The following is a 72,089-nucleotide window of genomic DNA, read 5'->3' on the forward strand; positions in this document are numbered from 1 at the left end:
AACTCCCAGGATACCTAACTTTCTTTGATGATTTACTCCAATTTAAAACTAATTATTATACATTCTTAATTGGGAGACTTAGTTACATGAAAAGGATGGTTTGCCTGATTTTAATTCAAGATTTGTAACACCTGTAATTTAACAGCGATCAGTGTCCTATTTCACTTTTGATAAAACGGAGTGATTATTATCTGCTATTAGCTAATGGATATCTCAACTGAAATTGAGAAGCATCTTTAAATTTAGGAGATTTGATTTTAATTTGGGGATTTTATGTGGGACCAAGTTACAGCAACAACTCTAATGGGAATGGTTCTAAGTTCCAGAAGGCAGAATTATATTTCTAGGAGAAACAAAATTATATGTTTTTAGCATAATATCCTCTAGGGCAATAGCAAAGATGTTGAAGAGGCAATGAAGTATAATGGGGGAAAAAACTCTCAGAATGTAAAGGGCGAATTAAAAGACTGTTGCTGCTCTGTCTTAACCTTAGAAATTCACTTAGCTTCTTTGTGATTCAGCTTCCTTTTATTTAAGGATGGGGTAATTATATCTTGCAAACATCACAGGATTGCTGTGAGGTCCAGTGAGATAATACACATGACATCAGTTCCATTCCTTCTTTGTTGTTCCCTCCATATTTTGAGACCAACCTTGAACTCTTCTATTGATTACTTTGTTACTGTCCCTTTTTATTCTCCCTTCTTAAACACACGCACACACACACACACACACACACACACACACACACACAGAGACATATAGATTAATGGGCATCTTCCCTCAAGTGCATTTGCATTTTAAAAGATTGTGCCTAAATTGGGCAAGCCTGTATTAGTGGTAGGTTCCTCAATTTCTATCAGGAAAGGAGACATTTCTTTGGGGACAAGTGTGTGCCTCAAATCATACCACAAAAGGAATCATGAACTCAAGAGAATTTTCCTTACTTCTAGTATACTAGGAACTAATTATTTGAACTTGTATTTATTTATATATTTTATTTAATACATATATATTGTCTTATTTAAATATATAAATAAATATTAAAATATTTTTATTTATTGTTATTTAAAACAGTACTTTAAAGTCAGCATTATTGCAAAAAAAAAAAAAAATCCATGGATGTAGTTTTCCAGGAGGCAGGAAACTTTCTGTTAAGAGTCATATAGTAAATAGGTAAAGCACTGTGGGCTATACAATCTCTGTCACAACTATTCACCTAAGCATGATAACTCCAAAGAAGCTATAGATGATATGTAAATGAATGGGCATGGCTGTGTCGCATTAAAACTTTATTTACAAAAATAGGCTGTGAGCTGGATTTAGCTCACTGATAATAGTTTTCTGACACCTATAGTATTCCATCTACTCCTACATCTTCCCTTCTTTTCCCAATCATCCAAAAAGTAGAATGTTTCACAGGAGAAGAGATATTAAACACTATAAATATATAGTTGATTCCCACTTCTCCTTTCCATTCGACCCCAAAGAATGTGCAGAAATTTCGTGGCCTTGTCTTCCCTGTGCTCAGCCCCTAAGGCAAGCATGATGCCCATGAGCTGTCCTACAACCAACTAAAATAATGGTCAGGGCCAAACACAAACAAATCCTTCCTTTCCTCTAACTCTCTTTAGTGAAGGCTCAGGATCTCAGATGCAAGGGTGGGGACACTTGTAATCCCTGCTTGGAAGTTTAGTCGCTCCTTTCTTTCTCTGGCTAAAATGAAGGTATCTATGAATGTGTGTCTGCTTTCAGTGCATTTGGAACCTCAGAGTTTAGTGTACCAGCACTTACTGAGAACTGACTGCTTGCAAAACTGTATGAGAATGCAAAATAAGAGACACATCCCCTCAAGGATCCAACTACCTACTTGGGGAAGCAGAACACACACACACATAAGAAAAGTACTAAACAACACTTACAAAGCCTAACATCAGCAAAGTACATCTTTATAAAGTAGAAGCTGACAGCATCAGTGCTAACAGTAAACTCTGTACAGGAATGATCAGAGTTAGGTAATAGATCCTAGAAGAAGCAAGATGGAATGACATTTTCCCTTCCTGTCATTCCTACCAAAACAGAAGAAAAAAAAATCTTTCAGGAAAAAGAAATGCCTAATTCCTTTGATAACAATGCTTCCCTTAAGTTGAATGGTGGTAAGAACCCTGAACTGCTGTAAAAGGTGAAATATCAGGATCAATCTTATTAACAGGCTTATTTCAAATTTCATATATAGTTCAGTTGAGCCAAAAAAAAAATGGTTTGGCCGGTCAAAACAGGGTCTCGCTCTGTTGCCCAGGCTGGAGTGCAGTGGCCCCATCTCAGCTCACTGCAACCTCCACCTCCAAGGTTCAAGTGATCCTCCCACCTCAGCCCTCCCAAGTAACTGGGACTACAGGCTTGCACCACCACGCCTGGCTAATTTTTGTGGGTTTGCTTTTTGTAGAGATGGGGGTCTCACCATGTTGCCCAGGCTGGTCTTGAACTCCTGGGCTCAAGTGATCTGCCTGGCTCAGCCTCTCAAAGTGCTGGGATTACAGGTGTGAGCCACTGCACTTAGAAATATATAGAGCATTTTCTGTATCTGATGCTGACCATACATTTATTTAAACCCTCCTCTAAGCTGTTGTTGTCTTCCTCCTTTGAAGCTTTTGTGTAAGGTGTGGTAGGAACACCCCAAAGGCCTGAGACCTGAGCCTTTACTGAGATTACAGAACAGACTGTCTGAACTATTTTCATGTCTGCTGACTAATAAATGTTTGCTTACTAATGTTTGATGTTTGTTGAATTCATCCTCAAACTTGTTTTTTAAAAATATTGTGGTAAAATATACATAACATGAAATTCACCATTTTTAGTTATGTAATTCAGTAGCATTGTTACATTCACAATGTTATGTAACCATCACCATCATCTGTTTCCTGAACTTTTTCATCATCCCAAAAAGAAACTCTGTAACCATTAAGTAATAATTGCTTGGCCGGGCACGGGGCTCACGCCTGTAATCCCAACACTTAGGGAGGTCGAGGCAAGTGGATTGCCTGAGGTGAGGAGTTCAAGACCGGCCTGGCCAACATGGTGAAAGCCAGTCTCTCCTAAAATACACAAAAATTAGCCGGGTGTGGTGACGCGTGCATGTAGTCCCAGGTACTCGGGAGGCTGAAGCAGGAGAATTGCTCAAACCTGGGAGGTGGAGGTTGCAGTGAGCCGAGATCACGCCATTGCACTCCAGCCTTTGCAACAAGAGTGAAACTCCATCTCATAATAATAATAATTGCTTATCCCCTCCTCCCACATTCCTGGTGGCCTCTATTCTACTTTCTAGTCTTTATGAATTTGCCAATTATAGGTACCTCACATAAGAGGAATCTCACAAAATTTGTCCTTCTGTGTTTGCCTTATTTCACTTTGCATGATGTTTTCAAGGTTTATCTATTGTAGCATGTATCACAATTCTTTTTGTTTTTTCCAGGATGGGGTCTCACTCTGTCTTCCAGGCTAGAGTGCAGTGACATGATCATATTTCACTCTCGCCTCCACCTCCCAGGCTCAAATGATCCTCCCAGTTCAGCATCCCAAGTAGCTGGAACAACAGGCACATACCATGTCCAACTAATTAAAAAAAAAATTATATACACGGGGTCTCACTGTGTTGCCCATGCTGGTCTCGAACTGCTGGTCTCAAGAAATCCTCCTGCCTTAGCCTTCCAAAGTGCTAGGATTACAGGCATGAGCCACCACCTCCAGCCCCAGAATTCTTTTTAGAGCTGAATAATATTCTCTATACCACATTTTGTTTATCCATTCATCTGGTGACAGACACTTGGGTTATTTCCACCTTTTGGCTGTTGTAAATAATTCTGTTATGAACATTGATGTACAAGCATCAAATTTGTTTTTAAGGTAAAGTTCCTGATAGGCTGTGAGGGAAAAGTCTATTGCCTTCATCTTTAACTAATGGCGACAACAAATATCTACCTTAAAGAACTTAAAGTTTGGTATGAACAAATGGACTTTTGTCAGGTCATAATGCTCAGTTTCCTCATCTGTAAAATGGTGATACTGATAGTACCTACCTCACAGGTTGTTAGGAGGATTAAATGAGTTAATACATATAAAGTGCTTACAAATGTGTCAGGTTGAGTGCAGTGGCTCATACCTGTAATACTGACACTTTGGGAGGTGAGAGGATCCCTTGAAGCCAGGAATTCCAGTGAGACTAGCCTGGGCAACATAGTGAGACCCTGTCTCCATAAAAAAAGAGAAAGGAAATGTCAGTCACAGTGTAAGCATTAAACAAATGTAGCTCTTTCTATCATTAGTATCATCATTCTTTATCTTTTAGGGACACATTATCTTGCTGTTACTGTAAGTATAATTTTACCATCCCCATTTAACAATCTACCCAGGCCTTCCTTAAATTCCAGCATGTTCTAGTTCCAAAGTCATCCACCTCCTCAATCCAAATTCTGCTCCCATGTGGCTAATCTTATCAAGACAAGGAGGAGTGAGACTTTATTAACCAATTAACACCAATATATAAATTACTAAGAGACACTAACTATAAGACATCCTTATGATTCATACGTTCTTACATCTCAGACTCTCAGACTTGTGAAAATAGAGAAAAATGCAACAACTCAAGTAGAGTTACAGTACTACAGTATTTTCCTTAACCCTATTTTCAGAAATGACAATCCAACTTACAATTAACGACTTTCCCTAGAGTAAGAGAGAATTTAAAGACATGCTAGAATTTCTAGCGGTCAGGGGAATCATAAACCTCTAAACCAAGGTGGTATAAAAATGTGACCAAAGATCACAATTTAGAATGCAATTTAATATTTAATAACAGTTCACAAAGATTATAGGAATAAAATACAAGGTTAACACAATTACTTTCTTTACAAGAGATGAAATATATTTTATTTTTCTGTTTAGGCTTAATAATCAATGTAAATATTATAACTGTGATGTATCAATGGTATATTTTTAAAATAGCTGTGCTTTACTTTAAGAAAATTAGTATCAGCCGGCCGTGGTGGCTCACACCTGTAACCCCAGCAGTTTGGAAGGCCGGGGTGGGCAGATCACCTGAGGTCGGGAGTTCAAGACCAGCCTGGCCAACATGGTGAACCCTTGTCTCTACTAAAAATACAAAAAATAGCCGGGTGTGGTGGCAGGCACCTGTAATCCCAGCTACTTGGGAAGTTGAGGTGGGAGAATCGCTTGAACCCGGGAGGCGGAGAGTGCAGTGAGCCAAGATCGTGCCACTGCACTCTAGCCTGTGCGACAGAGTAAGACTCCATCTCCAAAAAAGAAGAAGGAAAAAAATTCGTATCCATAAATAAAAACAAAGCCCATAATAATAATAATAAATTATTTATAGTATATAAATTAGATAACTAGTAATAATTTCAGAAAATGATTTTACCACTGGCCTCCTTAAATAATATGCTTTCTTGATGCATTTTAAAAATATTTGTTTTTGCTAAAATCTGATTATGTTTATTGTATCAACTGAGATTCAGTTATCTATACTTTTAAAATAGAATTTAAAGTTGGTTCAACATATCCTTTTGTACTAGTCAGTGGATGATAAACAATAATAGATATGAAACTTGGTGAGTCTGATTATCTTTTTTCAAGCATTTCAAATACTGACATCAGCCAGTCCATTAAGAATTCTTTGCTGGAGTCCTTCAAAGGGTTGTGGATGAGGATGATGGTGGCTAAAGTAGTAGCATTCTGTCTATGAATTAAGAGACCTGGGTTCTAAGGCTTACTGAACCGTTAACTAGCAGTTTAAACTTTGGGAGAGCTTGTTTTCTATAACAATGAGTGATTTGGATGGATGGCCACTAACAGCCCTTATTTTTAATAATAAAAACCACGTGAAACAAGCCGAATTCTGTATGGTAAAGACAATAAGCTAGACAAAGAGATGAGCATTTGTAAAGCACCATCTAGACCACAAGAAACTCTGATTTGGTATGTAGCAGACAGTGTTGCTAATTTGCCTATATCCCCTCAGGCCTTCCCAGGGAGGTGCACCCAGGCCTGACCTACCAACTGCCAGTATCTGCATTTCCTTGCCCGAGGGCTTTCTTTGGCTGCTAGAGTCCACTCTGGGTGAGAAGCAGTTGAAAATTAGCATACACTCTGAAATCTTCAATTTATAACTGATAAGAGTTAGTATATAAATACTTCAGCTCCTCTACCCCTTGGATGCATTAACTATCCCTTGCCCTTGAGTTGAAATAATACTCGCCACCACATCCAGCTATTTTTCGTATTTTTAGTAGAGACAGGGTTTCACCACGTTGGCCAGGCTGCTCTCGAATTCCTGACCTCAGGTGATCCACCCGCCTCGGTCTCCCAAAGTGTTGGGATTACAGGCGTGTGCCACCGCGCCCACCTGATACGAATTTTCTTAAACCAAAGCACAGCTATTTTGAAAATACACCATTGATACATCACAGTTATAATATTTACATTGATTATTAAGTCTAAACAGAAACCCATTAGACGCTGGTTCTCAGAATTCCTCAGCATGATTAATCCCTGTTTAGTCACAGTGGTACTTGCCTGACAACATATCTTTTATTGGCTACCTTCCCTTCCCCATTTCATCTTCCCCTTTACATCACCTGGGGTCACCCCGAAGATACACTATTTGCAATTAAATCCTTATTCCAGGTTCGGCCTCTAGGGGAGCCAAAACTAAATGATAACTGTGTATATGACCCTAGCCTCACTCCTCTTCACCCCCAAAATTTGTCTACAAACTTTCTCTTCCTAGGCCCCATCCTGTTCTTTGGCTTCCTAGCCCACTGTCTTCATATTCACTCTTAGGCCTAGACAAGATGGCTGGGCTATTCTTACCAGATTATAGGGATTTGTTAATATATATACCTTTATCCCTAACCTTACCAGAGTGTGCATATCTTAAATTGTGATATCTTTGTCTTTATAACTCTAGTGCCTAACACTATATCCAGCACATGTAGAATTTAATTATATGAGTTTTTGTGCTTGGGAGGCATTTCTTTCCCTAATTTTTCCATCAATTTCTTATTCTCATATATTAAGATTCTTTGGTAAAATCTTCCCCAACTGCCTCACACTGAAGGAAGCACTTCCTGCCCTATGAACCCATGAAGACCCTGAGCATACTCACTTCTTGAATTCCACTTATCATATTGTCAAGTATTTACTGCTCTGCTTTTCTATTTTCTATATTGAATCAACTCCTCAAAGGGACAGATTTTGCTGTATTCCATTTTGTTTGTCCCAGGCTGTAGCAGAGCTCCTTACATATAATAGACATTGTTGAATGAATAGGGAGAGCAGAAGGATATTATAGGTTTTGCTGGGAGTTCATGCCTCTTGTGTCTCCCACATTAAACAAATTTGTGCAATCTCTATTAGGGACAAAAAAGAAATAGCAACCACAAAACAAAATATATATAGTGGCTGAAAACCACGTATTTAAGGCAGAAAGTCCTTTGCTTTGATCTTACCTTTGAAAAGCTACAGACCACCAGCTTACTGAAATTAGCCTCCTAGACTGGAATTGAGCTATAGGGCTATATGGCTACTACAAACTCCAATATATTCATTTATGTATTATTTCAGAAAAGAATTAGATAGGTATGTGAAATAAAAAAAGTTTGGTGACCACAAGTTTAGACTCCAGTCGAGGTCCACCGGTCATATCATAATGTCCCTCCGTCCATTTGGCCGTCCATATATAGAATTTTTAATACTGTCTCCATAAAATATTCTTAAATAATACACAGCAAGTCAGAAATTTGTCTTGAAATAACTGAGGACTCATCTCTTCAAGTTTCGCAAGGACATATTTATACTTGGCACATACTATAAATAACAGCTGGTAATTTTGCCACAGCCATTTTTCACTCACTTCAACTTTTTCCCACATTTATTCTTCTGCCCGTGTTCAGTCTCATTTAAACTTGAGTACCATTTTAGAGTTTTCACTAGGTCATGCCTATTGACTTATTCAGTGTTTCAAATCCTCTTTCTAACACATCATAAAGGGAGTTATAGATGGCTACTTATATACAATTAATTTTTATAAGAATGTACATACTCTTAGGCAAAAATACAGATTGTTTACAGTAAACTGAAGAGATAGATTTGGGCCCTACAGACCTCAAGAAAAAGTAGAGATACTAGTTGTAGAAAGAAAGTTCTGAAGGAACCATCGAGTCTGTAGAGATGAACAAAGAAAAAGCATGTGCCATGCTTTGGAACCTTCGATCTTGTGAAATGGATGGAAAAAAATGTAAAAATAAATATGAGAGCCTGGAGTCTGGGAGGAGTGCATCAAAGAGGTATGAACTGAAGAGTAGAGGAGTAAAGGAAAAGTAAGCATTAATTCTGATAGGGAGCTTCACAAATTCATGTAGAAACTTCACACAGAAAGTGAATTTAAGTAGGGTGCAAAGGCATCCCAGAGTTCAGGGAAAGCCCAAATTATGGAACAGTGCCAAGAAAGTTGTAGGAATGGTGAGCCATGGCTTACTCATTTTGCTTCTCTCCTTCTGCTGTCCTCACCTTTGGCCCATTCCTAGGCAAGTAGCCCAGGAAACTATTTCTCTAGTATTTGCACCACATACTGTGCATTATTTCATTATCGTTATTATCACATGATTTTTTTTCTTTATTAGTCTAACAGCTCCATGTGGGCTAGAACCAGGTCTTTTTATTTTGTATGCCTAAAATCTATCCTAAGGCAAACACTCAATAAATATTACAGGAGCTGAGGTATTAGGATAATGTACAAAAATGGGTTTAGAAATAGAAAGAAAATTTGATGACATAAATCCAGAAGTCTTTGAATACTAGTCTAAAATTGATCTAACTCTCTAACAATAACAGGAAGATATACTAATAATAGCTTCTGTTGTTATACCAGAATCGTCATATAATTTATTTCATCTTCACAACCACCCTGTTAGGTGGGCATTATCATCTCCATTTTGCAGATTTTGAAACCAAGGTTAGAGAGAACAAGTCTGGTAACTTGCCTAAGGTCATTGAGAACCACATGGTATGTCACAAGCACTGTTCAAGATGCTGCAAATAAATTAGTCAGCAAGACATACAAGTTCCTCATACTCCCTGAGCTTATGATCTAGTTGAGTGAGACCAACTTTACACAAAACCACCAAAAGATAAATAAGAAAATTTATACATGATGATAAATGGCCTGAAGTAGAGTAAAACAAACTAATATGATTGGGAATTGCTGGGCATCATGTGGAAGAGTTTGCCTTACTCAATGGATCATGATATTCCCAATATAACATTCTGATCCTGTGTTACTCAGAGAATGAAAGTGATCAAACATAAGTTTTGGAAAAATAAATAGTGGTAAAACAGAGGATTATTAGGCAACAGTATTGATTAGGAAAAAAGTAAAGATCAGCCAAAATGAAGCTTTGGAAGGTGAATGAACAGAAGCAATTGTTGTGAAAGAAAACAGTGACATGTTCTGTGGATAAAATGATTTAATAAAAGAATATGGAGGAGGGTGGAGGCAACTATGATGATGATGTGATGATATTGATGCTAATAACAATAATGACTTGTCTTGAGCATTTACTCAGTACATGCCCAAGATTACACAGGTGTCCTTGATGGAAAGTTAATTTTTAATCACTTTGAGAATTTCTGCAGAGTGTGGGACTCTCATTACAAAGTATCCAATATGATTTTGGGTGATAGTCAAGATAATTTTAAATTGTACTGTAAAGGGCATTGAAGAATATAACTATGACATAGAAAAAAAAGCTGTTCCCATTTTAAATCTCTTTCAGTCCTTTTAATTATGTCAAGAAGAAATTCTCAATTTGAGCTATTTGAGCTATTTTGACTTAACACCTCTCTAACATTTGCTAATCTCCTTTTTTTAAACAAAGAGTGAGCAGGCCTTATGTTCAGAGCCTTCGGCAGCCAGCAATATCTAGCTGAAATTTAAAAGTTTATTTTCATTGAATTTATTTTTACAGTTACCCTCTATTTATGGTCAATGATACTAGTGTACCCACTTACGGTAGTGACATATCCTCAACTTTTATGATACATTTATTTAAGTAAAAGAGTGAGTGGATTTAAAGGAAACATTAAAGATGTAACAATGTAGTTAATTTGAATATGTAGCAAAAATGTAGAAGGTGATAGAAGACTACAGTTTGACAATATTATGGTAAGTTACAAAAGCCACCTGGAATTGAGTGAAAGCTGAGAGGTTTTGAATCACTCTTACTGAAAAGACTGTGTGGTCACTTAGTGATCCCCAGGAGACTGGGTCTCTGGATAAGTTAGGAGGTCATAGACTATGACAGATTTTGCTTTATGCATGTTAAATTGTAAATGCCAGATGCAAGTAAAATATCCTCAAGAGGTCTGGCATCCAGTGGTACATTCAAGATGGACATTTGAACCTAGATCTGAACTAAGCGTATAGGTCTGTATTCATTTTCTATTGCTAGATAACAAATTACTGCACAGTTAGCAGCTAGAATCTACACAAATTTATTACCTCACAGTTCTGAATGTCAGGAGTCCAGATGGACTTTTCTGCTGGGGTTTTTAGAAGGCCGAAATCAAAGGGGGGTATTTTCTGGAGGCTCCAGGGAAGAATCTGCTTCCAACATCCTTCATGTTGTTGGCAGAATACAATTTCTTATAGGACTGAAGTTTCCATTTTCCTCCCTCACATTGAATTCTTCTCACATTTTAAATTTCTCGGACTTCTTTACTGCTACCACCCAGAGAAAACTCTCTGCTTTTAATGGGTTCAAGTGACTAGCCCAGGCCCATCCAGATAATCTCCCTATTTTAAGGTCAACTCATTAGTAACCCTAATTACATCCACAAAATCTCTTTTGCTATGTAACCTAACATAATCATGGCTGTAACATGAGGAGAGTGGGTAGAGATAAGGGGAACCATCTTATAGTTCTGCTTACCACAGCAGTCTTCTGTATAAAAATGTATTCATGTAATTATTTATTCATTCAGCAAACATTTACTGAGTATCTATTACATTACAAAGCAGTTTGGTAATCATTTGTGTATTGAACCATGGAATAATGTCTCTCATACCTTTGATGTGGAACATTCAAGCAAATGTTCTTGACAAGGGAATAGGAGTGGGGCACTGAGAGTATCTGCTCTAATGTACTCCTTGTACCACTCCGATGCACATGTGCCTCCATTAAGTTTATTCTTTCCTGGCATTGCTTCTTCAAGAAAGTGGCCAGTAATCATTCCTTTTAAAAAATAGAAATAAAGTTTTTAACAGGTATATCATACTGCTGCAGTTGATTTTGAAGCCAGAATCAACATTCTTTGTTTTCCTCCTCCATCAGCCATTTCAGATTCCCATTGCCCAGCACCTGTGCTGATTTAGGCTTCCTGCCCTATGGGATCTGGGAGCCTGATTACCAGACCCTTTTCAGGTCATGGTTGAGACAACTACTTGTTCAAAGTTGCCACCAGGCATGGAAGCACCAAAAAAACCAGTGAGTCTACTCACTGGAACAGGAATTCCAGAAATACTCCTTCTTGCTTCCATTATGTAGCAAAAACTCTATATCTTCATGTTCATCAGGGTCAGTAACTCATGGCAATATAGTAAATCCTCTTTTTGTGCTGGTCTACTGGTATGAGAAACTCAAAATGGCCGGCCAGTAGCCTTAGCTTTAATAACATTGTGCTGTGTTCCCTGCTAGAGCTGACATCCACACCTAGGAGCCAAGATTTTTAGTTCAGCCCAACCTAAATTTGAAGAGATAGGAAGCACAAATTCCCAAAGTGGGTCCTTGGGAAGAAGAATGAGAAAGTTAACTCCAACTTTGACTTTCTTTTGATTCACATTATTTTTCAAGTTGAACAGTATCCCAAAATAGCATATTTAAGCTCCTGTAAAATAGCATATTTAAGCTCCCCTTTAACCATTTCAACATTCAAATAGACCAAATAATGATATATATGGTAGGATCAGGAGATCCCATCAACCCACGCCCCACGCCTTGCAGTTTCACCAGAAGGTGAATCCCTGGGTCTGAGGCTGTGTTAGTTGGCATTCCATATCAGTAATTCAGGCTGAGTGTGGTGGCTCACACCTATAATCCCAGCAGTTTGAGAAGATGAGGTGGGAGGATTGCTTGAGCCCAGGAGTTCAAGACCAGCCTGGGCAACATAGGGAGAACCCATCTCTACAAAAAAATTGATTTAAAAAATTAGCTTGGCATGGTGGCACACACCTGTAGTTCCAGCTACTTAGGAGGCTGAGGTAGGAGGATCACGTGAGCTCAGGAGTTGGAGGCTGCAGTGAGCCATGATTGCACCACTGTACTCCTGCCTGGGTGACAGAGACAGACCTTGTCTCAAATCACCTCCCACTCCCCAAAATTAAAACAAAAACAAAAAACAAAAAACAGTAAGTCAGACAGATACTCACTCTGTGGGCATTCAGATATTCATATTGGCAGTGGTACTGTAGGCAGTAAAGCCAAACTTATACCATAAATATGTGTCAGACCAAACAAGAACATATTTCTGCCTTCTCTTGGATGGAAAGGGTTGTGAGTGAGCTGAATAATGGCCCCCAAAGATATCAGGTCCGAATCCCTGTGAACTGTAAATGTTATATTATAAAAAGGGTCTTTGTAGATGTGATTAAGTAAGGATATTGAGATGGGGAGACAATCTTGACTTATTCAGGTGGCCCCCTAAATGCAATCACACCTGATAAGACAGAGACAGAGGGACATTTGACACAGACAGAAGAAGAGAAGGCATTGTGTTTGGAGTGATGTGGCCACAAACCAAGGAATGCTGGAAGCCACTAGAAGCTGTAAGAGGCAAGGAAAGAATTCTCCTCTAGAACCTCTGGAGGGAGCACAGCCCTGTTGACACGTTGGATTTGGCTCAATGGTACTGATGTCAGATATCTGGCCTCCAAAACTGTGAGAGAATAAATATTTGTTGTTTTAACTCACCAAATGTGACTGGTTATTTGTTAAAGCAGTCATAAGAAACTAATTAGAGGGGTGTAATGTAATCTACTTGCCACTAAGTGGCTGGTTATGCCCCTTCAAGTAAGGTACCTGTGTCAGTCCATTTTCACACTGCTATAAAGAACTGCCTGAGACTGGGTAATTTATAAAGAAAGAGGTTTAAGTGACTCATAGTTCTGCATGGCTGGGGAGGCCTCAGGTAACTTACAATCATACATAAGGCACATCTTATGTGGTGGCAGAAGAGAGAGGGCGTGCAGGGGAAACTGCCACTTTTGAAACCATCAGATCTCATGAGAACTCACTCATTATCATGAGAACAGTGTGGGGGAAAGCACCCCCATGATCCAATCACCTCCCACCAGGTCCTTTCTTTGACACATGGGGATTAAGGGGATTACAATTCGAGATGAGATTTGGGTGGGAACACAGAGCCAAACCATATCATTCTGCCCCTGGCCCCTCCCAAAGCTCACATTCTTTTTACATTTCAAAACCAATTATGCCTTCCCAACAATCCGCCAAAGTCTTAACTCATTCCAGCATTAACTCAAAAGTCCAAGTCCAAAGTCTCATCTGAGACAAGGCAAGTCCCTTCCACCTAGGAGTCTATAAATTCAAAAGCAAGTTAGTTACTTCCAATATAAAATGGGGGAACAGGCATTGGATAAATGGTCCCATTCCACATGGGATAAATTGGAAAAACAAAGGGGCTATCGGCCCCATGCAAGTCTGAAACCTAGCAGGGCAGTTATTAAATCTTAAAGCTCTGAAATAATCTCATTTGACTCTATGTCTCATATTCAGTACATGCTGATGCAAGGGGTGGGATCCCACGGCCTTGGGCAGCCCCTTCACAGGCTGGTGTTGAGTGCCTGTGGCTTTTCCAGGCACACAGTGCAAGCTATCAGTGGATCTACAATTCTGAGGTCTGGAGGATGGTGGCCCTCTTCTCACAGCTCCACTAGGCACTGCTCCAGTGGGGACTCTGTGTGGGGGCTCCAACCCCACATTTCCCTTCCACACTGCCCTAGCAGAGGTTCTCCATGAGGGCTCCACGCCTGTAGCAGACTTCTGCCTGGACATACAGGCATTTTCATACATCCTCTGGAATCTAGGCGGAGATTCCCAAACTTCAATTTTTTTTTTTTTTAATACAGGGTCTCACTCTCTCGCCCAGACTGGTGGCCTGATCTTGGCTCACTGCCACCTCTGCCTCCCAGGCTCAAGGGATTCTCCTGCCTCAGCCTCCCAAGTAGCTGGGATTACAGGCACACGCCACTACCATCCGGCTAATTTTTGTATTTTTAGTAGAGATGGAGTTTCACCATGTTGGCCAGGCTGGTCTCGAACTCCTGACCTCAAATGATCCACCTGCCTTGGCCTCCCAAAGTGCTGAGATTATAGGTGTGAGCCACCATGCCCAACCCAAACCTCAATTCTTGACTTCTGTGTACCCCCAGGCCAAATACTACCTGGAAGCTGCCAAGGCTTGGGGCTTGCACCCTCTAAAGCAATGGCCCAAGCTGTACTTTGTCCCCTTTTAGCCACAGCTGGAGCTGGAGCAGCTGGGATGTAGGGCACCAAGTCCTGAGGCTGAACACAGCAGCTGGGCCCTGAGCCCAGCCCAGGAAACCATTTTTAACTCCTAAGTATCCAGGCCTGTGATGGGAGGGGCTGCCAAGATCTCTGACATGCCCTGGAGACATTTTTCCCATTGTCTTGGCTATTAACATTCAGCTCCTGGTTACTTATGCAAATTTCTACAGCAGACTTGAATTTCTCCCCAGAAAATTGGGTTTTCTTTTCTTTTCTTTCTTTTTTTTTTTTTTTTTTGAGACAGAGTCTAGCTCTGTCACCTAGGCTGGAGTGCAGTGGCGCAATCTTGGCTCACTGTAACCTCTGCCTTCCAGGTTCAAGCAATTCTCCTGCCTCAGCCTCCTGAGTAGCTGGGATTACAGGTGCATGCTGCCACGCCCGGCTAATTTTTTGTATTTTAGTAGAGACGGGGTTTCACCATGTTACCCAGACTGGTCTCGAACTCCTGAGCTCAGGCAATCCACCTGCCTCAGCCTCTCAAAGTGCTGGGATTACAGGCGTGAGCCACCATGTCCGTCTGGGGTTTTCTTTTCTATCACAACATCAGGCTGTAAATTTTCCAAACTTTTATGCTCTGTCATCTCTTGGATGCTTTGCTGCTTAGAAATTTCTTCTGCTAGATACACTAAATCATCTCTTTCAAGTTCAAAGCTTCATGGATTTCTAGGGCAGGGGCAAAACGCTGATAGTCGCTTTGCTAAACCATAGCAAGAATGATCTTTGCGCTAGTTGCCAATGAGTTCCTCATCTTCATCTGAGACCATCTTATCCTGGACTTCATTGTCCATATCACTATCAGCATTTTGGTCAAAACCATTCAACAAGTCTCTAGGAAGTTTCCCACATCTTCCTGCCTACTTCTGAGCCCTCCAAACTGTTCCAACCTTTGCCCATTACCCAGTTCCAAAGTTGCTTCCACATTTTCAGGTTATCTTTATAGCAGTGTCCCACTCCCAGTACCAATTTACTGTACCAGTCCATTTTCACACTGTTATAAAGAACTGCCCAAGACTGGCTCATTTATAAAGAAAAGAGGTTTAATTGGCTCACAGTTCCACATGGCTGGGAAGCCTCAGAAAACTTACAATTGTGGCAGAAGGCAAAGGGGAAGAAGGCATGTCTTACATGGTGGCAGGTGAGAGAGAGAGAAGGAGGAAGTGCCAGACACTTATCAAACAACCAGATCTCATGAGAACTCACTATCGCAAGAATAGCATGGGGGAAAGCGTGCCCATGATTCAGTCACCTCCTAGCAGGTCTCTCCCTCGACATGTGGGGATTATGGGGATTACAATTCAAGATGAGATTTGGGTGGGGATACCAAACCATATCAATACCACATTAAGAGCTCATCATTGTTCTCTGCTTCTGACAAGTTAGATGTTCAGAAATGGCAGTAGCTAGATCAACTCAGACGAGAGAGATTCATGTTCCCGCACCCACAAGTAGTCTTCAACACTGACACCATTTCTATAGCATTCATGGAGCCATCGCTCCATTGTAAAACCACCAATGATCAGAGGATAGAGGCTGGCTGATGTCCTCTGGACAGTCATCCTGTTCACCTAATACTTCACTGTCTTTTCTGTGGTAGATAATATCTGGTAGGTATTGACATGCTAACCAAATAATCATACAGTTTGTATATGTCCACTCTCATAGACACATCTACATGCCTTTTCACCTGACCTCTTTGACTCTATTCTTTCCATTTCATTCCTTCTAGAAGCCTTGGCCAACCAGTCAAGCCATTTACCATTGCCAAGAAATCCATATAGTCTTAGCCGAGACTTCGTATCCCTCCATACAAGTTGATGAGCATGTGTATTGCTCAAAGCTCTGCCCACTGGAATAATTTACCCTTACCACTGTCACTTAAGGCCACTCCTATGTGGGACTTTGATGTAGCAGCAGTCCATTTCAGCTTGCACTGACGTATTGAGCTATACCATGTACAAGGACTGATTTTTTCCTTCTTCATCAGGTCATCATTGGGAACACTCCATGAGGCCATAGTTTTAAAAGCAGAAATGTCAGCAACAGAGGTAGGTGACCTGGGGATTCAGACTACTTGTTTATGTAACTTATGGATACCTTAGTGAGAAACATCCTGAACTAGAGAATTCTGTTTTATATAATGAGTTTACTTAAAGAGGCCCACTTCTGTAAGCCTTTTCATGACACTTTCAATATTCTACCAAGTTCTTTTCAGTAACGTTACCTTGCTTTCTAGAACCTATTGTTTCCAAGTTTCAAAGAACCATCTGACCTGAACTTTAAGATTGGTTCTAGTGTTCCTGCCAGGATGTTAAATCTGATTCAGGAGAGTGCCTCAATAAAATCTCCTCTATCCAGCCTTAAGTTCAGTGACCTTTATCCCAGTCCAGCACCGACAAGATCCTTTCCCGGCATGTTTTCCCATTTCCTAAAGGAACATATTTGCCTGATTTGGCAGGAATAGAACTCTCCTGCCTGGATCATGCTGAGATTTATCCTTAGTTATTGGTAGAAGCAAAGAGGGAAAAAGAGAGCAGATCCGTGGGTTCACGTTTTTCAAGTTCTTCCATTCAAGTGTCCCATTCCCATATCTTAGGGTCCTACACTTTATCAGGGCTTACCTTTAGGACTACTTTTACAACCAAATCTTGGTAGTCATTCTCAGCATATTCTGCTCTAGGATATCAGAACCTCCTTACAAGCTGCCAAGTAGCCTTCTGACTTCAACACCATGCCTTGAGCTGATAGTTGGCTGACCTCAGTCTGTAGACTTTTTCTTTAGGATTCCAATCACAGTTAAAAAACAGCTGGCCAAATATACAAACCTTATAATTCCCTTTGCTCTTATTTCTCTAGTGTGCTGGAGCTATTGTGCCTATATCCCATCCCAGTTCACCACATGTAAAATAATTAGTAATTGTGATGCTAGAACATGCCCAGGCTTATCGACAATACCCTGCTCACCACCATCAGTGGAACTTTGTTACTATTTAGCTAGGAAGTGATCTAATGTGAGCATCCCATCCTACGGTTCTGCTTCCTAGGACCACTTTTGATACCAACTATCTTAACTTGGGATTTTCCAGAAGCAGATGCTGAGACAAAAGTTTGAGAGAAAGTTATTTATTTGGAAGATGATTTCCAGGAAACACCAACATAATAAGAAAGGAAAAGGGGGAGGAAGAAAGCCAATGAAAGGAGCGTACGCATGCAGATAGCCAGTGTGGCAACATTGCTCAATCCTGGAAAGGATCACTGGGAGGGAGTATTAAACAGATTTGTGCAATCCCTTAAGAGCTGAGGAAGCTGGAGTATCTGTCTTCCAACTCCTATCCATCACTGGGTGAGGATTTTAGAGACCCAGCACTCCCAACCAGCCCCTTGCATGTATGAGCAGAGATCGTGCCTCAGGCTGAGAGCCACAGGTGCTTGCAAGAAGACATTGTTGGAATGTACTGGAAAGCTAAAGGAGTAAGATGGGTTCTAATTGGGATATTCAAAATGCTGTGAGAAAATAGATTCATTCTGCTGGGGGGGAATTCCAACAAGGATTCAGAAATGGAGCCATTCACCCTGGTAGCTGATATCATGAAGTAGATGCAATTTCCAAAGTGGGAGGGGGATATGATGTGCAGGAAGGGCTAAGCCTACTGACAGAGGAATGTCTACATTTTAGGAGTGGCTTGAGAAAGTGTTAACAAATGTTGAGTTCAATGTTAGTAAAGCTCAGTGTTAGGAATGGCAGTCATTTTTCAGACTTCCAATGTCTCTGAACTCATAACCATTGGAAAACTTTAATTGGGAAGGAAAAAACTTAAAAGTCCCCTATTGAATTTGTTCATTAAGTGAAATTATAAAACAAAGGAGATGGCAAAAGGAAATACTAAACAATTTCTCTTCTACCATGCTTAACTTTTTTCTCTTTATAAGGATTCACAAAACAGCAAACCATTCAGAGGTTTTGAACACAAGCATGAATTTCATTTTGCTCTGACTTTTGTAACTTAAATAACTAAGTGATTTTCAATTCAGCAGTTAGAAATCTTTCTGCAAAAACATGCGCACAATTTTTATTCCCATGCTGCCACCCTCTTTGCCACTTGCAGAGTGAATTATTAGAACAAAGTTATAAACCTCCAGATATTCAATATCTATAGTAGAAAATACTGACATGACCATAAAAAAATGCTTTCTTTTTTGTCTAGCTTTGCTCCCTTCTTCAACCTTTGCTCATTCCCTTTTCCCTTGGCCCTCTAAATATACAAGCCAGCAGCATTTGCTTTGCTTTGCTTTTTCACTCTTGCTTACTGCCTTTTTAAAAAGGGGTGGCTTGGATTAGAGATATGTGTTAACCCTCTAAGATTGTTGAGGGAAATATTGATATTTGCTGGAATTAACTGAATTTCTGTATGTTAATGTTTTGTACTATTTGTTTGTTCATTCTGAAGAAGCATGTGAAGAAAGCCAGAGTCTCCATTTTTGAATTAAGTAAAGGGCAAAGCAAGTTGATGGTTATAATAGTCATGATTAATTCTTTTTAATATCCCCCAAAATTAACACTTTTTTAATTCATTACTGTTAAAAATTTATTTGCTGTAATTGTAAAAAAAACTTACATCTTAGGATACAGGCATCCATGAATTAACCAAAAGAAGTGGAAGTAGTAAATAAATTTTTAACTGGGGACAAACCTGCCAATGTCACCATTTCTTTGTTTCAATTCATGTTACATCTAAAAATGGAAATATTTTTCACTACAATTTGCAATTAACAAAAAAAAGCTGGACGTGGTGGCTCATGCCTGTAATCCCAGCACTTTGGGAGGCCGAGGCGGGTGGATCACCTAAGGTCAGGAGTTCGAGATCAGCCTGACTAACATGGTGAAACCCCGTCTCAACTAAAAATACAAAAATTAGCCAGGCATAGTGGCAGGGGCCTGTAATCCCAGCTGCTTGGGAGGCTGAGGCAGGATAATTGCTTGAACCCAGGAGGCGGAGGTTGCAGTGAGCCGAGATTGTGCCATTGCACTCCAGCCTGAGCAACAGAGTGAGATTCAGTCTCAAAAAAAATGTTTGCTTTTACGTAATATTCAAAATTTAATGTTGTATCAATATTTTTATGAGTAAAAATGTTTTAAGGACTTTAGCCTGGCATGAGTGGCCACCTTTCCCACAGGAGTCGTTGATAGAATTCCCATTATATACTTTCTAGGACTATTACAGAAAAATCTCTAATAGACGGTGGGAGAAAAAAACTCATCAAAAATATTTGGAATATTTACTGGGTGTGGGATATTGTATGATATTCAAGTTGAGGTGAATTCCTGAACTTCCTTTAGGGGTAATAATATTTTCATTCCACAATTATAAATAAAGTAAAAGTGAAGATGATAATTATCACTAATAGTATCTAGAATTTATTAAATACTTACTATTAGCCTAGCAGTGTACTAAGATCTTGACATAATTATCTTATTTAACCTCGTAACCACCCTGACTTGAGGGTACTAATATGTTCATTTCATTAATGAGAAAATCAGTCTCAGAGATGTAAAGGACTTCAAGTCAAAAAGCAAGTGACGGACAAACAACTTGATATTTAAACTAAGTCTGTAACTGATGTACCTTATCTCTCTAAATATTCCCTGGGATCCAGGAAATATTGCTTTAATATTAAAGTGACATCAATGATTAAAATTGGATCCGTTTTTGAAAGCTGATTATAAATGGGGTAAAGGAGGAGAAAAGCACTGGATATTTGAAAATGGGAAGGAATTTGGGATTCACCAAAAATAAATGATCTGCAGAATAGAAGGTTACAGAAACAAAGACAATTTAAAGTCACCCAATTTCATAATTTTGCTAAAGGCTAACCTTGGAAGCAGGAACTATTAAAACTAAAAATATATATCAAGACTAAAAATAATCGTATTATTTGACAGAGTAATTCCAAATCAAATATATGGTTCTTTATATATAATTCAAAATTTCAACCCACAAAAAATAAAATAATGGCAACAAAGATGCTGACCTATAATTATGTTAGCATTAAAAACTAAAACAAATAAAAATGTTTAAAATAATAAAATATCAACATTGCAAAAAGTATAAACTGCAGAAAATCATGTCAATGGGATATTCAGTAACTATTAAAATTATAGAAAAATTAAAATTAAAATTAGAAAGATCATGCAATGAAATGGTGAATATTTTTGAGACTATTATAAAGGGAAAAATAGGACTCAGAATTTTTTATCCATTATGATCACTGCTATATGGAACAGATGATACTATAATTGAAGGGAAAATTGTAGGAAATGAACTAAAGTGATTGAATGTGTTAAATGGTAGAACTACTAGTGTTTTTATAAGAAGAATATAAATGAAAGTATTATAAAATAAAGAGGGAGAAAAATAAATGCTCTCAGAGAGGAGTGCGTGTGATTTCCACCTTATTGCATTATCCTCTCTGAAGACCAAAAGGTAAATCCCACTTCTCTGTTGTGACAGGCACTGCTAATTACCTATCCATTCTCCCCCTTTAACTTACTAAAAGAACTTCCTTTTGTTTGGGAGTTGGGGTGGGCAATGTGTCCAAGACTCTGGCTGATAGGAGCAGCCTGGCCAAGAACAAGTTTTGTATGACATATGAATAATGCCATAATTTACAAATAAAAAGCTGGATGCCCAGTTACATTTGAATTTCAGAAAAACAGTGATTTTTAGTATAAGCATATTCAAGATATTTTATAAGACATAGTTACACTAAAACAGTTTTTTGTTGTTTATCTGAAATTCAAATGTAATTTGGTATCTTGTATTTTATCTGGCAAACTTACATGTAAAGAACTTGAAAACTGGCCGGGCACAGTGGCTCACGCCTGTAATCCCAGCACTTTGGGAGGCCGAGGCGGGTGGATCATGAGGTCAGGAGTTCAAGACCAGCCTGGCCAAGGTGGTGAAACCCCGTCTCTACTAAAAAGACAAAAACCAGCCAGGCATGGTGGCAGGCGCCTGTAATCCCAGCTACTTGGGAGGCTGAGGCAGGAGAATTGCCTGAACCCCGGCGGCAGAGGTTGGGGTGAGCCGAGATCATGCCATGCACTCCAGCTTGGGTGATAGAGTGACACTCCATCTCAAAAAACAAACCAAAACCAAAACAAACAAACAAAACCAAAAAACCTTGAAAACTTAAAGTTTCTGGATACAGGCTTTTTATTAACAATAGTGTAGTTGTATTTGTTTGGATTGTGTTTCAGTGCATGATGAGAAACCAGGCTATAAAGGTAATAAAGTAAGAGCTTATTTCTCTCATATAACAAGATGGAAAGTAAGCAATACAGAGAGTGTGCATTTGCTCAAGGAAATGAAACAATGAGGCTCCTTCAAGCTTCTGGCTCCAACTCCATAGCACATGTCTTTGGTGCTAAAAGTGGCAGTATGGTGGTTCCACTTCTAGGTATGGTTGTGTGAATTTTGGAGAAAAAAGACAGTAAAAGTGATGAGCAAAATGTGCCTGCCATTTCTATCTGTGCTTTTTCTGACTTTTATTATTATTAATTTTAACCAGATAAATTAGTTTTGGGAGAAGCTTTATGTAGTGACTTGAGGTTACACCTCATTGGCCTTCTATCACATCATTCCTCATCTCCCATCAGAAAACTCTCTCATTCTGAGAACTCTCACACACTGTTGGTAGGAATGTATATTCGTACACTCTTTATGGGAAAAAGCATGGAGACTCCTCAAAAAATTAAAAATAGAGTTGACATATAATCCAGGAATCCCACTTCTTGGTATATAACCCACAGAAAAGAAGTCAGTATACTGAAGAGATATCTGCACTCTCATGTTTATTGCAGCATTATTCACAATAGCCAAAGTATGGAATCAATCTGTGTCCATCAATGGATGAATGGATAAAGAAAATCTTGTATATACACAGTGGAATATTATTCAGCCATAAAATAATAAAATACTGGCATTTGCAGCAACATAGATGAGCCTGGAGTACATTAGGTTAAGTGAAATAAGCCGACCACAGAAAGACAGACATCTCATCTTCTCATTCATCTGTGGGAGCTACCGAGTTAGTCTCAAGGAGGTGGAGAAGGGAATGGCAGTTGCAGGGGCTGTAAAGGGTGTAGCAGGGAGAGAGATTGGTTAATAGATACAGAAATGGCCGGGCACCGTGGCTCACGCCTGTAATCCCAGCACTTTGGGAGGCCAAGGCGGGCAGATCACGAGGTCAGGAGATCGAGACCATCCTGGCTAACACGGTGAAACCCCGTCTCTACTAAAAATGCAAAAAAAAAAAAATTAGACGGGCATGGTGGCGAGCGCCTGTAGTCCCGGCTACTAGGGAGGCTAAGGCAGGAGAATGGCATGAACCCGGGGGGCGGAGCTTGCAGTGAGCCGAGATCGCGCCACTGCACTCTAGCCTGGGAGACAGCGAGACTCCATCTCAAAAAAATAAATAAATAAAAATAAAAATAAAGATACAGAAATAAAGTTGGATAGAAGGAATAGGTTCTAGTGTTTGATAGCACATTAGGGGACTATAGTTATCAATGGTTTATAGTATATTTCAAAAATAGCTGGAAGATTTAGAATGTTCTCAACATAAAGAAATAATACATGTTTGAGGTGATAGATATCCCAATTATCCTGATTTGATCATTATGCATTTAATGCATATTTCAAAATATCACAGGAACCCTATAAATAGGTACAATTATTATGGATCAATAAAAAAATTTTTAAAAGAAAGAAAACACTCTCAACAGCAATGACAATATCTACCTATTCTTGAAAACCCTACTAAAGACCTAGTCCCTCCTCCAAACATGTTTTGTATATGCCAGTCTGCCATAGCCCTTAAACATCGGAGTATGTAGGCGTGTTCCTTGCGGTTTAGTTCTAAATTATACTCTTGTTTGTATTGGCCCTTTTTCTTGGAATATTTGTGTTGTCTTAATAAGTGGACCGCATGGTCCTTGGGAGAGGGACCGTGCTTTATTCATCATATGCCAAGCTCCCAATAAATAATATTTGTTGATGAATTTACCACCAATTGTCACTGAAGCTTAACAAAATTCCATAGGAAACCTCCAAGTACAAGCTTTTTAAAGCTGTAAAGAGAAAGTTTTAAGTGAAGCAGAATGTCTTTTATTTTACTTTATTTACTTATTTAATGCTTCATTGCATGTGCAATACATTTACATGGTTTAAAATTCCAAAGATATGAAAGATTATACAGTGTGAAATATCTCTTTCCCACATACATCCCTAGCCACCTAGCTTCTTTCCCCATGCAACGAACCTCATCAGTTTGTTGTATTCTCCAGAGAGAAATTTTGTATTTACAAGCCAATGTGCATATTTTAAAATTCATTTGAATATTAAACATTTACTGTGCACTAAGCTTTTTGCCAGGCACTGTGGTAAATGCTTGACATTGAATCCTCCTAACAACTCAATGAGGTAGGTTTTTCTAATTATTACCATTTTACAGATGAAGAAACTGAGGTACAGAGCCATATACCTTCACAAACCACAGCTGATATTTGAACCTGGGAAGTCTGACTCTAGATCCTATGCGCTTAACCACAAAAATATATTTCCTCTCCATGCTGAATCTTTTAGGAGACATATACAAGGTAAACAAAGTCTCAAAAGATTACATAGTACACATAGGGAATTACCTCCATGTATCTGGTGAGAATTAAATATATGCTTGTATAGTTCATGACTAAGGGAATATAGTTGTGAAACCTAAAAATTTTGGACTTGGATCCTTTATCTCAAGATAGAATTTGACCCTATGGCCATGTTATTACAGCTGAGCATGAATACTGTTTGTACCAGTATGGTGTCCTACAAAAAGAATAAACATGTGTTCTTAATCAGAATTCTTGTCTTTTCACCTTTATTTCAAGGCTCCTATGTTCTCCTCTGATCTTCATCCTCCTTGCCTTCCACCTTTCCCTGATTCATCTGTCTTCACTGCTCCTCTACTTTGTTTTTTACATTTGCCAATCAGCCTTATGACTTCAGTGCTGCCACGCTGCCCAACTTACTTTTCTAGGAAACTGTTGATTGCTTCCATGTAATAGTGAAAAAGGCTATCAGTTGGTACAGGTGTTTGATATATTAAAACCAAAATGGCCGGGCGTGGTGGCTCACTCCTGTAATCCTAGCACTTTGGGAGGTCGAAGTGGATGGATCATCTGAGGTCAGGAGTTCGAGACCAGCCTGGCTAACATGGTGAAACCCCGTCTCTACTGAAAATACAAAAATTAGCTGAGCATGGTGACGGGCGCCTGTAATCCCAGCTACTCCAGAGGCTGAGGCAGGAAAAACTCTTGAACCCAGGAATCAGAGGTTGCTGTGAGCTGAGACCATGCCATTGCACACCAGCCTGGGCGACAAGAGTGAAACTTCGTTTCAATAAAATAAAATAAAATAAAACCAAAATAAGTGCACAACCAGGTTACAGAAATTTTTATTAAACTCAAAATAGTTATGAAGATGATTTTAAAATTTTTAGAAAATTACAGAGCTTTGCAAATGCAGGGGCAAAAAGATGTAATACCTTTTCTCATCTATCATAAGGGTCACGACCGACACTCCTACAAAAAAAAAGATGGGTTAACAAGAGAAAAACATAAATTTATTTAATCAAAGTTTTAGTAACATGGGAGCCTTCAGAAATGAAAATCTAAAGACCCAGGGAAAACTGTCTGTTTTTAGGCTTAGGTTTGACAAAGAATGGCTAGCCCAATAGAAATGTGATTGGATAAAAGTGAATGTTCTCATGGTAATAGACTGATGGGTGAAACCTGGCAAGGGCTGTCTGTTCAAATTCTTTCTGGCCTCTGTATGTATCATTCTTTCCTCATAGGTATGAGATAGGACCCCTCTGAAGTCTTATTACCTATTATTAGATAAGGTGGGTCTGCGAATTTCTTTATGGCCAGCTCCAACACAGAAAGGCAGGGGAAGATTAGAATAATATTTCTAGGTTTTATGGCTGGCTTTGAGGAAGAGGAGTTCTAGTTTTTTGACCTGCCTTAATGAAGAGGAATTCTGTTTTTTATAAATTGCTTCAGAGGGAGAAAAGGGAGTGGGAGACAGAAGGGCAAGAGAAGGTCAGAGACAGACTTTGCTTCTGAGGCCCTTTCTGAGGCCATCTAATCTCCTTCAAAGTACTCAGCATGCCAAAGCGCCATACTTTGGAGTACCATTTTCTGAGTCCCAACACAAACTTACACAAAAACAGAATAAACCGTAAAAACCAGTTTCAATTTACCCAGTTAAACAATTGTCTCTGCTTGAAATTGTGTTAAAACAGGAGCTCCTGTTAACATTTTAGTGTTAATTTAAATAAAATAGTTGGAATTTAATACAGATGATATTCACAAGTAATACATGATAATCAAGTGCTCCACAAAGTTATTGAGTTAAAAAATAGACTCTGTTACTGGTGAGAAATGTGGAAAAATGTTTAAACTATTAGCAATCCAAGATATGTTATAGAGGTTTTTTTTGTTTTAGTTGGAGGAGACTGGTGTTTTCATGAATTCTTGAAAGCAATTCACCTTGAGAAAATCTTTTTAAAACGAAAGCTGTAGACTACCAGGCTGCATTCCTCAAGCCAGGGAGATTTGCTTAGTCCCTAAATGCAGATTCTGGTGCAGTTGGACTGGAAGGGACCTGAGATTCTGCTTATCTAACAATCTAACAGGTGATGCCAATCTTGCTGAACCCTTGGCCAATATTTGAGCAGCAATGTTCTAGATACTACTTTTGGTGCAAGGACTTCTTTACCTGGCTTAGTTACCTGAGGACTGAATGATAAATAACAAAGGTGAGGAGGACTGGTTAGTACCCAAAAGGGAAGGATCAGAAATATATGTTTCTTCATAATTGGCTAGAGAAAAAAGGAGAGCCACAGTCATTTACATTGTCTGAAAATATTTTTATAGGTGAGGAAGAAGCCAGATTTTTAAAAGCAAGCCACAGAATCATCCTTGGAAGAGGGGTAGGTGAGGCGTGCTCTGGGATAGGAAAGGGAGTCCTGCCTATAAATTTGATGAAGTCAAAAATTCAAATAACTTTTTTTTAATCCTAAAAGAGATCTGGAGTAAATTGGCCTTTGTTTTACAGATTAAGTTGTCGTGGAATATATCAATGTAAGCTATAATCATAGTTTACGTTAGGAGTGGAGAGCTAACTGTTTCCAGATAAGAAGTAAAAGAGAATTAGGAGTTGAAAATTTTTAGACAGTAGGGAGAAAATGTTGTAAAGGAAGAAAGAACCAAAAGGTGTTGGCAGAAGAATGTGGAACTGGAGAGAGAAGAGACAGGAAACATTTCCATTCATCATTGTTCTGTTTCTAGCAAGATGCTGAAGTGGTACTCCTGCTGGCTCCCCAGAGAGCTGTCCCAGGGAGAAGCCCTGGGTAACTAGCAAAACAAGAAAAAAACATGTGAAAACTCCTTGTGGTGATAATTGGAGGAGCAGATGCTTTTGAACCGGTAAGAGTTGGGGTGCGGGGAATTAGGGTTTGGCCTGGGGCAGGAAGCCACTGGACTTGTGGACAAAAAATGTGATGGCATGTATGGGGAGGGAGTGCTGTAGGAATACTATTCCTGATTTTTCTTTGCTCTTACCTGTGGCTTCTCCACATTTTTGGAAATTCAGAGCTTGAGTTTTCAGATTAAAAAAAGTTATTAGCAGAAACTTTGAATTTTTAACTTCATCAAATTCATAGATACACAAAACTGGTAATAAAGCAGTAAAAACAAATTTTATTCAATAACTAATGTAGTAGGGCAAGGAGCTGGGCTCAATTCCAGTATGTTCAGAGGTGATTTTGGCATTTTCAAGGAGGAATGAGGGAGCAGGAGGGGAAGCCAGTGGTAGATAGAGCAGAGTCAGAGATGTGAAAAATTACAAAAAGTGGCTAAGAGGGTGGGTCAATGAAAATGGATTAGGCTGCCAGTGTCTGCTACTGGCATTTATCGAAGTTAGGCTTCCTAAAGGCAATGAGAGACTGGGACCCTATCCTTTTCTAAAAATTACATGATTACATTTCAAAGGTCTCAGGTCTTTGAGAAAGACACTCCAAGGGTTGTAGGAAATACATATGCATCTCACAGGGACAAAGGAAATATTTAGATTTGTAAGCTTTTTTTTTCCTTAACAAATACTCTAAGAAACAGAGGTGAAGGGCCTATCTCAGGTGTTTGTTGTTAACAACAGTAAATTCTTTTGGCACGCTTAAGCTTTTCCAGATGGGAACTCAGGTGGGACTTTGGTCTTCCCAGGAATATGGCCTTAGGCAGCTAGAAGTCATTGATCAAGTCTTTTAGTGCTGGGATTTGGATGGAGTCGTTCCCGGTGACAGTTGTTGCAGTTCTCACTATCCACGGCAGTAAAATCAGGGCCCCTCAGAAGCGCTGTGCTGTTGGAGCAATGAGAAAATCATTAAACTTTTGGTATTCGCTTTTCCGTACCCCTTCTTCAAACACCCAGGCTTGAACTTTACAATCTAAGGAGTGTCTCCTCCTACTGCTACCTCTCCCTGAGTGGGTGGAGGGGATGCAAATTGAAGCCAAGACCTCAGGGAACAAGGAGTGACTGGCCTTGGCTGCAGTTTGGAGATGCCTGCTGCCATCTGCCTTAGGGCTTATCCACTCCTCACCACTAAACTCAATGGGGCTAAATAAATTGGGTGATGGCCCTCTCCTAATGCATGGCCTAACGGGGTAGTTGGTACCCTGGAGAGGAGAGGGGGCCAGGGATAGATTCCCAAACCAAAATAACAAGATATTCTGAGAAGCACAGCTATTTCTAAAGGAAAACATATCCTGGATTACAGCTTCCACTAGAAGCAAAAAGCATTAGAGAATAAACACAGCAGGACTTTTAAATTATTCTAAAAATTTTGTGTATAAAAAAAGGATGTTTGAAAGGCCGGGCACGGTGGCTCATGCCTGTAATCCCAGGACTTTGGGAGGCCGAGGCGGGCGGATCATGAGGTCAGGAGATCGAAACCATCCTGGCTAACACGGTGAAACCCCGTCTCTACTGAAAATACAAAAAAATTAGCCGGGCGTGGTGGCGGGCGCCTTGTAGTCCCAGCTACTCCGGAGGCTGAGGCACGAGAATGGCATGAACCTGGGAGGCGGAGCTTGCAGTCAGCCGAGATCGCGCCACTGCACTCCAGCCTGGGCAACAGAGCGAGACTCCGTCTCAAAAAAAAAAAAAAAAAAAAAAAAAAAAAAAAAAAAAGATGTTTGAAACAGAGGGGATGGGGTGAAGCGGTGAATACAAACAGAAATAAATTCATGAAATTGATGAATTTGAAGACTTTAGATTGAAAGGGCCCAGAAAGTGCCAAAGAGGAGAATCTTACAAATATTATATTATATTTGTAAGTGAATATATTATATATTATAGTGAATATATTATATATAACATATAATAGTGAATATATTATATATTATATTATATATATTATATAATAGTGAATATATTATATATTATATATTCTGAATATATTATAGTGAATATTATAGTGAAATGTAAGAATACAAAGACATAGACAAAATTCAAAACCAGAAAACAAAACAGCAGATGATATAGAGAGGAAGAAGACTCAGATTGACGTCAGATTTTTCAATAACAGTGGTTATAGATGGACATTTTCTTTTCTTTTCCTTTTTTTTCTTCCTTGAAATGGAGTCTCGCTCTGTCGCCCAGGCTGGAGTGCAGTGGCGAGATCTCGGCTCACTGCAAGCTCTGCCTCCCAGGTTCACGCCATTCTCCTGCTTCAGCCTCCTGAGCAGCTGGGACTACAGGCGCCCGCCACCACGCCCGGCTAATTTTTTGTATTTTTTAGTAGAGACAGGGTTTCACCGTGTTAGCCAGGATGGTCTCGATCTCCTGACCTCATGATCCACCCGCCTCGGCCTCCCAAAGTGCTGGGATTACAGGCATGAGCCACCGCGCCTGGCCCAGATGGACATTTTCAAAGGACTGAAGGAAAATTACCTTTGAATTTTACATCCAGCAAAATGTCATTCAAATGTGAGGACATGATAAAAATATTCTCAGGCATAAAATATTTTAAAAGTTTGCTCCACAAAGATACATTTAAAAATGCTTTTGGATAAGTATTTAAAAGAAAAAGAAAGACAAATCTGGAGATGTTCCAAGAGATGAATGAAGTAAAGGTGATCAAATAAATACTTCAGCATTGGTTACTGTGGTTTAAAAATAATAAAGACAAAAAAAGAGAAGAGAAAATACATCAATAACAACCAAGAATTTAAAGTCTAGTTTAGTGATTCTCAAAGTTTATTGTACATATGAACATCTGGAGTGCTTGTTTACATGAGAATTCTGATTCAGTAGATCTGAAATGGGGTCCAAAGTTCTGCAATTCTAATCAATAAGTTCCCAGTTGTTGCTGATGTTGCTACTCCTTGGACCACATTTTAAGAAAAAAACAGGGTATTGTTTAGATCAACATGATAGGTGCTGGAAGGAAGAGGAGACAAGGGATGAGAGAGTCCTTGCTTTATTCAGGGTAAGACACAGCTTCAATTAAAAGATAAGTAAGACAGGAGTAAAAAGAAATGTAGAAAAAGAGGAACACATTGAAATAAGAAATTAAGATGGTAGTAACAATAACAAAGATATCAATAATTACAATAAATATGAATAAAGGAAATCTAATGGTTTAAAGATACAGATGTATAAATAAAAGCTCAAATCCAGATGTAAACGGTTTCTGTGAGAAACACTTTAAGAATTTGGTTATGCAAAAGTTTGAAGTAAGGCTGGGCGTGGTGGTTCACGCCTGTAATCCCAGCACTTTGGGAGGCCAAGGCAGGTGGATCATGTGAGGTCAGGAGTTCGAGACTAGCCTGGCCAACATGGCAAAACCCTGTCTCTACTAAAAATACCAAATTAACCCAGTGCAGTGGCACGAGCCTGTAATCCCAGCTGCTTGGGAGGCAGAGGCAGGAGACTCCCTTGAACCTGGGAGGCGGAGGTTGCAGTGAGCTGAGATCACACCACTACACTCCAGCCTGGGTAACAGAGCCAGACTCCGTCTCAAAAAAAAAAAAAAAAGAAAGTTTGAAGTGAAAGTATAGTAAAAACAAGACCTATCAGGAATACAATAATCAAAATAATATTGATAACTATGTTATATTAAATTAAATACACTTTAAGACAAAAAATATTTGGGATGGAGAGAGCCATGACTTAAAAAGATTGAATTTATCAAGGAAGTATAGCAATTTTAAACAAGTAGACACCAGTAAAATAGCCTCAAAATATATGCAGCAAAAAATTGTTATTTCTATAATGATAAATGTGCTATCATAGTGGGAAATTTCAACACATCACTGTTATTTACAGGTTACACAATAAACAAATCAGTAAAGACACAGAAGAAAAATAAGTAAAACAGGCCAGGCACAGTGGCTTATGCCTGTAATCCCAGCATTTTGGGAGGCCAAGGCGGGCAGAGTTCAAAATCAGCCTGGCCAATATGGTGAAACCCTGTCTATACTAAAAATACAAAAATTAGCCAGGTGTGGTGGCATGCACCTGTAGTCCCAGCTACTTGGGAGGCTGAAGCAGAAGAATCACTTGAACCCGGGAGGCGGAGGTTGCAGTGAGCTGAGATCGCGCCACTGCACTCCAGCCGGGATGACATTTTAAGACTATGTCTTAAAAGAAAAAAAAAATTAAAACAACACATTTAACAAGCAACACAATTAAGCTTGATTGTTAATTGGGGGAGGGGGGTATGATTATGCATGCATTAGGAAATATACAATTGTCTCATGCACATGTGAGACGTTTTAGAAAAGTTGATCATATATAATCTATTAAATCCTCAAAAATTTGAGATCTTACAATATCTAACCATAATAAAATTATGCTAGAAGATAATTTAAAAAATAAAAATATCCCTGATCATATGGAAATTTAAAACACACACACATACACACACATACACAACACTATGTAACTCTTAGGTTAAAGAAAAACATCATAGTGAAATTTAACAATGACAAACACAGAATTATAAAGAAACACTAGATATTAGGAACTGTGAGATATGGCAAAAATGCTTTAAGGAAGATTTACAGCCACAAGCCTCATATTAAAAAAGAAGAAATTCTTAAAATTAATGATTTAAATATTCATCTTAAGATGATAGAGTATGATTGACAGAATAAATCAAAGAAAGTAGAAGTCAACAAATATCAAAAGCATAGCAGAAATAAAAATACGAGACAAAAGTATAATTGGAAAGTCAACAAAATGTATCACGATTAGTATGCAGGATATAATTGCAGACAAAGAAAATACTGATATGTGCCACCTGAGGGTGAGCCTTGGCGTTCATAAACAAATTTGTGGGGTCAATTTCCTCAGTTCTTCCTCCCTGAAATCTGTCTGGTATGTTTCAATTCTCTGCCTTCACCCTTTTTGGTTCCCTAGTCAGAAACTTGGGGCTCTAATTACCCCGATACTGGCAGGCTCTGTTGTGGACTGCTGTGATGAGATTCATGTTCTGGCTCAAGTGGAGGAAGACGGGCAATAAAAAAAACAAAACAAAATACGACAATCAACCAGGAAAACAAAGAGAGTTTGTCCTACCCTCTTGAAACTGCAAGCTGTATAGAACAGAGAAGACTCCTCCCTCAGAGTTTTCATTCTTACTGGTTCCAGTAACTGCAGCTGCCATCTCCACCAACACCACAAGATTGCCTGGAAACTGAGGCACAACAGAATGGAGAAATAAAGAGAAAGGTGGGAGAGAGTTCTCCACTCTCTCTTAGCATTAGGAGTTTCCTTTCCCAGTCCTTGAGCCAGGGGAAGATGGTCTCTCCTGGAGCTTTCTCTTTCTGTGCCACAGAGCTCATTTCCAACTTACCACTTGTTTTGACTTTAGATTGGGAGATGTCAAAGGGAAAATAAAAAGGTCAACTTAGTACAAATTCACAAAATTCACTTCAAATTCTGGTGTTCTGTCCTGATCTACCTACTACTATTTACTTTTCAGAGTTTTCAAATAGTTGCTTCATACATTCTGTGCAGGTTTTAAAGTTGTGTTCAACAGGAAAAGAAAGAATAAAGTGTACTTACTGCATTTTATCCAGAATTGGAGCCGATACTATTTTATGAAGTTAAAAAAATTGAAATGTAAAATATTTATATTCTTTAGGGATATCATAGATGCAACAAAGTTATATGAAAAAGAAGTCAAACAAAAAATGCACGTGAGATTCAGGATAATGGTTTCTCTAGATGAAGGAAGGCAGGTGTATAGGTTGGCAGGGGTACCATTCCATTTGTTTGATATAGATCATTATTAAGATACTTGCTTTTGTTTTGGGTGGCGCTTTCTCAAGCATTCATAACCTCTTGAAAACTAAATAAATACATAAATAAAACTAGGCTGCACATAGACCAATGAAAAAGACTATTAATCAAGAATAGTGATCGGTACAATTTTGTACACCTGAATACAAAATAATAAATCAATAGAGGAAAAAATAGAAGAAAAATGTTTTCTTCTTGCCTTTGAGAGGTTAGAGGTGAGAGGTTATAAATCAGGGTCATTTAAGCTCTGTTGTACCAACAAATGAACCTGAAATCTCAGTCACTTAGTATAATGAATGTTTGTTTCCTAGTCACACAAAGCCCAAGTCTGATGCTACTGGCTACATAACTCTCCTTTTAGCAATGACTTAGGAATTAGGGTTCATCTATCACATGACTCCATCATCTTGAAGCCCTTTCCTTCAAGCCATACATAAGAAGAAAATAAGCATGAGAATAAAGACAGAGGGGAGATCTCTCTGGAGATTTTAGGAATCAGGTCCAGAAGACGTATGTAACTCATCTGTCCACAATCCACTGTGGACCCACCTAGATGTAAAAGGACCCGGCAACATAGTGTTTTGAGTGCTTAAGAAGGAAATTGTTATGCTCGGGCATGGTGGCTCATGCCTGTAATCCCAGAACTTTGGGAGGCCAAGGTGGGCAGATCACGAGGTCAAGAGATCGAGAGTATCCTGGCCAACATGGTGAAACCGAGTCTCTACTAAAAATAAAAAATTAGCTGGGCGTGGTGGCACGCACCTGTAGTCCCAGCTACTGGGGAGGCTGAGGCAGGAGAATCACTTGAACCAGGGAGGCGGAGGTTGCAGTGAGCTGAGATCCCACCACTGCACTCCAGCCTGGCGACAGAGCGAGACTCTGTCTCAAAAAAAAAAAAAAAAAAAAAGAAGGAAATTTTAAAAGTTTGGTGAACACATAGTATTGTCTCTGTCACAAGACACTTTTACCATAATGATATTCAATATTCAAGGTTTAAGTTACTGCCTCTATTCTGCTATGCTATAATCTCCCTTTTGTACATAGTATCTGCTATACAATAATCACATTCTAGTATAATATTCCTCTAATATCTGATAAACACACACAAATTGAATATAGATATCTAGTTATTAAACATCATCCATGATATCTCTCTGGTCTCCTGTATGATTTACTAAAAGAGTTGTTTTCCTCAGTGTAAAAATTAGTTCAGAAAGCCATACTGGTATTTACATAACATTAACACATCCTTCATCATACTATTCTTAGGTGTTTTAAAAGTTGAAATATTAATGTTTTTGCCCTGAAAGCCATAATTTCATCACATTTCTCTCATTCAACAGAAACATAGTAATTCACTTAGAGCTCCTATAGGAAAAAGATAAACAGCAAAGAGATACCCCAAATCGAAACTAAGAGACTGCTGGAGAAAATAGTGCACTAGAAATTTTGCTGAATTGCTACTGACTCTTTAGTTTACAGCTTGATGTACTAGCAATATCAAGACAAAAAGGCAACATACAAGCCAAAGACAAAGTTGATGATTTTAGCTAAATGTAACATAGAGAAAATAATCAAATGCTAAGCGTGGCAGATAAGGGTAGAAATTAAGAAAAGGTACAATTTCCAAGTTTGCCACTGTGAGACATTGAACAAGCCTTGATTTCCTCATCTGTAAATTGGCCATAACAACAGTACTGATTTATTTTGAAGATTAAATGAATTAGCAGGTATAAGATGCCTCCAGTGGTGCCTGGCACATAATAAGTACTGAATAAATGCTAGCTATTATCATTTCACAAAAGAATTTAACAAAGCTTTGATTGACACTAAAAAGTCAAAGACATGATTATCTTCATTATCCAGTTTCTTTTCTATGTTAAATTATACTAAATTAATTACAATTCCAAAAGAAAACCCCATTTATTTCCTGAAAACATTTTTTAAAATAAACAAATCCTGCCTTTTCATATCCATTTCACAGGAAGACCTTTGTGTTCAAATATGATACAATATTTAACTTTCACAAACATCTGCCTACACTTTAGTTTTTATTATTTTTAATAATCTATAATTAATGTAGGAGTTAGATGTTTTTCTTCTGATATTAAAACAAACTTCTGTTTTTTTTTTGGAGACAGAAATTGCTCTGTCACCCAGGCTGGAGTGCAATGGCGCCATCTCGGCTCACTGCAACCTCCACCTCCCGGGTTCAAGCGATTCTCCTGCCTCAGTCTCCTGAGTAGCTGGGACTACAGGTGCGTGCGACCACACCTGGCTAATTTTTGTATTTTTAGTAGAGACAGGGTTTCACTATGTTGGCCAAGCTAGTCTCGAACTCCTGACCTCGTGATCCGCCCACCTTGGCCTCCCAAAGTGCTGGGATTACAGACATAAGCCACCGCGCTCGGCCTAAAATAAACTTCTTTTTGGTAAAACTTTGTTATTAAAATATGAAATATATGCACAAGTGCATACATTATAAGCATACAGGTCAGTGAATTTTCACAGTATGAATATACCCAATTAACGAACACCAGGATCAGAAAAAACCAGAACATTATAGCATCCCTGAAACTCTTTTTATGCTTCCTTCTAGTCATTACTTCCACCAAGGATAACTCCTATCCTTATGTGTTGAAGTGTAGATTTGGTTAGTTTTGTCCTTTCTATAAATGCAGTCTTACAGTATGTACTCTTCTGTGTCTGGTTTATTTTGCTCAACATTTTGTTTGTGAGATTCAATAATATTGTTGTGGATAACTGTAGCTTGTTAGTTCTTATTCCTTTATGGCAGCCAACAGTCTAGATATACCACAGTTTATTCATCCATTTTACTCCTGATGAGCATTTGGGTAGTTTCCAGTTTGCAACTTTTTTGGAATAAAACTGCTCTGAACTTTCTAATACGTGTTTTTGGTGAACATATGTCTGAATTTGTGTTGAGTATATACCTAAGAATGGGATTGCTGACATCATAGGTTATGCATATGTTTAGATTTAATAGGCACTGCTGAAAAGTCTTCCAAGGTTGTTGAAACAATTTTATCTTTCACCATGAGTAGACGTGAGTTCCAGTTGCTTCAACTCTTCACCCACATTTTCCGTTGCCCATGATTTCATTTTAAACATTTTGGGGAATGTGTCATGATGTTGCACTATGCTTTAAATTTATATCACCCTTATGTCTAATTAAGTCACTTACCTTTTGATGCATTCATTTGCCATTTGGCTATCCTCCTTTGTAATGTGAGTAAAATAGACTTCTTCAATTGGTAAATATATGTTTCAGTATTTTGTTCATTATTATTATAACTAGCTGGTTAGACAAAGCAGATTCACCTACTTGGCTTGTACTGAACAAAGTTAGACTGGTCCTCAGATGAACTGTCAGTAATACCCATGAGTTGTAGTCAGACAAGGTTATTCTAACCCCAAACACTACCAGCTTATTAAAAAAAAAAAGAAAAGAAGAAGCTATCCTGAATGTCTAGTTCCCTTCAACTCTGTAGCCAGTATAACAAAAATAAAAACAAAACACAAAACAAAAATAAAATGGCGATGACTCCTTACACCACTATAATATTCTCTGATCAGAAAAGAAAAGAAATGAAAACAAATTTTAAAAGCTAAAATGAAACAAAGCACTCCTCTCTCAAACACATACTATGTTCTAGGTACTCTATGGAGTATACATACTACAACATCCCCAGGAGGAGGTAATCCCATTAACTTCATTTTTTTACAGGAGGACATTCAGACTCAGAAAAGGTAAGGAATTTTCTCAAGGCCATATGGTGATAGGATTCAAACCAGATCATATTATATCAGATATCTCCATTATGTCCTCAACTTATCTTTTTAAATAAAAGGCTGACAGGCGATATGGCTGAGTCATGCCAGAAAAGAACTCCTAAAACTTCCTAGCTATGTAAGCTTGAATAACTATGTCACTTTCCTGGGTGAGACTCAATTTCCTCTGTCTAAAATAAAGAGATTATTCAAGGTTGTCTCTAGAGCCCCCTTCAAAAACTGATTCTATGATTTTAAACACTTTTGAGTTCTACTACCAGAACCAATGTTATTTCCTTCTAGGTACAAGAAAATTGGCCTACTTAGATGTTGCTCTTTATTACTGGTCTTCACTCTTTTGTGATTTTTATCTTGCTTTATCGATAAACCTCAAGGTCACCGAAATAACACCTTCTCTGTTCAGTCTTCCCTGATTCTTTTAGGCTGAATTCAGATCTCTCCTAGAGTACTTACCACAGCATGTATTACATGTGCTGTTTGTGGGTCACTCTATTGCTAGACATGAGCTCCTTAAAGACAAGGACTGTGCCTTACACATCCCTAGAGCCTCAACACCCTGCACTGTCTGTCACATAGCATGTAATTAATAAATGATAGACAAATGAATAGGTGAACAAATATTACTATCTCCAGTCACATAGGCTGAATATTTGAAAGCCAGAAGTGGGACCTCTATGATTATTTCTAGTTACCCTCTATCTTTCATTCCCAGAAACCAAGCAAGAGTGTGACTATAAGCACAGTCCCAGCCTCAGCTCTCCACAGGAGGGAGAGCTTGGAGTATAAATTGCACCACAGAGTTTTTTCAAACTATAGTAAAAAGAGCCAGGGTTTCATACTTCCACATCAGTCAGTTCTTGGGTAAGGTGGAAGAGGGTTTCAAATTCCAGGTACTTCCTGTTCTCATCACAGGCATGACACACAGTGCTAGTAGCCCAAGAGCAATTGTTAAAGAGGGTATGGGTGCTGGCCTTTAGAAGCAAACTACAGAGAAGAGGGTGATGGCTGTGAGTACACAGAGCTAGTCTGGGCTGAACTTTCACAGCCCCTGCCTTACCTTCTTTTCCCAATCTATTTTCCTCTGAAAAATATTATTAATCTAGGTAATTTGAGTGATACTGAAATTTGATTCCATATTTTATACTTGGAAACATTAGCTCACACTGTTCTCTTCCTTCATCAAACCTATTTTATACGCTGTAATTACCGTGAAATGCCCTGAATCATTTCAGAGGAAGTGATCTTCCATATATTTACATCAATACCGTTTCATTTATTTTCCCAAACCCAGAAGAGTATGAATTCTGCCCTACCACCCCCAAAGCATTCAATGCAGGAAATATTATTATTTTACCTGCTTCAACCACAATATCTGAAGCTATTTTTTTGTGCGTTCAATTTGAAGTAGAAGATATGCCACAGGTTCTGTGTCCTGGATATCATGAAGTCTGATATAAATACATATAAAAAGTGCAAGTGGTCTATTTCAGCAGAACTCTATGCAGAGATCAGAAATTCACCAGGAAATAGGTCTTTGTAACTCCCAAGTTCTGGTTAGATTTTAATAAAATGTAAGCTTTAGGAGAGCAGGAAACTGAACTAGATATATCCATAATGATACCCTCAGTACTTTGAACCATGCCTGGCACATAGTGGGTTTCCAGGGCACATTTCCTGAATCAATTACAATTTTAATATTTCACCCACCTGAAATATTGTTCTGCGGTTTTATTTAAACTGGCTGTCAGCATGGAATGACTTCTGCATTCTCTCCTGGAAGTGGGTGAATTTCCATGGTGAGCCATTCCTCTATATACAGTTTGCAAATCATTTTGGGAACCTTCCAAATGAAAGGCACTGTATAAATATACCCTCCCACCAGCAGCCAGCCGGCTTTCCACCGGGGATGCATTTGCATCGCTTATGTACACAGTGTTTCATTTGGGGCATTGCTTTTATTTTTATGACCATAAAAGAAATATTCACAGTATGAACAATAATGTAAACTGCATTCAAGAAGATATATATTTATATATTTTTATGATTCAAAACTTAGAAATCTGAAAGAAAAGCAGGCATGGCATTTTTCTTTCCTGTTGCTGTTTGCTTTTTCATAGCATTCTTTATTATTCCTGAACTTTATGGTGGAATTTTGCTGAAATGCTCAAGTCTTTGTCTGTACCTCATTTGAGAATATGTGGTGGTGGGTTCAAATGAATATTGCTGGCAAAAGGCCTGAAAATGAAGAGTACTTGATTTTGCATTTATTCAAGGCTATAATAATAGTTTGCTTTAGCGCAGCTTTTTGTGGATGGAGGCTTCTTTAAGGAGAGAAAGAGAAAAAGAAGCAACCTCAGGTATAAAATACCTTCTAAGTAACTTAGCATGATAATCGAAACTTTCACAGATGGAAGAGGCTTTGAAGAGACGTATTTTAGCCTTCAAAACAAAAGGGGGGCTGATTTCATAGAGCATTGTGGGGAGCTAGACTTTGAATTCATATCATATGGAAAATGTTTAGTGAACTTTGAAATAAACTGCCAACAGAATTAAATCAAAACCTCTGTAAATTATGTATTTATCTACATAGAATCATCTGCACACAAAAATGAACTGAATTATAACTTCTTAATTTATACATTTCCATAATTAAATTTAAACTGAATAAAATAACCCAATTCAGACATATTTCCTAACCTTAAGGATATTCTAGCCTTAAGGATTTTATTAAAAAGAGAAGCTACTCTGAATATTCAGAGTAATTTTATATAAAAAGTATCTAAAAAGGTAGATTAAATAAAACTCTTGTTCACTTCACTGAGTGGCTGGCAGCTGAGTAGGCTCTCTTTCTCTCTTTAAAGAAGCCTCCATCCACAAAAAGCTGCGCTAAAGCAAACTATTATTATAGCCTTCAATGACGTGAAATGTGAAGAATTAAATTTCAACTACCAATAGTTAAAGACAGAATCAATAAGAACTTGAGTTCATTTCAGGTGTTGATCATTCTCTTTCGTAAATACCAAATTTGATATTTTCTCACGTTTTACTACTAAAACAATGAAAGTGATTTTTGAAACCTTAACTATAGGATAGTAATATTAGGAAATAGCTCACTCAGTTTATTTTGGGGTTTGTAAAGTGGGGTTATATTCTCCATCTCCCAAGTCAGAATATTTCTGTAGCTAACCTTTAATTTCATACTCCCATTAATACCAACCTTGTTTCATTAAAATGAATCTAATGTACAGTATCTTGACATTCTTCTTTATTACTAGAAAATAAAACAGCAGTTTCTTCAACTGAGAAAAGCTAGAAGCATGGAATTGATCTGCAGCCAGTTTTTACTACAAACCCCATAATGCTTTGCATTATAGCCTACAATCCCCATACTGCAGTGCCAAACCTACAGTTAACCATCATATTACTGGAAAGAAAAAGAACAGAATATTTGAGAACTATGTAGCATGCAAGGATTCTACTTGAATAGTAAATTATCAATTTGTTTCCAGTATTTTGTGATTTGCTTGCCTTTTCCTTTAGTAAAAAAGGCATATTTATGGATATGCACTCTATTTCCTCATCCTCAATATAATGTCGCATATTCTCAAATGATATATCAAGGTATATACTTTCCATGTCAAAGACTCTTTTTTAAAAATATCCATCATTGGGTTGTGTAGTTTTCCACCCTCCTTTGGAGGGAGGTCAGCTTTATTCAGATTTTAAAATAAAAATCACAATACATTGTTGAATGCTCTAAACATCTGCAAATGAGAATTCAGTGAAGTAATTAAAATTCTTAATTAGATGCACCTTGCAGCTGCCGTTAGTCTTAATTGGCAATAATGCAGCTACATTTTGTTCTGACACATATCTTCAGAAGAGTTAGAGAACTGAAGGGAGGCAAGAGGAAAATGTTCCCACACAGTTCAAGATAGTTCGCACAAAGAGGATCCCATGGCAACAAACAGCGAGGCCCACAGTTGGCTCTGTAGGATCCAGGAATAGACAATGCTTCACCTCAGATTCAAACAAACACTTCCTTTCCTGGATCTGATCATTTCATTTGAAATGAAAGCACTTTAAATCATCTCTTGAAATAGGATTGAAGTGGTCAAATGTTCACCTGTGTCCTCGAGATGCTTTTCAAAGCTTCTAGATGCTCTCTGCAGCCCATGTCAAGGTAATAATCATAACTCCTTCTCTGTGTACAGTAACAAACTGACTTGCAGAACATTTCAAAGAGAGGACGTGATTTTTGTACCATATGGAGCTGGACAGCACGTTGGCAACTGGTTAATTTCAACCTGTCATTTTATAGACAAGGAAACTGAGGCCAAGAGAAATTAAAGTGATTCCCTTGGGTAATTATGGCTACTTAGGAGTAGAATTTAGACTCAAATCTAGGATTGGAGCCTACGGTCAAGACGTTTACTTTTAAATTTTGCTTGAAGCAATTACATTTACACTTGTTACTTGTGCCCCCCTCCAGGTCTGCTTGAGGTCTATTCACATTCAACTGGGTCAACTAGAGGACTGTGATGGAAGGTATAGAAAATCTAGATCACTCACGTTGAAAGGAGGGGAATATATTTCCTCTTCACTTCTAATCTTCAGTTTAGGCTGAATTATAGCATGTGGGGAAGAAGCAGAGGGAAGAAAAACACTGGCACAGAAGATGTGAACATGGGTGAGTTAGCTTCAAAGAAACCTTGTAAGACTTGCCTACCGACTTTAACCACATTTTCCCTCTGCTTAGGTTGGAAATTTCAGTGTACTGCTCCTTTTTTCGAAATACAGTTTTACCTCCCTGTCTAGTCTCCCTGCCTGCTGTTATTCTCACCTGCGCGCTTAGTTTGTATTCGTTTAGCTCACATTTTACCTAATTTTTAAAGTGTTTTCTTTATCTTGATGCGTGTTTTACTCCCCAAATTAAAACAGTTCTGAAGGGCCAAGGCTACTTTACCTATTTATTCTATTTTTGGTTTATCCGGTTAAGCCTGCCATTACAAAAGCTTGTGGGATACATTACAAAATGGGTTAAGGTTTTTAAGTACATGGGCTGCCGGTGTTGAATGGGAAAGGTTGCAGGGTGGGGAGAGGGAGAGAAGTAACTAGAAAAGCGGCTCGCTGCCTTTTAATCATCCAGCCTACTCAGCTGCCGGAAACTGACACTGTTGCTGCAGTGTAAACATTAACATTTTTTAAGGGTCTTGCTACTCCAAATGTGGTCCACAGCCCAGCAACATTATTATGGGCCACGGGCGAGCTTATTAGAAACGCAGGGTCTCAGGCCTCACTCCAGATGTACCGAATCCGAATCTGCATTTTAACAAGACACCCAGGTGACGGTGTGTACATCAAAGTTTGAGAATCACGGAATCACATGTGAGTGTTATACTATCCCAATGTAAATGGTCAAGGACCTTAAATTGAGCAAATAACCTAATGTATTTACCCGTACCTACTTTGACCCTCTTTCTTCATCACAAATTCATCTCAGAAACCAGCAGCGAACTCTTTTGCAGGGAACTCAATTACGCGGTGGATGGGAGGAGGATCCTCTTCAATACCCTCCCCTCCGCTCCTCCTCCCACTCCCCACCCCCACCCCGCACTCCCAGAGAGCCTTCCACAGGCACCCTTCTCCCAAGCCCCACTCACTTAGGGAAGATTTTGCTCCTCCCCCAAACTGAAAGCGCGGCTGTGAGGAGGGTTACTGCTTGAAGGACTCACAGTTTGCATATCAATACAGACAGAGGCACTTTTGCAAAACTGCCCTTTAGAAACAATTATCATCTTAGCACCTGAGGTTTGTTTGGAGCAGCCCCCGCACCCCTTCTCTCTTGTAATCCATCTTAAAGTGATACGGAGAATGGGGGCGTTGGGGAGACAGTGATGGGGGTGGGAGGGTCGCGCGCAATAATAAATCTGCTTCAAAGAGAAGAGATGAAAAGGAGGTTATCAAGAGTGTGTCGGCTTAGGCATCACTCTCTGTATCTTTCTGCTTCCTAGAGAAATGGAACCATAATTCTAAGGTGGCTAAGGCAAGACTGTATAAGCATCCAAATTTGCCAGTCTGCTTTTGCCTGGAAGAACAGATTTCCGTTATTTGAAGCCTCCCAGGGTCCTTTCCAAAAGATTCCCAGGCTACCTTCCTTCCACTTCGGTCTTCTGAGAACTCAAACTCGCAAAGCGGTGGCTGTCTGTGGATTGGCTAGTACTAAAATATCCATTGGGTGGCAGTAATACTATCCTCTTTATGACTTGCAGCAAACCAGAGAATGCATTCAATCAAATGAACCGATCTTGTAGAAACACTGGAATCATTTATGCGTTGCAGTTTCTCTTTCTTGTTTTCGCTCCTTCTTCCCTGGGATATTTTGAGTGGATTGTGGCTATTAATCAAGATCTCGTGCTATTCGTGTTTTGCTTGTGGTTTTCGCTCAGGATTAGCATCATTCAAGGCAAACGCAAAGCTGCTTTTCCCACCCCCCCCCCCGACTCTTTTTTGAAAAATCATTTTTGGGGGCTGCTGAGGAGAGCTAGGACCCAGGAGACACCTTCCCAAACAGCAGGGGTTGTGTGCTTTCACATAGCAGTACTGTACAAGGAAAACCCCGTCGGATCTGTTATTGCGGGATACTTGTGAAATATACATAGGATTCTTTCTTATGGCTGCATCCCGGATCTGGAAATTTTACTTGGGGACCAGGAGGATTTGAAAGGCTGCATGTACTCAGAAGATTTGCAAGCAACACTCCAATTCTTGTCATAGAGCTCGCAGACTTCTCACTTATCGGCTTTTTTCCTTCCTTATTTTTTAAGAATTATTCTTATTTTCCCCTCTCTTTTTCTGCTCTCTCCTCTCTCAGTCTCTCCTTTTCTATCTGCCTCTTCATTTTTCTCCTAGTCTGTTTTTTTTTTTCCTGCTCTGCACCTGGATTGTATCTTCAGCAAACAATCGGGCACTTTGAGAACTAACTGGAGACAGTCTTGTAGGGAAGATCTGTATGGAATTATCTGCTTTTATGGTGAACTTGGCATTTGTGAATGGGAATCTTGTTCACAATATTAATTGCTAGCAAAAACAAGAAAAAGAACACAGGAGTAAAACGTGGATTTTTCTGAATACGCATTGTGATGACCAGCAATTACCTTACCGACTAATATCCAGAGGAGAATAATTTGGAAGACTGTTGTGGGTAAGGTCATTTTATATATGCAAACCCATCAGTGGCATGAGCAAACTTGGGCATTTGTAATGGGAATGGGTGACTTGAATGATTGCTGCATCGCATTGATGGCTGTGATGTGGCCGTTATTGGCACTGAATGGAATAACTGCAGTTGGGTGTGTTGATATGTGTGTGTGTGTGTGTGTGTGTGTGTGTGTGTGTGTGTGTATGTGTGTGTGCGTGTGTGTGTATATGTATGTGTGCCCGTATTCTGAGTGCAATTGAAAATCAAAGTATCACTCTCTCCCCCAATTATTTTGATATGGAAGAGTGTCTTGAATTAATTCTGGGTAGACACTCTTTGTTTGAATGTAATATTTGTGGCCCCTGCGTTCTGGAAGGGGTAGCAGCAGTAAAAGAAACACTTAGTGAAGAGCCCCATTTAAAATGAAACGAGCTACTCTCTATGCATTAAAAGAAATATGTTTTCAACTCAGTGCAGCATTCTGCTGCATTTCACAGCCGCAATGGGACCAGGGACATCCCACTTGTCAAGTTCTTAAACTTTAAGGTGATAATCATCGTTAATTGTTCTCTAGGTTGTGGTTACTGGAGATTATTAAGCGCCCTGGGCTACTTTTTTATCTACTGGATTATCACTCAGAGTGAAAAAAGGAAAAGAAAAGAAAAAGCTAAAAATGATGGCTAACATAGAGAAGAATAAGGCAACATTATCTTAAATATCACCACAGTGCTTTCTTTCTCAAGTTCAATTGCCCAATAATATAATTATTTACCCAATATCCTAAATAGCTGAAGCTGAGACCCACGTGCAGGGGAGTCGAAGGTCTGAAAGCAGAGACCGTCCTTTTATTGCAATGCAGCCAGCTTGGGAAATGCAGGCAATTAATTACATACTTCCCCTAACCTTAAGTTGAAGATGTGTCCTGTCTGCTACATCTATTTTACCCTTTCGGTAAAAAGTTAGAGACTAGAACACTAAGGATGTTTAAGCATATTCTGCCTGGGAAATGGGATAAAGAAATCAATATTGATGACGTGGTTCAGTGCACTGTACTGCAATGCTAAAGTTCCATATTCAGTGCCTGTGATGAGAGAGTGGAGCATTTACATATGTTATAAATCTCACCTGGTAGATTGATCCAAAGGGGAGGGGAGAAGATATGTGGATATGTAGGAAGATGGATGGAAGTCGTGCATAATCGGTGATTATGTAACTTCATTACATCAGCGAGTTTCAGTCAACGATAGTGAGATGAGATGATTGTATAGAGAGAGGCTCCATCACCCTGTTAACTTTTGAAGGCTTGTAACAGCTAACAGAGGAGGAGGGCAGAGAGAGATTAGCTCCAAGGGTCCTGTAAACCTTGATCTCTATGGCAAATTTTGCATGAGTTTTCTCATAGTGAGTTTCGGAGGGACATCAGATCATATAAGCTTTAGGGCTGGACAGGACCAATTTTAGCCACACCCGTGGAGAGTCAAAATGAGTCTGCGATGTTTCAGAAGTGCCCCATTGAGTAACTGGGACTGATGATTCCAGCCAAGGTCATAGTTCTTTACCCTAGGATTGAAATATATGACCCCAACTGAATGGAAAGTTAAATTCATTGAAATGATGACTGTGAACGGAATGAATATTTAGGGTCCTTTCTTGCATTTTTCCTGGTAGAGCTTGATGCAGATTTCAGCCTGGTGGTTCCCTCATAAAAATGATGATTGCTTCCACAGCGTGTCAGAAATGACTGTTTTGTCCCTTTATCTTAACCATGACAATCTCTTTCTGGGCCATTTTAACCTTCTGGGAAAAGAGAAGTAAAAGCATTCAAAGGTAACAGTACCCTGTTAAATTACAAATTAAATGGCACTGGATTCATTATTAACACAAATCCCAGAAAAAAAGAGCAATCCATGTTCAAGTTTCACTTATTGAATGGCTTAAAAGACAGGTTGCAGCTGCCAAAGACTTTTACCATCATATGAGATAAATGTACTGTGCTCACTGTGCAGAGAAGGGAATACTGCAGAATAAAATGTCATTTTCCCTCATGTTTTATCTGGAGTTGTGATTTTTTTTAAAGAAGATACACATCAGGTCCTTTTGGCCTTCTACTGTTTTAGGATCTGTTTTCTCCTCAATAGATCACATATTCACAAAAAATGAAACTTCTGAAATCCTAACCCTGTTCAGTTGAATCACCTTATTATCTAGTTGTGCTATTTCCTATTTCTCTTTACATTTATTTTACAAAGAGGGCTAAACGACTTTTCTGTCAGGGAGATGAGATGATTTTTTTCTGTTTTTCTTTTATTTCTCATATTCCATTTCCTTCCAGTCCTAAGGAGTAAGATGCAGAATCTAGACACCCTCTAAGTAACTTTGAAAAGATTTGCTCACCCTGAGTCAGAATGGTGGGATTGGGGAATGAAATTCTAAGGTCTGATATTTGAGGTGACTTTCATACTTCTGCAGGACATGCACAAACATTGATGTATTGTGCCAGTGGATTGGGAGGTTTGGCGTTCATATTGTGTAGGAAATTGAATGTGAATTTAACTCCTGATTCCTTCCTTCAGGGGTCAGGGTAGCACAACAGCTGCTTCCAGGCTGTTGGTTTCCAACTATGTGCACAAATATAGTCTGTAATGATTTTTCCTACTCCTTCTTTCAATATTTTATAAATGACTTCCTCAGTTGTTTTCTGACGTAAGCCACACATATGTTACCAAGCAGGGCATAGGTTTTCTAAGCTCAGTAGGAGATGGAAATAATAGCAGGATGGAAAAAGATTCTGTACAAAAAGACACTGGTTGTGAAGCAAATATACATATGTAATTGCTAACTCCTTACTTGAAGACTGCATATACTTCTATTAGGAAAGATAGTTTCAATCATGTTAATGGCACTTTATAAGCTGTTACTTTCTTTAGGAAGATTATGTAACTAAGGCAGGTTATGGCATTTTTCTTAAGTATCCTACACATTAGTAATAAAAAGCTTTGTCTAATAGGAAAGCATTTAAACATGATGGCAGTGGGTAATTTGAAATGTAACATCTATTTTCTATTTTATTTCCATTTTGTCAGCCGCAGTCATGTAGTTAGGTTAGAAAATATTTGGGAAAAAAAGAAATACCATTTATGAATATGAAAGCTATCAATTTTGCTTCCTGACCAGTTGCTTCAGCAAAGTAAGGAGATTTAGCAGATAAGTAATCACGGTATTCCTAAAACTAGAGAAAATTTTAAATTGAATTTTCATTATGTTTGCAACATATGTGAACAAATCAGTATTACTTTTAAAATGGCTATTAGATAAAACATTTTAAAGAACAGTTGAACTTTGAAGATTTATATTTCAGAATTTGTTAGTTTGTTACACACTGAAATGTTTGGGATGTACTTTGACTTACAACAGATATGATGTTTGGTGTTTGGCAAATCTTGTGTTTTTATAAAGCAGACTACTCTATAATTTGTAGCAACAAAACAAGTGTTGATTATTGAGATTTAAAAGTAGCAAGTTTTCTGGTGATGCTCAAGTTATAAAGCATAATTATAATTGTACCGGTTGGGCAGCTATAGGTAAGGTCGCGTCAGCCTTTTTATTACTAAATTCCAACCCTATTTCCATTAGGTTTATCGGGAATCTCAAAGAGGAGAGTCCAGTTCTGTGAGACATCAAGGCATTGTAGAATTCCGGGCTGAGTCAGAGGGCTCGAAACTGTACTTCCGGCTCTGTCAATTACTAGCCTTGTGACCTCTGACACCACATTTGATTTCTCAGTGTTCCAGAGAATCATTTTTTAAAAAAATAAATAGTTGCACATTGCTCTACAGAAAGGAGATAATATGTGTCTAAGTACTTACCACCATCCTATGCCTTAGAAATATATGGAATTATTATTAAGGATTCCCTTAAGTCTTATTAATTTAGCTGTGCATGTTTTTTACACCCTTATTGTAAATCTGAATAGGTGCTTTCTAGTAGCAATTACAGTTAGCTGTACATAATACTGTTCAGTGATTAACCAACAAAGACAAATTAAAAGCTTTGTTGGTTAACTTTCACTCAGTACTCAGTTTTTTCCAGAAGTACTCATATGGGAATATAGTTGTCTTAAGTAATTAAAAAAATAGTTGCTTTTGAATAACATTCAAACAGTGGTAACTAAGGGTTTTATGTGTGAGAGTGTTTTCTGCAGATTGCTTTTTAAAAAATGCTTCTGAGTACTTAGGAGTTTCTGTTTCTGCTACCAAGAGCACACAAACAAATGTACACAAACTTGATGCTACTTCACAGACTGAGTACATTGACCAGAAAGTGACTCTTGTCTTTCAGTATATTAACAAAAGCATAATGAGTTTGAATACCAAGTGTAATAGAGAAAATGAGAATATAAAGATACCCGGTCTGTTTGGAATTTTCTAGTTGTAATAATTACTAACTTTCTTTAGGGGGAGGCAATCCCCCATGTGTCACTACTAAAACTGCATCTCTTTAATGTTCTTGTATCTTAACAGAATGATATTTACATATATGCAAAGAGGATAGTTTAGTGATATGAGCTTCCATGTATGTTTTTCAGTGACTGAATAATCAGGTTACAGAGTAAGTTTTTGTATTTTGGTTAAAATAGAATTGGAAAGTGCAAAATTAACCCTGTAATAAATTAGTAGTCCTGGGCTTAAAATAAAGAATTTTCATGTTGTAGAGCAACCTCCTCTTCGTAACTTCCCAGTGTCTTGCTTTTCTTTTCAAGGATTCCCAATATATTTTTGTTTCAGATGAATTTCATTATGCATGTTTATCTGACTTCATTGATGCCTATTAATAGCAAGCATTTTCTTGGTTTCCTATATTTAAAAAATGCATGTTCTTTATGTCTTATGGCAATACTTTAGATTTGCTCTGGCAGATTTATGAAAGAATATTGTATGAATGTAGACAGGCTTGTTTATTTGACAAATTCAGCTAATCACCTTACAAATATGCTTTTAATTTTCACCCAGAAAATGCCACCCTGGAGTGTCTTATACTGCATATAACATTCTATTACAGTCCAACCACATGGCTCAGTGGACATACTTATCCATTAAGTATGCTTATCCTGACCATTGGTTTACTAGGAAAGATCCTTAATTGACATGCTTTTTGGTATCCTTGTGTAGACACAATATTCAGGTGCCCAAACTCTAAAACTCCTGTCTTTTAGCTACAGAGAAGGGATGACTAGGTGGCTTGATGTTGCTTTCTTATCACATGATCTGAAAATCCCAGGCACTGAACTGTGAATAAAGCAAAGGGAGAAAGAAAAGAAAGAGAACTAAAAGAAAATTTTACTTCTGAAAATTTTGCTCTTTCCCATTTTAATATCACAATATTAAAAGCAATCTTTTTTATCACAAGCTATTCAAATGGTTTGTTATAGTTACTATGCTCATATATATCAAATACGATAAATGGCACTAAATGAGCTGCTTTGTTCTTACAGGAGCTACACCTCTGTGAACATAAATTTAAGAGTTAAACTAGATTGTACGTTGTAACACTACGTCAGGATATTGTGTGTAGAATTTGGACTTACTGAAAAATTGAAATGGATTGTGGATTGTAATCATATAATTATAGACTTTTACTCTTTCGATGTTTATTAGGTATCTTATACTTTATTTGAATTATAATTATAATAAATCAGCATATGGATAATCATAAAATTATTCATAGTAGTTTATCTTCTTATGACCTAATCAAAACGAGTTACCTTATCGATGTTTTAGATTAATATGTATGACTTGGTATAGTGATCTTCATCATTTTCTGGTGCAAAGTTCCCTTTTTAATTAAAAAAATTCACTGGAAGTCCACTTAGTCATAGTTATACTTTCAGTATCCATTAATTGAGAAAATGCATGATAATAATAGTAAATTATTATGAATATAATAACTCTTTAAAAATGAATTTATGTATAGTCACAACAGAGTCTACTTATATCTTTGAAATGCATGGTTTATTCTATCTACATAGAAAGTTTGGTGTTTATATAGATTCTAGATTCCTTGGAGTAACTCCTGCAGCTGTAGTAAATAAAAGATCCATATGTCTAGAGGCAAAATACTTGCATTACATATACATATTAATCATGTTCATCTTACAGAGAAAATGAAAGGTAAGTGCGTATGGTGGTGGTTTGTGGATCAAAGGAGTTGAATTTCGGTATAGATGGACTTAAGAGTATATAATTTTCTGAGGATGTACATTTAGAGTTCCAAAATATTCCCATTCGAGTTTTAGGATTCAACAGTTGTAATTTAAAATTGGTTGATTTTGGAAAATAATTGCTTTTTTAAAAAATAAACATTGTTTTTATTGTAGCCAAAATAAAAATGAATTATTATAAAAGCCAAAGGTGATCAAAATCTCATAAAAACCTAATAGAATTATATGCATTATAGGAGTAAGGGATGCCCCATTATGTGATTTTAAACAAGGAATTTGCAAACCAGAGAAATGAAGTGAAGTTTCCAAGATCTTACAATTTGTTGGCTCTCTCATGATGCATGATTTCAGTTCCTTCATATAAGCCCTCAGCTGGGTGTTCTAGTTATATAGCAATATGTCCTGGCATACAGCATTATTTTTTATTAGTACAGCTAATGTTGGCATATCGAATCCTTTGGCCTCTAGCTTACTTTACCGATTTGTGATCAGTCGTCTGACTTCTGCACTCAGAATCTGTGGACTTTATTTTTCCTTTACGCACACCTGATTTTTGACCTCATTTGATCCCTGGAGACACAATACAAAGGAGAGTTGAGAACATAGGTCACTGGTGGGTCTTCTTGTCTTTTCCATACTGTGCTTTTCCCATTAGCTTTGTATCTTTCCACCTGCAGGGAATTGCTCTTCTTTGGAGCCTCTCCACTTTCTGGACTTTCCTGAACATCCCTGGCCATCTTTGTCTCAGTGCTGCATGCTACCTTCTTGCTTCCAGGGGATTCCACTAAGGGGTCCTATCAAAATATCTTCTAGCTACACTTTATCCCACTTTGACGATATTGAATTTCATATTTCATTTCTTCATCAACAGGGTCAGTCTGCTTACATAAACAATAGTGAACCAATTTTGGAATAATGAAGACAGTAATATTTTATCAAGTTTGCCAAGCTACAATCATATAACTACTACTAAATGAACAAGATACAGCTGGTGTGTGTGTGTGTATCCTCATATCCTAATGACTGCATTAATATGTGTATCCACACACATACATGATTTTTGTTGAAATGTTTGACAAATGAATCATCGTTAATATGCTAAAGAGGAAAGTTTGGAATAACAGGCTTTATCCCTTTGTATTATAATAGTGACATTTCTAGAAAAGATGCCATTAACTTCTGACCCCGAAAAATAGCTTGAAAGGACTGCATTTTAGATGATAAGGTGGAGACAGGGCTGTGGAGGACATACTTTTGTTCAGGCTGAATCCCGCAGTGCCCTCTAGAGTTACTGGGTAGGGAGCTGGTAGCATACCTGTATGAAGAAATGACACTGGCTATGAACACTATGATGCTTACAACCTCTCTGCCAACTTTATTTCAGAAGAGACACAGTCAGGAGAGCTAAATACAGTGGTAAAAATGGAAAAACTGAGAGAGTTAGAATGGTATCAAGTATTTTGTGTAAACAAAGCTTCATGTGGCCAAGGGAGAAAATTTGAATGTAACAAATGGATCTGGTAGCTCTCAGTGTTTGGTTTTTGGATACCCCTATTAAAGCTCCTAATTGTTCTCACCATGACAGAACTCCTGAATGGTACTCAAGAGGCACCCAGCTCCACAGTGTGCAGAGTAAATGCATTCAAGGGATCTCTAGGGGTTTTTGACTCTGCTGTTTTTTCTTGTCGAGGTTCTCCTACAGGGCCCTTAATAACACAGCCACAGAGCAAGCCGCTTATGTCAGTGGGTGTGCTCTTCTCAATGAGTGAATGGTTTAGCTTAGCTCTAGGAGGCAAGTGCCTGCTGGTCTTGTATTTCCAGGGCCCAACATTGTGCACAGCATATAGTAGGTCATCAGTAAATCATTACACAAGCAAACGCTTAAACACTTACGGATAACAGGTCAGTTTTAGATCTGTGTTCTCCAAAACTCATGCTACATTATACGTAGAGACAAAAGCTTCTGATTTAAAAAAGTAAAAAAAGGAAAATTGAGTAATAAAGGAGAGAGAATTAATATTAGGTAGTTTAAAACCTACAAATGAACTGAAGGAGAAGAAATCACCTGCCTGCCTGTCTCCCTCCCTCCCTTCCTTCCTTCCCTCCCTCCCCTTCTTCTTCCTTTCCTCCCCCTTCCTTCCACCTCTATCATAGGTATTTAAGTGCCTTCACTGTTCAAGGGGATGCAAGAGGGACTGCAAAGGTCCCTCCCTACAGAGATGACTGATGTCATGTGTCTGGGCCCAAAAATGGTTTAGTTAGGGATATGACTACTAAACAAAATCACATATACCGACATCCCTTGGTGTCCATGGGGATTGGTTCCAGGACCCCTTGTGGACACCAAAATCCACAGATGCTCGAGTCCCTAATATAAAATGGTCTCGTATTTGCATATGACCTATGTACATCCTCCTGTATAAATTATCTGAAGATTACTTATACCTAATACAGTGTAAATGCTATGTAAATAGTTGTTACATTGTATTTTTATTTGTATTATTTTTAATTATTTTGTTGTTCTTTTTAAATTGTTTTTAAAAAATATTCCTGATCCATGGTTGCTTGGATCCACAGATATGGAAGGCCACCTGTTATTATAATTCAAGATAGTCTACCATACATACTTCTAAGAGAGATGCCAAGTATGCTATGGGCTCAAGAAACGTTCAGGACACATGCACGTAGAGGGATTAGGTGAGGCTTGCTGAAGGAGGCAGCCTTTGTATTGGACTTTGAAGGAGTTAACATGGGTATGGAGATGTGACCTTCTAAATAGAGGGGAGATCAAAAATATACTGTAAGGAGGACCAAATGGAGCATGGTTAAGGAAGATCCAATGTTCTTGTTTCCCCAGAGAAGGGGGTATATGATATGAAATGTAAGAAGATAAGGCTGGAGCCCTGAGCCTTCATGTCTGGCAAGCAGGAGCCAATGGAATGGTATTGCATGAGCTTAAGGAAAACAGAACATTTCATGACCCGCTCAGATTTATGCTTTAGGAAGAAGGGGGATGAATTAAGAGTGTGTATCTCCAGGTTACCATTGATTTCAAGTTGTGTGAATTTCCCAGTGACTCCTGAGTTTCACGCTTATTCCAATTTTCTCATGTAGAACCCCAGGCCTCAAACAGGCATCACTGGCTCTCTTCATTTTCCTCTTTCTTTCTTCCTTTCAAAGAAGAAACTGCTGGGTGCAGTGGCTTCACGCCTGTAATCCCAGCACTTTGGGAGGCGGAGGCAGGCGGATCACCGGAGGTCAGGAGTTCGAGACCAGCCTGACCAGCATGGTGAAACCCCGTCTCTACTAAAAATACAAAATTAGCCGGGCATGGTGGCACATGTCTGTAATCCCAGCTACTTAGGAGGCTGAGGCAGGAGAATTGCTTGAACCTGGGAGGCAGAGGCTGCAATGAGCCGAGATCACACCATTGCACTTAAGCCTGGGCAACAAGAGTGAAACTCTGTTCAAATAAATAAATAAATAAGCAAACAAACCACTGCTACCAGTGCTGGATAAATACAGAAGCCAGAGTTTAACATTAGCTTTTACTTTTTTCAAGCAGAAGGCAAGATTCTGTAATGGGGCTGATCCATTCAAACTATCCTTGCTTGGTAGTATTAGAAAGTTGCCACACACTGTAGCAACAATGCTAAGATTTAAGTAACTCTTTAATGAGTACACTGGATAATGTTTAAAGTTTATTTCTTTACTGTGATGGCAACAGCAAAGTGACTCTAAAGTGACAATTCATCTGGAAGAAAGAAGTTGAAGGAAGCAACTGGGAAAAAAGAAAAAAGGAAAGTGCTTTATATAATGTAATGCCAAGGTGGAAATATAGATTTCAAAATGGTTTTATAGTAAGATCATATGGAATAAGAATATTGCTTTCGAGTAGAATGTACATTCAGTAATAAGATAATAGGATTTATTTCTAACAAGTGTGAACTCTTTTGCTAACTACCAATAATTATAACAATTTTGAATTGTAGCTGGAAATTGGAAAGTGAGCCTCCTAGTAATAAAAAATCCCCATGCTAGTTTAGTTTAAATTATTTTTCTTATCAAATACTTTATCTACACTTCTAATAAGTGGAAGAAAAGAAACCAGTAGGTATAGTTTTTTTTCCCATACTGTATCTGATCATTCTATATTGGAAGATGTAGTAAGCTGGAAAATAGCCAAACGTTGAAGACAAAATGAGAAAAAATGCAATTTACTTAGGCACAAACTAAATGTTATGTACATCATCCTTAGGATTCAGGTGAAAGAACAAGTCTCACAGTCTAGCTGTTGTCAAAACTCACTCCCCTATCCCTGAGGATCCTGATTCGGTGTTTGGAATGCAGTATAGAAATTTGTAGGTTTTTTTTTTTTTTTTTGAGATGGAGTTTCGCTCTTTTTTGCCCAGGCTGGAGTGCAATGGTGCAATCTTGGCTCACTGCAACCTCTGCCTCCCGGGTTCAAGCAAATCTCCTCCCTCAGCCTCCCGAGTAGCTGGGATTACAGGTGTGCGCCACCACACCCGGCTAATTTTGTATTTTTAGTAGAGACGGGGTTTCACCATGTCGGCCAGGCTGGTCTCAAACTCCTGACTTCAGGAGATCCACCCACCTTGGCCTCCCAAAGTGCTGGGATTACAGGCATGAGCCACCGCACCCAGCCGAGAAATTTGTACTTTCAAAAACATTTGAGGGCCAGGCATGGTGGCTCATGCCTGTAACCCCAGCACTTTGGGAGGCCGAGGCAAGGGAAACAGCCTGAGTTCAGCAGTTCAAGACCAGCCTGGCCAACATGGAGAAATCCCGTCTCTACTAAAAATACAAAAATTAGCTGGGCACATTGGCAGGTTCTTGTGATCCCAGCCGGCTACTCGGGAGGCTGAGGCAGGAGAATCGCTTGAACCTGGGAGGTGGAGGTTGCAGTGAGCCGAGATTGCACCATGCACCATTGCACTCCAGCCTGGGTGACAGAGCGAGACTCCATCTCAAAAAAAAAAAAAAAAAATTGAGGTCAGTAGGATCACCAAGATGTTCCTTGGGAGGGCTTCAGCAGAAACCTCTCAGTCTCTGTCAGTATTACTTTCCTCCTGGCGTCATAAGTTACAATGGATATTGGATGCTTTCTTGATGTTTTCCAAAGTGCCCCTCCAACTCAGCTTCAACTTTCAAGTAATAAGTCATTTCCAACCACAATGGCACAGGGTAGGCCCCTACTATGCTGAAATCCTCACACTGCCACTGTCTCAGTTGATTATCATGCAGCAATTGTGGCTCATTGTGGGTCCCTACTAACCACTGTCCTTCAGTCCTATTACGTGATCAGAATTGCCCCTTCCCATATGTATTTTAATGAACTCCTTCATGTGAGTGAATGAGAAATACTACTTGAGGGCCCTATCTGTTGTAAGAATGGTGCTTAACACAGGCTGTAGATGCTCAAGACAGTTCTTGCCATCTAAAGCTTATGGACCAGTGGGAAAGGCATATGTGTTCAATTGGGCTCCCTGGAAACAGACTCCGAGATGAAGAATTGCATACAAAAGTTTTAGTTGTTTCTGAGGCAGAGAAACTGACTGCAATGTGGTTGCAGCTGGGGCCCCAGCAGTTCCAATGAGAAGTTCTAAAGATTTGATGGTCCTTCAAAATTGTCTCACATTGAGTCAAGGGGGTTGGGGCTTTCTGTTTTCACGTCAGGCAGTGACTGGCGGGGGGCTGCCCCACAGGAAGGAGCATAATGTTGGGAAGACAGTTACTTGCAGCTGAGGGTAAATCCCGATGAGGGACTCGGCTGTGAGCCACCAACGGCAGGATGGGTATACAGGCCATTAAGAGGGGAATGAAAGTTATTTGGAGTCTCTGACAAGATCGTATTTTTTCTCTCACCCCTTGAGGCATGATGCAATAATACCATATGAAATTACTGAGGAAATGCTGTGAAATCGTAAACATTTGTTTAAAGAGATAAAGAAACTAAATACAATGGAGTATAAGGCCTTGCTCTATGTAGTTTTGCTTCAGAGAATGTGATTTTCTCAGGAATGTAGTTCAAGTCACATTATAGTTACTCTGTTGTAAGTTACCAGGCCACAAATATCTAATGAGCACGTTCTATGTGTCCTGGACTTCCAGAGAGAGAGAGGAAAAAGTGGAAAATTCATGCCTGGAGAATTTACATAGGACCTTTTTTTTTTTCCTCGGTGGTTCATGTGCCTGATTTTGAGTTTAAGGAGGGGATTTGGGGGTGGGGGTCAAGGAAGGGGCAAGGAAATGGAACAGAGTAGAGTGGGGCCAAGTTTTCTGAATTCCAAGGATAATAAGACAATTGTTTGGGTTGTACAGGACCAGGCTACAGAGGAATATTGAAAGTTGGCGGAAGGCACAGACTTGATGAACTGAGTGGTAGTGGAATAAGTCGAATGTAGATTTACTGGTACAGAACAGACAGTGAAAGCAGTGTTTCATTAGCATTAGCCAGTCTATGATTTGGACTGGAGGGGAACTAGTTTTGAATACGATGAATTTGAAATCATCGAAATAATATATCCTAGAGTTCAATTTTCACTGAAAGGAAGCATTTCATATAACACTATTCACTTTTATATTATGTGGAAATATTAATTTCCTTCCTTAATGCAAGGGAAGTGACATTACTTAGATTTTTAAAATGCTTTCTTCAACCCTAGTGAGGTAATAGGAGCACCTTCTATTTTTATCCTATAAAGATTTTCAATCAAGTTAAATACACTGACACTTAATTTTGCCAGTAAGTTTTTAAAGTACTGGCTGTGTCTAAATGGGCAACCATTCATTAAATCATAGAAAAATTGAATAGGGATGAACTAAGTACATACCTTTACAGATATAAACATCTCTCGGCCAGGCACGGTGGCTCATGCCTGTAATCCCAGCACTTTGGGAGGCTGAGGTGGGCGGATCATGAGGTAAAGAGATCGAGACCATCCTGGCCAACATGGTGAAACCCTGTCTTTACTAAAAAAATACAATAATTAGCTGGGCGTGGTGGCGCGTGCCTGTAGTACCAGCTACTCTAACTAGAGGCTGAGGCAGGAGAATTGCTTGAACCTGGGAGGCAGAGGTTGCAGTGAGCTGAGATCATGCCACTGCACTCTAGCCTGAGTGACAGAGCAAGACTCCATCTCAAAACAAAACAAAACAAAACATACAAGCAAACAAAAAATCTCTCAACTACCAAAAAATTATCCATTAACTGATATTCACTTTAATAAATAACCACTTTGGCAATTTTTTCCCTCACTTGACCTAACATTGACTAGATGGTCAACTCAATTCAGTTCAACAAATACTTCCAGATGATCCACCTACTCCATGCTTAATTCAAGCACAAAGCTAGAATGAGGAATTTACTCATTGCCACAGCAACTGAGGATGCACATTGTTAAGCATTTTAAAAGATCTGTCTTAAAAAAAAATAGTAATCTTTGCTACCAGCACCTAGCTTGCTTTAAAAGCATTTGTTAGATTCCTTCTCTGGCTTTGGCTTGGTTTTTTTGGAATAATAATAATAAAAAAAAAAGTTGGCCAGGTATGGTGGTTCATGCCTGGAATCCCAGCACTTTGGGAGGCCAAGGTGAGTGGATCACCTAAGGTCAGAAGTTCGAGATCAGCCTGGTCAACATGGTGAAACCCCGTCTCTACTAAAAATATAAAAATTAGCCAGACGTGGTGGCGCACGCCTGTAATCCCAGCTACTTGGGAGGCTGAGGCAGGAGAATCGCTTGAACCTGGGAGGCGGAGGTTACAGTGAGCCGAAATTGCACCACTGCACTCCAGCCTGGGCAACAGAACGAGACTCCATCTCAAAAAAAAAAAAAAAAAAGAAAGGTTCATGGTATTTTTAAAAGACCAAGAATTCAATCAAGGTGACACTCCTTTTCCATCACAATACTCTACTTGTGTGTATGGACCTATATATTTTATTGTTTCAAATACAAATTGTGAAGCTTATTAAGGAGAGTCCAACATTTCTATATATTCACTAGCTGTTTTTTCATTAAATATAACTTCAAGGCTCCAGGCTCAAAAATTGTTCCATTTTTACTGATTGCATCATGCTATTTGTGCACAGCACACTTTTATTTTTGTCCGCATAGATTTGAAGCAATGGTTTTTTTACTCTGCCACACAATGCCACATCCCTGACAGTAGGTAAGTTATGTTCTTTTGCATTTTTTACTCAAGAGCTATGTAGGTGGTATGGGAGATGAGTGGCGGCTATTGGAACAGACTGTGCATCAGACGCTATTTAAACCTCATCTATATGTGCAAGTTAAGAGTTACTATTTCCTGTTTCCAAAGTGAAAATTAGTTTTAATTTCTTAAATTTGTAATCAGAGAAGATGTGGGTTATTGTTCTAAGCATCTTCTTTGGACTCTTCCAATGTTTTGGTAGCAAAGATTCAAATATTAGTAAGTCTAAATTCATCTTTTATTAATTTGGGTACTCCTGCTAGCCCAATCTTATTATTTTTAATATTAGTGTTAATGTTACTATTGGCTATGATTACAAAAGTATAAAAATAATATATTTAATAAAGCCTCATCATGTGGCTTCAGTCTAGTTTTGGGAACCTGAAAGATATTATGAAAATTAAAGGTTTAGTATTGCTTCATTGAATCATTACTTAAGTCAAAGATGTTAAGCAGACTTAGTTATTATGATTAAATCCTTTCCACTCCAAGAATTACAGTACCAGAAATGTGCAATTTGTATACACACAAATTTACTTTTTGAGACTATTGAAAGGTAATTGGAAATAATTTCATACCTGAGGACAGTCTCTTAGAAAACATATTTGTGTGAGTCCTTGTTTATTTGGATCATACTGGAGTTGTAGGCAACATATTTGTGTGACTAATATCATCACCATTGTCTCCATCATAATCATTATCAACAAGCTGGTATTAATTTTAAAAGTGTTCATTATACAATCAAAAAAGAACTATATAGGACAGGACCCTGACTATTGAATATAATGAGCTTGAACCAAGGATTATGTGGCTTGCGGAAATACTGTGAGGTAAATGAATTTTGCCTGTGACATACTTCTGTGTTCAGTTTCAGCAACTCCCACTTCGTTTGAATCCCAAATGCTCACGTGAATAACTTTAGTTTCTGAATGCTAAGAGTATTCTGTCACAGAGAAGACTGTTTTCTTAAAAATATATGCTCCCAAGCTACCACTAGCTATGTATTTTTCTCATCAAATTTATTATTTTTAAATGTATTTCTTTGTGTCTTCCTAACTTTAGTATAAGGCTGAGAGGATATGACCTCATTTATCTGGTTCACCACATATCTTTGGTGCCCAGGAGAGTGCCTGTCACATTGTGCAATTTAGTTCAATAATTATCAAAGGAAGGAAAGAAAGGAAGAAGAAAGGGAGAAAGAAAGAAAAGAAAGAAGAATCTCCCGAGGTGTCCTGGTCTAAGCAAGATAATAGGAGAAAAGAGAGTTTGATTTAAAAACACACTAAGCCTAGCTTGGTAGATATATGACATTTGCATTGTAAAGGTGTTGTTCATGATGCAATGTTACTGGTATAGTAAAGTTAGCGTTTATTCCATCCCTCATGGGGATGGGTACAGGTATATCACATGCTCTAAATTGCCAGGTCTGTTGACAGAATGCCAGAATGCCAAGCTGATAGCTTAGAACCTATAGCCAAAGATTTTGGTTGCATCAATAATGCAGAAAGCGATGTCTTAAGGACCATTATTCTGACAGTATGTTTTTAAGGTGAGCAATGCCAAGATAGACTGAAGCCTACAGTTAGATGGCACTATATATTTTATAAATTACAAGGTGATAAAAGTTCTCATTGTTTTAGCTTCTTAGCTTTTTTCCCTACTTTTCCCTATATATAAGTATCCATTAAGAAGAAGCTTTAAAAAAACACTAATTTCATTTTTATCTCTTTCATAGTATCAATATACCTTCTCCCAATTGCAGAAGACATCATGTTATACTAGAATTCACATTTGGATCAAGGCAAGTGTGAGTTCCAATTTTGGCTTTGACATTTACTAGCTGTGTAACCTTGGATAGGTTACTTATGTTTCAGAGTTTCAGTTTCCAGATCTCTGGAGAGAAAAGAATACCTACCTTTAGGATTACTGGAAAAAGTAAAAATTGTATTTGTAGGCCAGGTGTGGTGGCTCATACCTGTAATCCCAGCACTTTGGGAGGCCGAGGCGGGTGGATCACGAGGTCAAGAGATCGAGACCATCCTGGCCAACATGGTGAAACCCTGTCTCTGCTAAAAATACAAAAATGTGCTGGGTGTGGTGGCACGCACCTGTAGTCCCAGCTACTTGGGAGGCTGAGGCAGGAGAATCACTTGAACCCGGGAGGCGGAGGTTGCAGTGAGCCGAGATTGCACCATTGCACTCCAGGTTGGCGACAGAGCGAGACTCAAAAAAAAAAAAAAAAAAAAAGGTATTTGTTAAGCATATCGTGCAGTGCTTGACAAATCATAGCTACATAATAAATGCTAATCCTTATTTTAATATTTTAACATGTTATATTAAAATATAACAGGAATATTCTTTAGTTTTCTCCCTGTACCCAATGGTCAATATTCCATCTTTATCATACTTGACCTGTGGGTAACAATTGCACAATGGATCAGTCCTTGTCCTTGTTTATTTGGATCATACTTGACTTGTGGGCAACACTTACACAATGGATCACTCCTCCTCAGTACATTTTCTTTACCTGGCTTTGGGGACAGCACAATCTCTTGGTTTAACTTTTTTGCTCCTTTTAATTCTTTGCTGGGAAAATGCTCCATGGTTTAACTCTTGGCTGTCTTCTCAGTCTACACTCACCCCTTAGTGATTTCATTCACTCACTCTCATGGCTATCAGTATCCTTTTTGTCACCACCTCTTAAATTTATATCTACCTTGGTAACTTTTCTGATTTCCAAACACATATATCTAACCACTTATTTGACATCATCAGCTATTTGACATTTGTCACTTACTTTGTCCAAAACTAAACTTCTTTTTTCCCTCCCAAATCTACTTTGTTCGCAATTTTCCCATCTCGATTGATGTCAGTTTCATCCTTGTATTTGTTCAGACCCAAAACCTTGAAATCACTCATCATTTCTCTCCCTCTCTCACAAACCACATCCAGTCATCAAGCCTTGTTGGTACTATCTTTACCCAGATCTAGAATTTAACCACTTCTCATCACCTCTACTGCTATTATCCTGTGGAACCCTCCATCATCTCTTTTCTAAATTACTGCAAACCGCCAAACTGACTCTATGCCTCTGTTATTGTTTTCTACAGTCTGCTCTCAATATAGCAGCTACGGTTGCCTTTTGAAAATGGACAGGTTGTGTCACTCTACTTTTCAAATCCCTGCAAAGGTTGCTGATTTTACTTGGAGTAAAAGTAAAGTTCTTATAATGGCCTAAGGAAATTCGCCTACATTACTTCCTTGATTTCATTTCCCCGACTCATTCTCTCTTTTCTAGCTCTCTCATTTCTCACCACTCTCAACTTGCTGTTCTTTGAAGGTGACAGGTAAGTTCTTGCCATAGGACCTTTTCACTGGCTGTTCTCTTTGTTTGGAGCATTATTTACCCAGAAGTCTCAAGGCTAACTTCCTCACTTCCATCATTTTTGGCTTACCTGTCATCTTCTCCATGAGACCTACCCCGACCACACCCTCTAAAATTTCAATACACTCACCTCCACACTCCTGATCTCCTTATCTGGTTCTACTTTCTAATTCTTTTAGGTACTTCTTACCATGTAACTTTTTTATAAGTTATTTATTATTCTTATTGATTATTGCTAGAGTTTAAGCTCCACAAGAGCAAAGATCTTTGTCCTTTTAGTTCACTGAAGTATCCCAAGCACTGAGAATGCTATATGTAAATTTGGTAAAATAAATATTGTTGTAAAATAAAGATAATTTTCTTACCTAGTGTTACTATTGTGAAGGTTTAAATAAGATAATGCAGTTAGAGCATTTTTTCACAGGGCCTGACATAAATTAAGGGCTTAATAAATGGTCGCCATTATGAAGTGTCTCATGGCGTAAACACACATGGTATACACCAAAAATCAAAAGTATTACAGCATGAACCCTTTTTCTCACATTGAAGTTTTACCAATACCACAGGCATATAATATCTTCTCTAGGTATACACAAGCATATCTTATTGTTTCATGCTCATCTAGTAAAGATAAAGATATGCTAGCATTCAGCAGTAGCTGACAGTTCACATATGTCAGTGAAATAAATTGACACTGTTCTTTTTTACTTTATACCAATTAAACTTCATATAATTTAAAAAGTTGGTGACAAATATTCTCTAATAAGGATAATTTTAAAAATATCACTATAAGATGATATTCTCTAATAAGGATAATTTTTAAAATATCACAATAAGATGATTTATAAGATTCCTGAGAGCTCCCTAAGAATTAAAGAGCTAACAAAAAAATGATATTCCCATTATGCATTTTAATGAACAACCAATTTTCTTCTTTTTGTAGATTTCAATGACAACTTGGAGAGTTCAACATGTTTAACATTTTTGATTCTTTTCCATGTTTTATAAATAGAAAAAAATAAAAATGATTGTAATGAGGTATTCTTATGTGCATCACAAATGTAGGTTTTAGTGTGCGGGATTCAATAGAAAATAAATACTTTCTTTTTCCATCTTCATTTGTGAAAATACTGAAAAATAGTTATAACGGAAAGTCTTTTGTAAATCAAAACAAAAAGTATTATTTCTGAATACTGAATAGATGTTCTCATCTTGTCTATTGCCTGATCATCTAGTTGCTTAGTCTAATCAAATACATTTATTCTTCTATGTTTCATTCGCATAGCTTAGTCTTTTCCAGAGAATTTACGAATGTTTTACTGCATGCCAAACCTTGGGTAATTAAAGTCGACGACAGAATGTGCCCATAGTTTATTCTGTAGATCTGACTGTAGATGCAGAGGCTTACATTACATTTGGGGTGAATGATAAGCTTATATTATTTTCTTCTTCTACTAAAAATATTTTAAAGATATAGATTCTAGAATTCACTAAACAGGTAATTTGTGAATAAATATATTGCCATTTTTTAAAATTGCTCTTTTGTTCTCTCATATGTTCATCATGCAGCTTAATTTCCTTTCTCCATGTTTGGGATGGTCAGGTAGTCACCACTTCCCACTAAAGTTCGTTAATTTTTCAACCACCAGAAAAAAAGGTGAGGAATGAAAGAAGGAGAGGAAAAGAGAAGAATGGCAAACTCCACGTAATTGCCTGAATGCTACCTTAGATCTAAATGTTGTAAGTTTTCCTCTAACATTTTAGAAAGAATCACTTTTTTTCAAGCATTTTTATTGCCACTCGTGCCTACTTTACTTTGTTACTCCTCTGCTGCTTGTGGGTGGATGGAATTTGACTATTTCAGAATAGTTACTGGTGGGTGGGTTCAAGAATCTCTAGTGGGTTGAGGAAAAAGCCATGTTTATATAGATAGTGATCCTTCTATTAAAATCCTAAGAGTGAGTAATATTTAATAGCTATGTTCACCACGCACATAGCAGAGTCCATCTGTACAGAAACTGAGGGTATCTGAAAAGAATTCCACGGGAGTTTTGGCTTCCTATAGAGTTTGCACGCAGAGGCTCTAATCTCCCAAATTAAATTTTGTGACTTGATGGATAGACAAGGTTTCTTTCCTGAGGGCATGACATGGACCTGGATGCCTACTGGTCTATACAAGTGTAAGATGCTATGAACCTGTCAAGACTTAGCTTTCCCACTATAGTGGATCATAACACACAGCTTTAGTGCCTTGTGTACATTGCTTTGACTACAGATGTAAAACGTTTAGGTTGACTGGCTTTAAATTGTGGGTAGCTGTGGTAAGGGTAATCACATGATCTACTTAGATGCCAAGTGAGTGAATTCTCTTCTTTGATTTGAAATCCAGTTCTTTTATATATATATTTGAGTACAGAGCTGGTAGCAGCCAGTGATGCAATGTACACATTGAAAGTGCCATAAATTTAGAGATACTTTCTGTATGGCCAGACCACGGGAAATGACAGGCCTTTCAAACTATAGACTATTTTAGATGATTGTTCTTGAAAGACCACTTCACTTAATGTGATATTTGGATTACAATAAATTCTAAATCATTGTGTTCTCATTTCTTTCTTTTCTATACTGAAGAAAATGCCTTACCTTAATCTTTACCACTTACCTTAATCTTCAGAGATTGAGTAGTCATTGATGTTCATTACCCACTTTATTGCAGCAATGCTACTATCAAAGCATGAGATTTGGGTAGCTGCAACATGTGTACAGCTGAATTCTAAGTTTTGCAGGCAGAACACCAGTGGTCAAATTACATATATTGTGTCATAATTATTAAAAAATGTAACATATGAGGACAATTAAAGGTCTAAATAATTTGAGATAGACAGCCCATTTTAAAATAACATTTTACTTTCATTTTATTGGCAAGTTTTAAGACCAAAATTTAAAAGGACCAAAAATGGACATAATTTAGATGTGCATTTTAATGAAGAAAGAGAAAATGCTAAATGATTTGGAAAAAAAAGATATTTAGCATGATGCAACTTCTATAAATGTTTTTTTTCTCCTGTTCTTTAAAGAATGAAATAAAGTTACATGTAATGGACGGTATTAAATTCAGACTGGCATTAAGATGTGAATGTTTTAAATAAGTGACATATTTTAATTTGAAAATTTGAATCTAATATAAAATGCAAATTGCAATAGCCCTTAATGTAGAAAAAGGGAAAAATGTAGTGATTGAGTTTGGGGGAATTGTAACTTGGGCAGCTCTAGCCAGCTGCAATGATGAACAAGGCTTCCTTTATTATTGCTTCAAGAAAAGCTATTGAGTGTCTAGCACAAAGTAGCTGCTTGAATACGGGAATATCCAATATCCCTTTGAGAGGCGTATTTGATTATACATTTTCCCTTTACCCTCTTGTTTCTTTCTAACTCTCCAAGTTCCACAAAAAGCCCCAAGATCACTGTTGTTATTATCATTGGTGTTGTTTTTTGACCCAGAGGTTATACCACTGACAACTACTGTTACCTATGTAAAATGATCTCTATCAATCTTTGACTAAATTTATACCTGATCCTGTTGTTCTTTTGTTTAAAATCTTCCCATAAATCTTTGGTCCTTACAGGATTATCTGTAAGAGGGTTAGCCTGGCAGGCATTTTTTTTTTTTTTACAATCAGATTCAACAGAGTTCTTTTTTGGCTTCATTTCTCACTTTGATCAAAATGACTTCTCAGCATGCATGTTCTTACACACACACACACACACACACACACACACACACAACATACCTACCTCTCTGATATATGCTTCCTATTAATTTCTGCCTAGAAAACTCTTACTCATCCTCTAATACCCATCTCAGATATATCTCTTGTTTTAACCCTTCCTTAATGTCTCTGGTAGAATGTGTTATCCAATAACCCTCCCTGTCCCCCGACCCCACTCAACCCCAATGATCAGAGAACATATTCCTGTTAAATCACCTATTTTACTGAAATTATTTCATTTGTCTCTCTCACTTTTTAGAATGGAATCTTCATAAGGCCTGAGATGCTATTTATTTAGCTCTGAAAAAACTAGCCTTGCATACAAGTCTTGTCATAATAAGTCCTAATGAATAGTTGATTGACTGAATGAACGGATCTTCACTTGTGGATTTTGCACAACCTACAGTTGTGGGTGCCAACTCAATGTGCAGAGTTGGAAGCTGTTTGTAGCTCTGCCAGTCAGTTTTATGTTCTGCCAGCACATTCTTGGTTGTTGTACATTCCCCACTGATAGGATTTTACCCAACAGTACTTGGCTTGATTACAGTGTTCAAAATTGTTTTTCACCATGTCTGGGTTTTTTTCCCCTACTCGACTTCATTCTCTCAGTTTCTGTACAGCAGGCTTCTGGGACATCCTGTTGTTACCCATTCCCCTCCTGTACCTCGCCCATCCAAGTAACTTTGTGAGGAAAGGCTGGGAGACTGGCCAATTTCCAGCATCTTGTTGCTGGTGATCCTGTATTACTGTAGGCATATAAGTGGTGAACCTGGGCATGCTGCCATGGCTAGCAGTGAAGGTGAATGCATTCCGGTGCCAATAAGGGCTAAGGCATGGAAGTAAATCCATGCAGAATTGACTTTGTCAGTGCTTTCTAGTAAAGGAGGAGTTTATACATGGAAAGTATATCGGTAGCAGTTAGCATCATTTTGTCCCTTATAGTTCTAGATGAAAGAACACCAATATTTTTTTACCTTAATTGCCTAGTAAGAATCTGATGTTCGTAGAAAGTTCTGTACCCTTGTTGCATTTGCTGCCTAGCTCAGCTCCGAGACAGGAAACTGAATTAGGTATACAGTCCTAGAAGTCACTGTTGCTCAAACTTGAATTGCACATGGATCATTAAGGGATTTTAATTCAGTAGGTCTGCGGTGGAGCCAAGATTCTGCATTTCTAATAAGCTCTCTGGTGATACCATGATGTTGATATTGTTGGTCTGAAAAATTCACATTGAGCAGCAGGATGTAGAGGGCAGAGTGAGCTCTTTGACAAGCAGTGCCAGCTAATGCGCGTACCCTCTACATCTTGAGTGCCTCAACAATGCCACAGGATGACAGAGCATGCCAAAACACAAAATAAATCAGTTCCCTCATCACCACTGCATGTTAGTTCAGAATGTTACTGACGGTGGTGGAAGCATCCCTGAGTTAGTGTTCTCCCTCCCACAGAGCTCATTTAGATTCTTTGTGGAGAAGGGAAGAGGTTGGCTTCCCCACCAAATCTTTGTTGAAAATGATTTAACACATTAAAAGAGCAAATCAGTATCTTAAGGTTTAAACTTCTTAGCTGCAGAGGAAGTTAAGTTCAGTTCCCAAGGACTTAAGGGTTCAGTGAATTTTCACCAGGTTCTTTTTTCACCTAAACTTCAAGAGCGCGGTAGGAGAGCCATCATTTATTGAGTTCCTGCTATATGTGGGCACTGTTTGTTAGGTGCTGGAGGTACAAAGAGGCATCACACATAATCTCTTGCCCGAGGGAGTTTACAATTGACTCCATTAAAGGTTCAAATTTTGAGGATAAAGGTGTGTCTTATTTGACTTTATATTTCCCAAAGTGTAAAATTAATAACTGCCTATTAACTAAAATGTTGCTAAACCACAGCATAAGAAGAGTGTATTTTAAGGCTAAATCATGCCACAAATTATGACATGGTTAGTATAGTTACAAGTGACAATTGCATGCCATTTCCATTCTGTAAATCAGAGCTTCCTAATACTGCTTTAAACACAAAATGTGCCGTTGGGCAAATGCTGTATTAGCACCACTAGTACTCTGTTTTTCAAACTGCAAAGGGCATCCCAGAGTTTTAATTTTGTTTCTTGGTGTAAATTTATATGTTCTTTGGATAACCACCCAATTTGTCCATGTAGCCAAGCTTCTCATAGGAGAGATGACAGAGGGGAACAGATAACTGTAGAACACAAGATAAAATATGATGAGGGCCAGGACACTGAAACACAGATAACGTAGGTATCAATAAACTACTACCCATGACCCAAATCCAGCCAGCCACCTGTTTTTTTAAATAAAGTTTTATTGGAACACAGCCATGGCCATTCATTTAGGTATTATCTATGGCTGCCTTCATGCTACAACTGCAGAGTTGAGGAATTGCACCAGAAACCATATATGGCTTGCAGAACCTAAAAGCTATGCCTTAGAGTCTAAGAAGCAGGCTTTCTAATATTTGTGGGGTCAGGGCAAGAAAACAAAAAGATACCTTCCAACTATGACCCGCCACTCTGCTGTTCTCACCCTGGCTCTGTCCTGCACTGCGAGAGGTCTCAAATACACCCTACTTATATGTAAGTTCCATCTACTATCCTCACACTCCTGCTTCACAAACACCTGTATCTTGACCTTCTTTCAAAGAAAGGGGTGCACACACAAACATTGGTGTCTGCCCTCAGAAAGTAAACCAATGGAAGAGGCCCATAGAGGCCCTAGAAGTGGTCCCAGGGACCCCGGGCGGGGCGTTTTAAATTTTGGGGTGGCAGATAGTGTTCTGAAAGATAAAGGACAATGGCTTTGGGCAGGCACACCTCCTTGGTTCCCCTAGACTCCTTGTCCCATGGCTAAGGCATGGCAGGAATAGGGCCAGAGTAGCACCCCCTAAAGGGAGGGGCAGGAAACAGGTTTCTCTGCCTGAGTATGAGGGTGATATTGTTAAGGAGTCCTGTTTAAATTGGCTAGGCAAGGACACTATTATTACAAACAGCTTTTAGCTAGTGCTTGATGATTATGAGAACACTGTTGTGCACAAATGGTGAAGAGAGGTATTCTAAGGAGAGGAAACTTTATGAGCAAAGTCATAGAGATGAAAAAGCTTTAAACACTAGTAGAGAATGGCTATAAAAGATGGATTTTTACACCTGTGAAAATATATACTATATCATTTTATCTTTGCAACAGGCTCTAATGGCTAGTATGGAAACTTTTCTCTTCAGTGGGGAGAAATTGAACCATATATTAGTTAAAATTAGAACCTGGAAACCTGAATGCTTGTTTGAATGGCAATGCTATCAAAAATATCTTGGGCAAATCTCGTAACATTTCTGCCTATCAGTTTGGAAGATTAGGGACTCTTGTCATATAGATCTATGATGATTAACTGTGTGGAGGGTATCACTGTAAATACTAGGAATTTGTTGTGTGCTTTAAAAGTGTTTCAGTGTGATTTGGGAGAGAAGAGAAAGAAAACCCAGCTGTAAGTTGAGAACCAGTGCTCAGCTGAGATAATGGCTCAGGTTGCCTTTATTTTAAGATTAGACTTAAACTAAAAATCTTCTGTTAATTAGTGGCTGAGCTGGAATTAGCAAATAGTCCTGGTCCTCTTGACTTTGGGCCCTGTTGTTTGTCCTGTGTATCAGATTTGATAATCAGCAACATGGGACTGGATACAAAATCTATTAGCCTGTGGGAAACAGGGCATGTATTAGACCAGTGGTTTTCAAATCTTGGTGAAAACAGTAATCCCCTGGTGAGTTTTCTAAAGTGCTAATCCCTTAACCAAAGGTGAGGGACTCTGATTCAGAAGGACGGCCTGAGGCCTGGGAAGCTGCATTTTAAAAACATCGGTAGAAATTTGGATAAAGGTAGTCCTTGGGACTCATGTTGAAAAGCAGTGGTTTAGAATGTGCTTTCTTTCCTTTTGGACAGAAGCTCTGTACTGAAGAGCCTTTAGTCTGTGAAAGACCTGAGTTATTTCTCCAGGGAAGGTGACTGTCTTTGGCTGAACCATCCACATTCTCTTGCCCAGTTCCTCTGAGGTCTATGGAGTGCCCATATATGAGACTAAAGTTAAGGAGTCACCTCCAGCCACGGGACAGAAGGCAGTTTTCTGACCTTATCAGATTTTATCATTGCCATACTTTAACTTGCTGAGCTAACCAGCCACAGTTTTGTTGGAACTCACCATGGAGACAGATTAATTTTAACTCTGAGAGAACATGGGCTTTTCAACACAAGTTAAATATAGGCTGGCACAGAACATCACAGAAGCATTAGGTCCTCAGAAATTTTCTTTAGCTCCCAAACTTTGAGCTGCCACTAATTTATGCTACTCATACTTTCTCCTGGTCATTTTTATGTTTTTGTCTTCCTTTGATCACTGAAACAGAGAAGGCAGTACTTAACCTGCTGGAAACAGGTCATCTATGAGCATGTTTCTCCTAAACAATTACATGGAAAATTAATGGAAAGAATAGGCTATATGTCTTAGGCTCTTGGGCAGACCATAAGCTTTCGTTCTTGTTTTTTTATGTTTTCTTGGGTGAAAAACTTAGCTTAAAGAAATATGAAATGCATTTAAAAATTAATTTCCACAAAACCAAAGTGCTGAGATTTGACCAAATGAAAAAACTTGGAGGTAAAAACACTGCACGGTTCCATGTGTAATAGTTTTTTTTTTCCTGGAACTAAAGAGAGCACACACATATTCACACAATTCCTACCTTTAGCAGATATTTCATTAAAACACCACACAATTTAAATGTTGATAAGACCTTTTCAAATAGAGAAATTAAAATGATACCTTATTAACTTTCATTATAGGGCATTAATAATTTTTGTATTTCTGATTAGAATATGGATTTTTGTTAATGTGGTGATTTTCAGTGGCAGTCATGTTCAGTGCAAGTGTGTTCTACAATAATATTGAGAAATAGGAGATGAAAGTTAAAATACTGGTGATGATGGGCCACATATGACCTACACGACGATACACAGTAGTGTTTCAAAATACCAATAATTTAATAAATTACTAATACTAACAAATCTGTGATAAGATAGGAATTTTTAGTGCTTCGAATATTGACCTCCCTAAGTTACATTTCAATGCCAGTTGTACAATACTAGTATTGAACTAGTGAGGATAAGAGTACTAGAGGCCATTGCTTGTGTTACAGTTCACATCCCGGCTTTATGACCTTTGGTGACTTACATAAACTGTCGTCTGTTTTTGTTTTTTGTTTTTTTTCGGGACACAGTCTTGCTCTGTCACCCAGGCTGGAGTGCAGTTGGGAGATCGTGGCTCACTGCAAGCTCCGCCTCCCGGCTTCACTCCATTCTTCTGCCTCAGCCTCCGGAGTAGCTGGGACTACAGGTGCCCGCCACCACGCCCGGCTACTTTTTTGTATTTTTAGTAGAGACGGGGTTTCACTGTGTTAGCCAGGATGGTCTCGACCTCCTGACCTCGTGATCTGCCCGCCTTGGCCTCCTAAAGTGCTGAGATTACAGGTATGAGGCACTGCGCCTGGCCAACTGTTGTCTGTTTTTTTTTTTTTTTTTTTTTTTTTTTTTTTTTTTACCTACAAATTGAATGAAATTACTCATAGGGTTGATATTAATATTAAGAGAGATCACATATGTAAAGAGCTTAGTACAGTGTAGTATAGTGCAAGTAGTTAATAAGAGTTAGGTATTAGCAATATATTATAGTTTCATAATTTTTCTTCTAAAAACCAATTGCCAAAGGATGTATTCCTTTAGTTGAAATACTATAGCTCGATTGTGTATATAAACATATACATTAATTTGTAAAAGTCAGTTTAAAAATAAGTATAATGGCATTTTTGAAACATAGCCCTATAAATAATAAACATGCTTCCAAGTTCTCAATGGATGATAAAAGCCATCAACAGGCCCTTGTCCTGCTGAGTTTCCCTGTGAAGCCAACAGCTCAGCCAGCCCCTCAAAGGCCATGGAAGCTTGAAGGTCAGACACTGCGTGTAGGGGTCACCTGCAGATTTAACTCTTAAATGCGAGTCGCTTAGATCTGTGGCTGCATCTATTTCTGTGAGGTACCAGACGTCTTCTACATTTGGAACATTGATGATATGATAAAGGAAGTCATGCCAATAATCATACCCAAAGCTGCTTAATGAAAGGAAGAATGGAGAGTCACACAAACATCACCTCTTAGTAATAGAAACTTGACTGGGAGACCCAAGCGAGGCCCCTTCTACCACCAGCATTCAAGCTGCATTAAACTAAAATGTCAAAAATACTTAAATAATAGTAATAATAATAATTGTGTTTAAGGCCATATTCACTGATCAGTGGTCCTTTATTGATTTAGATCTTTACAGAAGTGGAGCTCCTGAGTTCATTGCTTCATCCAA

The 72,089-nt window shown here is 38.5% G+C and overlaps 1 protein-coding gene across 1 annotated transcript in view, besides 3 other annotated features; it reads left to right on the plus strand.

The window, feature by feature from the left end:
• Window positions 5,581–6,175: an enhancer, noted in NCBI's record as "NANOG hESC enhancer chrX:28567658-28568252 (GRCh37/hg19 assembly coordinates)". NCBI's record gives its function as "activates a minimal SCP1, AML or CMV promoter by ChIP-STARR-seq in naive H9 embryonic stem cells {active_cell/tissue: H9 hESC(naive)}" and the evidence as "EXISTENCE:reporter gene assay evidence [ECO:0000049][PMID:30033119]".
• Window positions 27,587–28,435: an enhancer, noted in NCBI's record as "NANOG-H3K4me1 hESC enhancer chrX:28589664-28590512 (GRCh37/hg19 assembly coordinates)". NCBI's record gives its function as "activates a minimal SCP1, AML or CMV promoter by ChIP-STARR-seq in naive H9 embryonic stem cells {active_cell/tissue: H9 hESC(naive)}" and the evidence as "EXISTENCE:reporter gene assay evidence [ECO:0000049][PMID:30033119]".
• The window catches only part of IL1RAPL1 (interleukin 1 receptor accessory protein like 1), a 1,369,273-nt gene continuing 1,340,669 nt past the window's right edge, over window positions 43,486–72,089 (plus strand). The window contains exon 1 of the mRNA NM_014271.4: window positions 43,486–44,087. The gene's annotated coding sequence lies outside the window, so the exon portion shown is untranslated. The remainder of the gene's footprint in view (window positions 44,088–72,089) is intronic.
• Window positions 47,147–48,346: an enhancer, noted in NCBI's record as "P300/CBP strongly-dependent group 1 enhancer chrX:28609224-28610423 (GRCh37/hg19 assembly coordinates)". NCBI's record gives its function as "activates an origin of replication core promoter dependent on BRD2, BRD4, P300/CBP, MED14 and CDK7 cofactors, with strong dependence on P300/CBP, by STARR-seq in HCT116 cells {active_cell/tissue: HCT116}" and the evidence as "EXISTENCE:reporter gene assay evidence [ECO:0000049][PMID:35650434]".

Source organism: Homo sapiens, chromosome X (assembly GCF_000001405.40).
Source record: "Homo sapiens chromosome X, GRCh38.p14 Primary Assembly".
In the NCBI taxonomy this organism is placed as follows: Eukaryota; Metazoa; Chordata; class Mammalia; order Primates; family Hominidae; genus Homo; species Homo sapiens.